The 72089-nt window shown below is 46.2% G+C and overlaps 1 protein-coding gene across 1 annotated transcript; it reads right to left on the bottom strand.

Annotated features, from left to right (window-relative positions):
* Window positions 1-17398: 17398 nt before the first annotated feature.
* LOC144807875 (sterol carrier protein 2-like) lies at window positions 17399-54942 on the bottom strand. The gene is made up of 4 exons (XM_078673491.1): window positions 54836-54942; window positions 53123-53222; window positions 32038-32151; window positions 17399-17425 (listed from the first exon to the last, which is right to left on the bottom strand). Exons 1-4 carry the CDS (start codon window positions 54940-54942, stop codon window positions 17399-17401), a joined length of 348 nt encoding a protein of 115 aa, XP_078529617.1.
* Between the last annotated feature and the right edge of the window lie 17147 nt (window positions 54943-72089).

A 72089-nucleotide genomic window follows, 5' to 3' on the forward strand; every position in this document is an offset into this window, starting at 1 on the left:
GAAGTTGAACCCAGGAAATGAAAAGCCTGGGGAATCTCATACGCTGCAACACAGCAAAGAGGTAACTCCATTCAACCGAATCAAACGCCTTGGAGGCGTCTAAAAAATCGCCGCTACTGGAAAGTCAGGGGATACTGTTCGGATCATGGAGAATAAAGTCCGCAAGTTATGGGTGGTGGACCGCCTCGGGACAAACCCAGATTGATCTGGCAATATGATTTGGGTCATCAATAGGGACAGGGGATTGGCAAGGACCTTGGCTAGGATCTTCACATCACAGTTTATAAGGGAGAGCGGGTGGTAAGAGTCGCACGAGTCGGCACTTTTGCCGGGTTTCAAGAGGGAAGTGATCATAACTTCCCGCATCGAGCGTGGCAGGATTCCCCCTCCAGGGCTTCCTCGAATACGTCACGAAGAACAGGGGCCATGATGTCAATATATGCCTTTTAAAACTCAGCTGGGAGCCCATCCAGCCCTGGGACCTTTCCATTCTTCTGGAACATTATAGCCTCTCTGATTTCGTCCAATTCAAACGGTGCACTCAGAAAGGACCTATGGACGTCGCTGAGCCAACATAGGGCTATATCACCAAAGAAACCGTCATATTGTGCATCCCCTGTGTTGTCAGAGATATATAGCGCAGTATAGTGCGAGTGAAAAATGTGTAGTATATCCTCGGTGTCCCTAATCACCTGCCCATTCGGGGTACGGATTTCTAAAACAGTGCTGGTAAAGTGCGGATTGCGAGTCAGGACGGCTAGTGCTCGCTCTGGCCTATCACCCTCACAGTATTTCCTTGCCGACCAATGTCTGCCCCTGAACTTTGCCTCTCTCGCAGCCTCCTCCTCATATAGCATAAGTTTAGTCCGGAAATCAGCATTTGCCTGCCTCATTTCCCCCCCCACCATTTGATTCTCCAAGTCCTTCATCTCGCGTTCAAGGATACGTATCGTGCGCTGTATATCCCGCGGAACTCCAAAACTTTTTGATATACAATACCCACAGATTGTCACCTTGAAGGCCTCCCAAATGACCTCAACTTTGTCGACCGAGCCCTTATTGCGAGGGAAGAAGTCAGCAATTTCCTCCCCAAACTCCTTATGGAATACAAGGCCGTGGGTTGCAATCTCCAATGTGGTCTGGGGCTATCCCATCCCGGCTGTTGCAAATTAATCAAGACCGGGCAATGGTCCGAATAAGTTTTAGGCAAGTGAGCTGCCCGTTCCAAGCCCGCCAGGAGCCCTCTGGACAATAAAAAATAATCTAGACGTGCCCATGTGCCTGTAGCCGAAGTAAAGTGAGTACCTTCCTGCCGGTGGGGATTTAGGTAGCGCCACCCATCAGACAAGCCTCCTTCCTCCATTAGACCCTGCAAGGCTTCCCTGGTCTTAGTCTTATAAAAGGCAACCCCATCCGCCCTATCTTGTGTGGGTACCAGTGCAACATTGAAATCTCCCCCCATATGATATGTAGGGAGCCTATATCTATGATCCTACCCCACAACATCGTGAAAAATGACGGAGTGTCTACGTTGGGGGCATAGGCGTTTACCAAGGTGATCGTGTCCTTCCCCAGACGTCCCCAGATGATCACATAACGGCCAGCTGGATCAAGGATTTCTCCCAGTATCACAAACGGCACTGAACGTTTAATCAGGATTGCAGTACCCCTGGCATAAGTGGAATAGGATGAGAAAGACCGAGTAGCTGCCCACCCGCTGGCAAACTGTGTGTGTGAATGTGGGGCTAGATGCATCTCCTGTGGCATGGCAATATGAACCTGATGACGTTCCAGATATGCAATAACATTACGCCCCTTACGGGCATCATTAAGGCCCCTAATATTCCAAGACATAAATCTCAGTTGGTTGTCTTTACTCTGTTCTGCCATTCCGCTAGGCCTAGTATACTTCTGTGGTGTGCTGTATAAACATTGCCATGTTCACTTTTCCAACAAGGAGTCTGACCCATACATGGAACACACCTTTCCCCCGCCCCATCTGTAAAAAAGGAACAAACATCGCAAGTACTCCTCCCCCCCACTGCTGCATCCCAATCATGCCAGCAACAAGCCCTCCCCCTCCTCCCCCCCAGAACCCCAAAACCCTGTCAGACAGTCCCTCCACATCTTACCCAACCCCGTCCCAGCATATCGTAATCATCTGTGTAACTGCAAGCTTGTACAAACTTTCCCCCTTCATTCCCACCCCCACCCACTGAAGCAACCCCAACATGCCAGAAGAAGCCCCCCCACCCTCCTGCCCTCCCTTAAGGTCAAGCAATCCACGAAAAACAAGCTCCATAATGGGGGTACACCCGTATGGGGAACCGCATAAAGAAAGCACAGCCACTTCTCCCCCCCTAGCCTTGATTCCTGTACCACCCTCGGGTTCGGCTGAGGAGGGATAGTGGTCCCTGGAATACTTTACCACTAAAATGGGCTTACGAGTCCCATCTCTTGAAATGCATCATGTCTTCAGATCTCAGTCCCCCTCAGAATCCGTGAGCACATTATTTCATCAGTGTGCTAACAGTGCAGCCACATATCAGCTCAAGAGTCTTCATCGGCGTCCGACGGATCATCTCTGTGCACACCATCTCGGCCATGTCCTCCCCTCTGCGCCTTCCTGCCAGATTTTAGATAGTCCTCCACTTTTTGCGGATTTGTAAAGAAGCATTGCTTCCCTTGGTGTGTTACTCGGAGCTTCGCTGGGTCTGCATAGTCTATTTGTGCAGCACGTAATTTCTTTTTAACTTCGAGGAACTTGCGTTGTTCCTTCTGCACAAGCGGGGTGAAATCTGGATAGATTGAAAAGGCCACGCCATTGTATGTCAAATTCTGTTTGGTGCGGACTGCCCTCAGGGCTATATCCCGATCACGATAGTTCAACAAGCGTGCTATAATGGGCCGCGGCGGAGCACCAGGCCTGGGTACGGGACCCAGAGATCTGTGGGCCCGTTCCACAATGAACTGCGCTGAGAAGGCGTCCTCCCCAATGGATGTCTGGAGTAGTTTTTCCACATAGAGTTCCATCCTGCCCGTGTCTGTGGATTCTGGAATCCCCGTGACGCGAATGTTATTGCGTCTGCTGCGGGCCTCCAAATCATCATTCTTCGCCGCTATAACCCGCAGCAGACTGTCCATCCGGGCTAGTTGGGTCGTGTGGGAGGCAGTAGTGTCATCATTGTCCGATATGCGTTGTTCGGTCGCTTTAATTCGCTCCTCATGTTGGTCCACCTTGTGTACCAGGGCATCCATCCTTGAGGACATTCTGTCAACTTTGTCCATCACAGTGGCAAACCCCTGACGCATCTCCTGCAAGATCTGTTGCATGTCTGATCCCGCAGGGGGGGAATCACTACTCGCTGCGCTTGCTCCGGCCATATTCTGATCCACCGCCAATTTCTTCAGCCCCTTTTTGGCAGCATCAAATGTGAGTTTAGGTTGGCGACTATTTTGTCTCACCATCGTGACTCTATCCAGCTAGTACTGCAATGCCCTCTGAAATGATGCATTACTCTCACACCAGTGAGTGCCTACAGTGTGGCCAATGACCGTGACGCAGATTAGACGCCCTGCAAACAGATCATCAGGGCTGCGATGACCACTGTCACTTAATCCCAGTCCAGGTCGCTAGTGCAGGTAGACCATCACATAGGTCAGACGCAAGTTAGAAGTGGGGGGGGTCGTGCAGTATCTTCCCCGACCAGGCCGCCTCCAACCGCTATTTCACCCCGGCCGCAGCAGCCGACCGTACCAGGCTAGCACACCCCGGTATCAGGGTCAACGTAGCAGGTCATCACTCAAGAGCAACATGTTCCACTCCCATTGTGCAACATGAAAACACGCACCTGTGCCTCATATCGCAGCTTCCTCCCCCGTCCGCACACAACGCGCCGCCGTCCCGCAGCCCCAGGTAGGGAAGGGGGAGCACTCCGCTCCCAGATAATCTGTTGTGCCGCGTCCTCTGGCCCAGCACGCGGCGGCTTAACCTCTTCCACCCCTCCGTGCAGTCCAATGCTCAGTGCCTAGGGAGAGGCACCATACAATTTACAGTCCAGCCAAGGGCCTCTGCAATGCGCCTAAGATGAGAACGCAGGTCAGCGCATATGTAGGTCTAGTGCACAGGCCGTTCCTTAATATTGCCACCACGGTCAATTAATAAATGCCGTTATTCCCAATGTCGCCTTGAGTTGCCGCAGGAAGTATTTAATGGTGCCCTCAGTCTACTGCAGAATCCTTACAGGCCCAGCCTCGCCTACAGCTCCGTCCCAGAGCGCCGCAGTCCGCCAGGCCTTACCCCTCGCAGTGCTGTCCGGGATGAGCGTCGGCTCCACAACGGTGCCCCCAGTAGCTCCGGCGTCCCTCCGGCAGTGCGATCTAGCACCCACCTTACCGCCAGGCCTGCCAGCCCCTTCTGGGCCTCCGCAGCCGCCGGCAAGGGAAGCGAAGAGGGGGGGCTCCCGTCGCCGCCGATAGCTATCCCAGCGTCGATAGCCGCACTTCTGCACCACGGCAGCTCCAGCACCAGCCCCGGGGAGAACTATCACAGCCTCCTGCGCAGGCTACGGGGGTGACAGCCTCACCAAAGTGTGACCGAGTCTGAGGGGTCACATGAGCTACATAAAGAGTAGCATTTGGGTCCGATTACCCTCCAGTTAGTAAGGATAATGGCAGGATAACTGCTCCAAGGACAGGAGCCTCACTGTAAGGCGGCCATTTTGTGTGCGCGCCCTCTAGCGCCCCTCCAGGCAACAGTACTTGATACATGCATGCAGAGGTGCCCACTTCACAGCGACATATGTCCAGGACAGGGACTCTGCGAGCCAACAAAGTGGACACAGTCTTGGCTCGGGAGAAATGAGCCCGCAAGCCTTGCAGGCTTTAGGAGGCAAATTATATGCAGAGTACAATCCATCTGGAGTTTTCCCTTTCTTTGCTCCGGAGAACCCAATGAAGAGTTGATTGTCCACCCAGGGCTCTTTGGTATTATCCATGTACAACTATAACACTCTTCATGGAATCAGGCAATGAAGTCTCTCTTCTTCTTTGGAAGGTTGAGATGGAGCAAATAAGGTTGGTAGTATGATGGTGTAGCTGATGTAGAAGAATGTCACCACTTTTGGCAGGAACAAGGCATGTGTTCTCAGAACCAGTTTGTCTAGAAAAAGGCTGGTGTATGGAGGGTTCACACAGATTGCCTGCAGCCCGCTAACCTTCTGGCGGATATAATGGCCACTAGAAAGACTGTTCTGATGGCCAAGAGACGCAGAGGGCAGCTATGAATAGGTTTGAAGGGTGAGCACAGCAAAAATGCAAAAACTAAGTTCAGGTCTCATTGAGGTATAATGGGAGGGTTGTGGTGGAAACATGTGTTGGAGACCTTTTATGAAATGAGTCACAACAGGTGACTTGAACATGGAGGGCTGATCTGGGAACCACAAGAAAGCAGGTCAGGTCGAAAGATAACCTTTAACTGTGCCCAAGGCAAAGCCTTGTTGAGCTAACAATAGAACAAATATCACATCGGACAAAAGTGCAGAGAAGGGATCATATTTTTGGACGTACACCATGCCACAAACTTATCCCAATGGCAGGAGTATACTGTCTTGGCTGAGGTTCTCCAGGCTGCCAAAATGACATTGCGGACTTCTGAAGGGAGGTCAAAAACTGTCGGTTGCTGCCACTCAATCTCTATGCATGAAGGCAGAGCATGCACTTGTTCGGGTGCAGGAACCAGCCCTGTTGCTGTGACAGGAGATAGTCCCGAAATGGTAGCCTGATTGGAGGACTGATGCTCATGCTTAGGAGTTCGGGATACCATACCTTCCGAGCGCAACCCAGGGCCACAAGAATAATTTGGGCTTGGTCGTTCCTGATCTTCTTGAAAATTGTGGGCAGGAGTGGTATCGGCGGGAAGGCGTTCTATAGGCTTGAAGTACACTTGAGAAGAAAATACGTCTCAGAACAGAAAGCCGCCTTGGAATTTCCTGTTCTCGAACTTGCTTATATTGAAAATTCTCAGCTATGGTGAACAGATCTAGCCAAGGTTCTCTGCAGACGCGGAAGAGACCCTGCATTACCTCCAGGTGTAGACCCTATTCGTGATTCACCGGGTATCGAGAGCTCATTCATTTTCCCTGACATTCAGAGATCCCTCCCGGTGTTGTAGGACCAAGAACATTTCTCTCTTGACACAGAATGAACCCTACCAGCCTTGCTTGTTGCAATTCCATATGCCGGTGGTATTCTTGAACACCTTAACTAAACTTCCCTCAATGGAAGTAAGAAAGGTTTTCAGTGCCAGGCGAACCGCTCTCAACTCCAATAGGTTGATATTGAGCTGAGACTCTGCCGGAAACCAGAGTCCTCTGACTCCCAGCTTTCTCAGATGGCCGAAACAACACAGGAGTGAAGCATTTGTCACCACAGTCATCTCTGGGCGAGTAAGGGAGAGGCATCTGCCGCTGACCCAATCACGGTTCATCAGGCAACACTGCAGATATTTTGCAGCCCCCCCTAAAAATAATTTGGATCAGGTCAGAAAGATTCCCCATATTTTCCACCAACTAGGACTTCAGGTCCGACTGTAGAGCCCACATATGCCAACGGGCAACTCTTACCAGCAGGATGCAGGAGGCCATGAGGTCCAGCAGCCTCAGAGTCAGTCTCACCGAAATCCAGGATAGAGGTTGAAATATCGGAAACACTGCCCAAATATCCTGGACTCGCAGCTCCGGATGATAACCTCGAAACTGCACTGTGTCCAGAAAAGCTCAGATGAAAAGTTAGGTCTGATAGGAAGCCAGGTGTGACTTTTGCATGCAAACAGTGAACCCTAGCGAATGCAGGAGGTCTGCCGTAGTCTAGAGGTGGGAGATGACTGCCTGGGGCTAGCACAAACTTCTACAGCCAGTCGGCAAGGTAGGGGAAGACTGAAAACCCTGACCTCTGCAGATGGGCTACAACCCCAGCCATCACCTTTGTGAACACTCGAGGGGCGCTGTTAAAGCTGAAAAGGACCACAGAGAACTGTAAGTGCTTGTGGCCTACTGTGAATCTTAGGTAACGCCAGTGGGCAGGCAATACGGGTATGTGAAAATAGGCGTTCTCCAAGTTCAAAGCTACCACCTAATCTCCAGGGTCCTTAGCTACTGTGAGCATTCTGGAATTTTTCCTTTTTCAGAAAGAAGTTGAGACGGTGCAGAACGTAGTGGCAATAACAGTCACAACCTTTTCTGATGCAAGCACTCCCTCGATGGCTTCTTTGGCCAAAAGAGCCTGCACTTCCTGTCAGAGCAAGAAGAGGTGGTTCTACTTCAGCCAATCTGAGGATGTGACATGGGTGGGAGGGTTTTGGTAAATGGTAAGGTGTAACCCTGCTGAAGAATTTGGAGCTCCCATTTATCGGATATTATAGACTGCCAGCGGGACAGGTGACGCTTGATCCTGACACAGACTGGTTGCCTGTGACAGTGAAAGGACAAACTAAAGGGGTTTGGAGGCTGTGACTTCTGGGAGGAGGGGGCATGAGGGTGGCAGAATGGGCAGAACTCTGGTTTTGGGTACCACAAGGCTTGAGGGAGATACGTCTGCAGCTACAAATGTACTGGGAAGTCTGTTGGCCTTGGCGGCTGTGTGGTTGGAAGCTCCTACCGTAGCCACAGAAGGGGCTGAAGGCAGAACAGAGCTGGTGTGGTGCCATGGAGAGTCCCAAAGGCTGGGTAATGGCCCTGCTGTCATTAAAGCATGGAGTCCCAGACCTGCCTTGTAGTCAAAGAGGCATTTGCCATCGAAGGACATGCCCAAAAAAGCCAGTAGATCTCACCCAGGCGTGGTGTCAGCGGGCCACTGATGATGCAATCGCTCTTCCTATCTAGTTGGTCATATCCTGCCTGCAAGGTATGGTTAAAATAACCTGCGTCTATGCATCGGTAATAGCTTGGGTCAGGATGGCTCAGGCCTCTTCCGAGGCCACAGGCAGTACTTGTGCAACCAAATCTCAAACTGTGTGAGACTATCGGTCCAAGAGGCCTGTGGTTTTCACAGACTGCAGTGCAAGGCTGGCATATGAGAAAATCCTCTTGCCAAAGGTATCCAGCCTCTTGGAGTCCAGAGGCATGGAAGGGTACACGCCACAGTTGACTTTGGATGTGAAGTCCTGGACAACCAGGCTCTCCATGGTGTGTTGCTGGGTGAACAAAACTGGATCCATGAGGGCTTTGTTAAATGGGAGGAGAGATCTGTGGGGGCAACTACCGGCTGAAGCACATCTGTCAAGACATTTGTCTTGACTGCCACTGAAGGCAGCGTAAGGTCCTGGGCTTCAGCCGCCTTCCTCACCACCATGGCAAATGAAGCCCCTTTCTCCTTAGCCACACCAGGAGAAACTAAGCCAGCCTCTGGAGTAGTGACCAAACCACTGGCATCCACCAGTTCCTCATACCAGTTATTTCTCCTTCCATCGAGTTGGGGTAGCCATAAGGAGCCTCAGATACCTAGCTACCATACTCCCTTCAGGGCCTATTGAAAAAAGTAGTACTCAGAAGGTCAAGTTCCAACCGGCACTGGAGTTGATGTCATGCAACCCCGGTTCAGTTTTGGATCAGAGTTGGGTACAACCGGAGCAACGTCACTGGCACGGGCTCCAGGGAAGATTGCAGTCTCATGAGTGGAGCCAATACGTATCCAGGAACAGGTCCAAGGGGCTCGTCTGCCCCCAAAGGCAGATCCACCAGTGGGAATCTAGTGGGCCCACCTGCCAAAACTTTGGAGCCAAAAGGCGATGCAAGGGAGTCAGCCCACCCAAATGAGCTGCATGGCCTCATAAAACTCTTAATTGAGTGTGGGAGGCACGGAGAAGACCTAGACTCAGACTCTACGGCTCATGTGTGGGAGCAGGGTCTGGATCGATGGCATCATTCATGAGCCTCATCTGAAAACTTGAGCAGGCGTGGTGAAGTCGAAGAGTGCTAAGACTTGTTACATTTTTTAGATTTCTTGTGCAATTTACCAGACAACACCTTTGAGCGCAATGACAAGTGCCAGGAATGGCTCAGCGAACAGGACTGGGACCTTCCTTGTGACAAGGCCTGGAGCATCATGTAGTCGACAGGTGTCTACTGTAGAAGCTTCAGGGAACACTCCCAAATGGACTTTGGATTCATGGTTCGGCAGTCGGGGAAGGTCTGGGAGTCGGGGCCTCGCATAAGACAAACAAAAAGTAGGGGTCTGCCACAGGAACCACGGGATTTGAAGCCCACAGGTCTATTGGGGACATCCCTATGCACTCTGGAAGCAAAAGCCTCAGAACGGGTTGACAAATCATCATAAAAATAGTCCCCCAAAAAACAGACGGAGGTAGCACTTTCTGGGTCTGCGCTGATGGCATGAATAGAAGAAAACAAGTTACTTACCTGTAACTTTGGTTCCCCAGTATTGGTAACTTTCATAGATTCCCATGCTTTGTATCATTCCCCGTCGTCGGAATGGGCGCTCGGTAGTATAAAAACCATAGAAACAAAAGAGAAACCTAGGCCTAGGCCTCATCTCCTTTTGTATCCTATCACCCTCTTTTTGTAAAAAGAGACCAAACTTTTGCCAGGACCAATCAGAGCAGCCTCACCCTCTAGAACCTTCCTGAGAGAGCTCAGAGCCTCAGATTTTCATAGCCGTTGTGCAAACCGCTACTAACTCTGTAAAAAGACCGAGCTTTCCCAGGGGAGGCGGGCGGGCGCATGGGAATCTATGAAAGTTACCAATACTGGGGAACCAAAGTTACAGGTAAGTAACTTGTTTTCTTGCCCCAGTATTGGAACTTTCATAGATTCCCATGCTTTGTATCAGAATAGCTAGCAGTAAAGTACCAAGAACACATTTTGTAAATACATGGCATCACATAACCATATAAGCAATACATATAGCATAGCAAAACAAACAAAATGTGCTCACCCGGATGGAGGGATCGTAGGGAAAGCTCACCTCTCAATGAAAAAGATTCCGCAGGACTGCTTGACCAACAGCCACGTCGTCTCGACCTGCAGACTCCAGGCAGTAGTGTTTCGTGAAGGTATGAGTACTGCTCCACGTTGCTGCCCTGCATATGTCCTTAATGGCAACTCCCGAAAAGAGAGCCACAGATGATGCCACCGACCTTGTGGAATGTGCACGGACTCTTCCGTCCAGCGGCTTGCCTGCTTCCTGATGACAGAATTGAATCGCACTGGAGATCCAGCGGGAAATGTCACTCTTTGTCAAAGGCAATCCCTTTCGTGGTGCGCTGTAGGACACAAACAACTGAGTTGACTTCCGAAAGGGACGTGTGCGCTCCAAGTAAAACTTTAAGCATCGCTCAACGTCCAAAGAATGTAGTGTGCGTTCCGCAGGTGTAGAAGGGTGCGGAAAGAAAGATTTCAGAATCAAGGGTTCATTCAAGTGGAACTCAGATGGCACCTTTGGTATGAATTTTGGATTTGTCCGGAGGACAAGACCGTCTCTTTTAAATTGCAGGAATGGATGCACTATGGAGAGTGCTTGAAGCTCACTCACTCGTCTTGCTGACGTTAAAGCCACAAGTAGGGCTAGTTTCCAAGATAGGAACTTTAAGTCCGCTTTGTGCACAGGCTCAAACGGAGCCTTCATGAGTTGTGCCAAGACAAGGTTGAGCTGCCACACTGGTGGAGGAGGACGGACTGGCGGATACATCCGGAATAATCCCTTCAAGAATTGCTTAACAACCCTAGAGGACCATAAGGAAGGACCTGAAGAACTTCGTCGATACCTTGATATGGCCGCCAGATGTACCTTGATCGATGAATGTGCCAAGCCAGACTTGGCCAGAGACAGTAAATATGGCAACAATTGATGAGGTGGGGAAGTGTAAGGATGGAGACCTTCCCGTTGACACCACAAGCAGAACCTCTTCCACTTTGCCTTGTAAGTCTTATTGGTACTTGGTGCTCGGGCTTGAGCCAAGACCTCCCTGCATTCCTGAGAGAGTGTCAGATGACTGAATTCTCTGTGTTCAGGAGCCACGCTGTCAAGTGGAGTGATCTCGGGTCCGGGTGGTAAACCTGCCCCTGACTCCTGGACAAAAGGGACGGAATGGGTTTCAAAAGAATTGGAGGAGCTTGGGAGAGCCTCAGAAGCTCTGTGTACCAGAATTGTCTGGGCCATGCTGGAGCAATTAGAATCATTTTGCAGGGTTCTGCCTTCATTTTCTTGAGAACTCGAGGAATGAGGGGAATTGGAGGAAAAGCGTAAAAGAATGCGCTGTACCAAGCCATCGAAAGAGCGTTCCCCAGGGACCCCTGATGGTGAACTTTGCTTGCGTAGAACCGGCATTTGGCGTTCTCCGGTGAAGCAAAGAGGTCGATGGCTGGCATCCCCCAAACCGAGAACACCTTGTCTAGAATTGATTGATTCAACTCCCACTCGTGAGTCACTTCTGTCTGTCGACTCAAGGCATCCGCCTTGACATTGAGAGTTCCCGCCAGGTGCTCGGCTCTCAGAGTGATGTTGTTTAGAATTGCAAAATCCCAAATCCGTTGAGCTTCTGTGGACAGAGTCTGTGATTTGGTACCCCCTTGTTTGTTGACATAGTGCATGGCCGTCGTATTGTCTGTCCGGACCAGCACTGAATGGTTGTGAACTCTGGGCAGAAAAGCTTGCAAGGCCAACCGAATGGCCGTCAGTTCCAGGAAATTGATATGGCACTGGCGCTGTCCTGGACTCCAGTGGCCACTGACTTGAAGCTCTCGGAGAACTGCACCCCAACCCTCCAGTGAAGCTTCTGTGGTCACTACCATGGGTGAAGGTGAACTCCTGAATGTCAGACCTTGGGCGATATTGCTCTTTAGAAGCCACCATTCGCTCGCCTTTCTCATCGCTGCTGTCACCACCACCTTGTCGTTGAACGACCCCTCTGCCTGGCGCCATTGCTTGTCCAGCTCCTCCTGCAGAGGACGCATTCGCAGCCTGCAATGTGGTACCAATGGTATGCAGGATGACATCGACCCGAGAAGGGATTTGTATTGGCGGACCGATAGGAATCGTTTGCGGCAGAGTAGTCGAGCAGAAACCATCAACTTTTGCTGTCGCTCCTCCGAGGGACGAGCAGTACATTGCGTGGTGTCCAACACGGATCCCAGGAATCTGGCCGTTCTGGAGGGCAGCAGGACTGACTTGCGTTCGTTCAACTGAAGACCCAGGCAACGGAACAAATGGATGCAAGTAGAAACTGCCTGAGAGGTTTCCTGGAAGGATGGCGCCTTGACGAGCCAGTCGTCCAAGTAAGGAAAAACCTCTAGAGAGCGTCGTCGAAGAAAAGCTGCCACCGGTGCCAACACCTTGGTGAACACTCTTGGTGCCGACCGAAGGCCGAACGGAAGCACTTTGAACTGGAAATGGCTCATTCCCACTGTAAAGCGAAGGTATTGTCTGTGAGCTGGGTGTATCGGAATATGGAAATACGCGTCTTCTAAATCCAGCGACGCCAAGTAGTCGCCCGGATTCAAGAGAGGAAGAATTTCCTGGAGAGTGACCATCCTGAACGAGAGCTTTACGAGATAGGTGTTGAGCTCTCGAAGGTCTAGAATGGGACGCCAAGTTTCTGCAGTCTTCCGCACCAGGAAGAATCTCGAATAGAATCCCCGGCCCCTCTGAGAGAGAGGAACCGGTTCTATCGCTCCTTTGAGGAACAATTGATGGGCTTCTAGACGGAGTAATCCTAGATGTCCCGTGCGGCTGGCGTCCGGAGCTCGTGTTGGAGGAAGGTTGTGGAACTCCAACGTATGGCCACTCTCTACGATATTGAGGACCCACTGGTCCGATGTTATTGACTTCCAACTGTCCAGACAAAGGGATATCCTGCCCCCCACCGATGTGATTGGGACGGGAGGAACAGTAGGTAGAGCCGGGAGGCCGCTATTGTCGTTTGGCATTGTCACGGCCTTGTCGAAGTTGACGGCCCCGCGGAGGGTGGCGAGAGAAAGACGCCGATTGCCCCTGTCGCTGATTTGAGTATTGGGGTTTATAGGACTGGGAAGACTGTGAGGAATATCTTTGCTGGTTTCCTCTGTAAGATGCAAATCCTCTACCTCGTGCGCCCCTAAAGGGGACCTTGCGATAGGTGAGTGATCCCAAGGACTTCGCCGTGTCCGTGTCTTTCTTTATATTCTGCAGGGTATCGTCCACATGTTTCCCGAACAGCATCTCCCCATCAAATGGGAGATCTAGGATTCTGTTCTGAACCTCTTGACGAAACCAGGTGGCCTTCAACCAACCCTGGCGCCGTAGCACAGCGGAGCCTGCCAAGGCTCGAAACGCCGTGGAAGCAATGTCCATTGCACAATCAATCACTTCTGCAGAAGACTTCTGCCCTTCTGTAAGCACCTTCTTGGCTTCTTCCCTTGTGGGATCTGGTAATAGCTCCACGAAGGGTTCCATGTCGCACCACATCTGGCGGTCGTAACGGCCTAAGATGGCAAGAGCATTCGCCGCTCTAACTAGCAAGCTGGCCATGGAGGAAACCCGTTTTCCAACGTTATCTAGACGTCTGCCGTCCTTGTCCGGGGGTGTAGTCAACGGTGTGGACGGGTTCTTTGACTTGCTTTGGGCCGCCTGAGAGATGACTGAGTCAGGCTTCGGCTGACCCAGAAGGCAAGCTGGACTGCCATCCGGAGCCCTATATTTCTTTTCCAGCCTGGGGAGCACTGGAATCACCGTGGCTGGACTCTGCATGATCTTCATGCCCTCCTCCCATACATGCTCAATGATGGGAATAGACTTGACAGACCTCCGGTATTGTTCTTTGAAGTCATAAAGGAAACATTCCGATTCCTCTCTTGAAATAGGTAAGCCAAACCTTTTTGCTGCCCGCTCCATGAGATGGTGAAAACCCCCGATATCCACCGGGGGGGAGACGGACGTGTCACGACCCGAGGCGTCCGGATCTTGTGGTCCACTGTCCCCCTGATCCAAGTCTGGGTCCTGTAACGGATCAACTAAAGGATCCACCTGCATCACTTCTTCATCCGAAGAGGTATCTTGATGGACCGACTGAACTGGTAAGGGGTCTGGTGTACGGACCCGCACCAAAGGCGCCACCGGCGGTGGTGAAGAGGACACCACTGGAACAGTAATAGTCGGCTGCACTTGTGGCTGGATTTGGGGTGGAGGAAATGCAGACTGTCCAGGCATTTCCGACGGAAACCGTTGACGATAATCCTGAAGCATCATTTGCAAGTCCGAAATAAGCGAAGAGGGCATGGCCACCATGCCCTGTCCCAAGACCGGTGTGCGTCGCTCATCCTGGACATATGGATGTGACTGCTGGCCACCTGCCTGCTCACAATACTCTTCCGTGTCCGTCTCCTGCATCTTGACATGCAATTCCGAAGGACTATAGGCAGGATCATAATTATCATACTCATCATCCCCCGCGTCCTCCTCGTCCGATTCATCATCCAGCAGCATATTCGGTGGATGGGAAGAAACTCGTCGCGGAGAAGTCATCTCCGGCGTAATCTTCATCTTCTGAATTGGAAAAACTAACTTTTGACCCGTCGACGGTCTCGTCGACGGTGTCGTCGTCGCCAGAGCAGCCGTCGTCGACTGAGCCGTCAGCGGAATCGTCGATGGTACCATCGCCTTCGTTGACCCAATCTTCGTCGTCGACCCCATCGTCGACGGTCTCGTAGACGAACTCGTCGTCATTATCATCATCGTCGACGTTGAAGTAGTGGTCGTCGTCGACGTAGTCCTCGTCGTCGACGCGGCCGTCGACAGTAGTGTGCTCGTCGTCGTCGTCGACGTGGAAGACGTCAGCGTCGACGAACTCGGGACCTTGAACGTCGACGAAGTCGTCGTCGAAAAAGCTGCCGCAGACGATCCCGTCGACGGCGGAACAGAAACAGCGGGAACTTTGACAGAAGTAACCGTCGTCGACGTACCTGGTGTTTTCGTCGTCGACGGACGCTGTTTTCTGTCCTGTCCAGATCCTGAAGTGACAGCAGAGTGTTTGTCACTGGATTTACTCTTTTTGAACGGAGGAGAAGGGAGAACACCCTCCTTTTTGTCCTTTAAGGCTGTAACACCTCCAGCAGCCTGTCCCTGCCTCTCCTTTTCACTTTCGTGAGGAGATTGAAGGGGACCAGCCTTCTCAGACCTATCAGAGATCTTGTGAGAGGCTTGAAGTGGGGGCTCAGATGTAGAAGCAGCAGGGGGAGACCTACCCCTCTTCCTTGATCTGTGAGAAGAAGCAAAAGATGTGGAATCCTCCTCATCCGAAGAGATCACCTCCTTGCGAGTCTTCATTTTCTGTAGCCAGGTTAACAGGCGACCTTCCCTGTCACGAAGGGTCTTGTTCGAGAAGGTCCTGCAGATCTTGCACTCTGTGGCCTTGTGGTCTGGATATAAGCAATAAATACAATTCTCATGCTTATCTTCCACAAACAGGCGTTTTTTCCCACAAGAGGCACAGGGCCTGAACAAGGCCTTCTTCTCCTTATCAGACATCTCGATGTTGTGAAGAAAAATTGAAGAAATAACCAGAAAGTAGTTGAAAACTGAGCAGAGCTCAGTGGAGACTCCCTAGCACAACGTGCGGTAGAAAAATCTAAGGCTCTGAGCTCTCTCAGGAAGGTTCTAGAGGGTGAGGCTGCTCTGATTGGTCCTGGCAAAAGTTTGGTCTCTTTTTACAAAAAGAGGGTGATAGGATACAAAAGGAGATGAGGCCTAGGCCTAGGTTTCTCTTTTGTTTCTATGGTTTTTATACTACCAAGGCTCCCATTCCGACGACGGGGAATGATACAAAGCATGGGAATCTATGAAAGTTCCAATACTGGGGCAACTACCGTTAGCGAGCTTGGGTAGCGCATTTATAGGCATCACGCAGATCACATCTGGCACTGACAGCGTGCAGACAATGGGCGCCACGGAGCAGGGCGCAGAAGTACTGCTTAAGATTATCTGTATCCAGTTTTATGCCTGGGTGAATATTCTAAGGTAGGAACTCAGCAGCTAGACATCGTCACCAGATAATATCCTATCAAGGGAAGGAGTTCATATTAAAGTGACTATTGAGGTTGCTACACCATACTGATTTTTTTTAACTGATTATTATGACTCCTTAGTTGCTCCCATTTAAATTTGTGAGTCTTTGACTTCCATTTTCATCTAGAAAATTATTAAATATATCTGGATTTACCTTCACTGTTACTATCCCTGAAATACTTACTGGTAACTTCAAATTAGATTATCCGGTCTTAGCAGAATTCAAATAGTTAAATACTAGTGATACCAAGGCAGCCTTCTAACATGCAGTCCTGATCTCCCCTATACCCTTGCCAGGCTCATATATTTCACCTTTTAAAAATTATGTTCCAGTTTGTTTTAGTAATATGTAATCTTCATTAGATATCTATATTCACCAATGAGAGTCACCCACAATAAAGAAGTTGCTCTGATGTCATCATGAACCAGTAGCAACTTCCTTAGCACAAGGTTAGTTCTGCTGCCCTTATCCAATTGGATAATATTGTGGTCTTTGATTTCGAGTCTTAATTTCTAGTCTGCTAGGTTGCTTTCCAGAATAAAAGCCATTGTTTGGCTCTCTTCATTTGTGGAGGGTCAGGTTGTCATGTCTCCCTTCCTTTTTATCCATCTTCAAGCTATCAGACGATGGAGTCCCCTAGGCTCATTTCACAGCCCTACTCTCTTCAATCTCTACATCACATGTTAGGACGTAGTTCAGACAACTATGATTTCAGGTAATACTCAAAATATCTTGGGAATAGAAGTCAAGTCTCCCTCAACTCAGGTCAACTTTTGTGCCTGCCTTTGAGAAGTGGCCATCAGAATGAATAAAATAACTTCATGCTCAACTCCGATAAGACTGAGATTAGTATACCTGGAGGCCCTTTCTATGTGAACCACGAGCAGGTGGGTCCCAGGTTTGGGTACCTATCTAACCCCTTTACCCTAGCTTCATACTAAGGGATTCTTCTTCAATCAACATATCGACGGTTCAGTTCAAATAACTGATAGTTGAGATAAGCTGGTCAACACGTTTTGTTTGTCTGAGCGTTCGTAAGAAGATTCTCCTTCCCTTCCAATGAATGTTGCTTCACAGTAATTGTCGGCTCTCACCCAGAAAACTGTAACACTTTTTTGGTCCACCTCAATCTCAATTTAGCAGCTTGACCTAGATTGGAACACAGAAGTGCAATTTTTCCCTGGTCTTCCTCGCCACCCCCTTTTATCCCACCATCTCAGATGTCTGCACTGGCACTGGCTTCCTATTACAAAGTGTACTATCTTCAAAAGGTTTTGCAACTGGCCAGAGTTAATTAAAAACACTGCATTCCACAAAGGCTCTTTGCTCAACAACTTCCCATCTTTATGAAGTTATGAAGTTCTGCTGGCTCTACAAGGGAGAACAATATAAAAAGAACAATTGATGGGCGGAATGCTATACAATGTAAAACATTCCCCCCCAGTACAGAGATCTGGGCCTAAATCCATCGTTTTTCTGCACACCATGTCTTTCACTTTTAGACCAACCCGTATGCCAATCAGTCTTGACCCAGCTCCCCATGTGAACTGACAAACCGTAACTGCCAGGCCAGGTCCTCCCTGGACCGGAAACAAGCATTCAGGACCAATTTCGGGGATATCACCCCTCATTAGCCAGGCTAGCTTGACTCTAGCGGCATGATGAGCACGAGACCCATGTCTGGGCATACCCTTCCCACCTGGGATGACAAATGCAAAAATAAAAATTGATGGACAGAAAGCTGAATAATGTCCGACATGCACCCCCAGTACAGAGATTTGGGCCTAAAGTGTTGCTGGTCTCTCATCTTTCTCGCTGCAAAGATGTTAACTGCCTTGCATTATCACATCCGGTGACAGCCGACAATCTTGCTTTCAGAAAACTTCTCAAAACCTGGTTATTTACTCATGAACAGTTTCTGCCCTATCAGATTTATCATATCCTAATGTTCTAGCCTTGCCACTACTTGTTTTGTTTTTTCTAAACTTTATTGTTGGGGAAGCTGCTGTGAGAGTGTATATATTTTCAAAATGCAAACATTTCCATGGTAGTCCCTGGAAATTAAGGAACTACCATGTGTGGATGTTCTCCTTGAAAAAGAGCAGATTGTCGTCACTCAGAGTGAACTTAGCCAATGGCCTGGCCCACTGCCCCATGCTGTAGTTGACAGAAGAAAAAATGCATATTGTATTGTAACTGTATTGTAATTGCATTTATATCACGCTTACTATCCCTGACAAGGAGTTGAAGCACATTCTCAGCGAGTAGCACGCTACTTCAGAACCCTCAAACAATTAGTGGTGAATTAGTATAGTGAAATATGGGATACATTTGAGCGGTGGATATGTTACTCTCTTATTTGGATAGAAAAGGATAGTGGGGGGATAAAAGAGGAAAAGGTTTGCATTTATATAGAGCTTTCTACAGCTGATGAGGTGTTGAAGCGTTTTTCGACGAGTAGCATGCTAGTCCGGAACCAGAAAAGGATTAGTGGTGAATGAGTTAGGAAAATATAAAATTAATGTGAGCGGTGGATATGTTACTCTGTTATTTGGATAGAGAAGGATAGTGGAGGGATGGAGGAGGGAAGGGTTTGCATTTATATTGCATTTGCTCCCCTGATGAGGTGTTGTAGAACTTTTCAGCAAGTAACAGGCTACTCTGGAACCCAAAAAGGATTAGTGTCGAATTTGTGTAGGGAAATATGAAATTAATTTGAGCAGTGTGCATGTTGGTCTGTTATTCGGATCATAAAAGAAATAGTGGATGGATAGAAGAAGGAAAGTCCTAGAAAATTAATTTTTTTACAATAACAGACCAATGAGTGTAAGAGGGCTGGAGGACAGCCCTTATAAGAAAGCGCATTACAAACCACAGCTTAAGTAAAAGCAAAAGGTCTTGGCTAAAGCCTGACATAAAAATAAAAACAAGAATATTGGGAAACTACCACATTGTCTACTCCCTGCAGAAAATCCTAATATGCTCTTTTAAAAAAATATAATATTACCTACATACTTAAGACTTTTTTAAAGGATGAGCTAGTGCTGGCAAGTATGAGCGTACAATATTTTTGCTTTTTACTACTGCGTTTTTTGACGGGATAATAAACATGGATATATATTTATACACTAACATAGCACAATTATCAAAATTCGACATTTGAGGTGTTGAGCACCTAGGTAAGAAGGTAAGCGGCAATACACTATTGAGCTGGGTGATGCAGGGCTGATTGTAAAGATGGACACAAAATAAACCAAAACTAATCCCACTTATTCCAGATCTTAAATGTGGGTGTGACTCAAATAAAAAGAGGTGTATTTCAAGCAAACAATAACACTGTAAACAATAGCCTAGGAATAAATATGCAGGGCCATTGACCACTCCCCAGTGTTGATGGTGATAGACACACCAGAGAAGAGAATACCCCCCTTCACCTGGCGGTTCCCTCCTTACTCACTGCTCGATGAGACTTTCCGAGCAGAGCTGGCCGAAGAGATAGACTCATTCTTTGACACTAATATTGGGTCGGTAGACACTTTTTCCACGGTCTGGGAGACTTTCAAGGTGGTCATAAGAGGTCAGGTGATGGCGAAACATTCTAGTGTACTTAAGGCTATAAGACAGAGACTGACCCACTTAGAGTGGAGCATAGCGGAGTTGGAGCGGGAACACCAAGCGAACGATGCCGGGGCTGATGTGACTCGAATGCAGGAACTACTCTGGGAATTTAGTGAGGAAGCAGACAGGGAGGTGCGCCACCTGGGTAAATACGCCTCAGAGCGCATCTATGGCGAGGGGGAGCGTCCGAGCTCTCTACTGGCTAAAATCATTAAGGGCACCAGACGTGTCGCCCCACTCAAGGAACTTCACACAGAGGAGGGCCTAATTTTGCGAGACGAGGGCGCAATGCTCAAGGAATTCACAGACTTTTATTCGCGCCTTTATTCTGCTAGATTAACCAATGTAGAGAACGACATCGACGACTATCTGAGCTATATCAAGATGCCTTTCCTGGAAAATTGGCAAAGGGAATTCCTTATGGCCCCGGTACAAAAGGATGATATTGCTGATGCGCTAGAGGGTATGAAATCGGGAAGTGCCCCTGGGGCGGATGGACTGACGGTGGGCTTCTATAAAGCCTTCAAAGACCTGCTGATCCCGCATCTCTCCACTCTCTTTGACGAAATATGTGAGACGGGGATGATGCCCCCATCCATGCGAGAGGCTCTCATAGTTACGATTCTGAAACCAGGGAAGCCCCCTGAACATTGCGGGTCGTATAGGCCATTATCGATGATCAACGTCGACGCTAAGATCTTCGCGAAAGTGTTAGCGACACGCCTGGCGTTGGTGGCTCCCGGATTGGTGGCGCCGGAGCAGGCGGGTTTTATCCCCGAACGCAACCTGAACTATAACATTCGCACGGCACTGGGCGCGATTCAACACACCCGCCAAGACACGCAAGCTGTGGCGGTCTTCTTGGACATGGAGAAGGCCTTTGACTCTGTGGAGTGGCCCTTTCTGTTTAGAGTGTTGAGGAAGCTGGGGTTGGGCGAACCCTTTGTCCAAATGCTAGGAGCACTCTATCATAATCCCACTGCCAGGGTACGGATAGGAGACGCAGTTTCGGATCCTTTCCCGATTAGTAGAGGCACCAGACAGGGCTGCCCCCTTTCTCCGCTACTGTATGCGCTGGTTGCGGAACCTTTGGCGTGTGCACTTAGAGAATACCACAGACATAGAGCTATCAGCTTTCCGACATATAACATAGGGATATCCACGTATGCTGATGACACACTGCTATATATCAGGGACCCTGTCAGCAACTTGTCGGCGGTCCTGCGGGAGGTGGTGCGATTTGGGGCACTTTCCGGACTTCGCGTGAATTGGACGAAGTCGGTGGCGTTCCCGTTAACGAGCGTTACAGACTGTTTTGACATGGAGTACCCACTAATGTGGTCTACGGACCCAGTCAGATACCTTGGCATTCAGATACACACTGACCCGGACGTCTTAGCCCGCGAAAACTATGGCGTGGCCTGTGGTAAGCTGGCTACCGATGTGGACAGGTGGTGTAAACTTCCGCTTTCCCTCATGGGTAGGATAGCTATCATTAAAATGGTGATACTCCCCCGTTTCCTCTTTTTATTCTTTAACCTCCCCATAGTAATGCCGAAATCATTCTTTCGTACTCTCACGCAACTCCTTAATCGATTGGCATGGGGAGGTGGACAGCCTAGGGTGAAATGGGAGGTCCTGATGCTCCCTTATGAGCAGGGTGGATTGGGAGTGCCCAATTTTGAAAGATACTACCACGTTGCGCAAGCTACGCACTTACATACCTGGATTCATGGACGTCGAGACATCCCACACGTGATAATGGAGCGGCTCTTTGCAGCCCCTGTCCCGTTACCGGCTACGGTATGTGACCCAATGGACCGCAGAGTGGGAACACTCGACTCTGTTAGGGCCACTAATCACGCTTGGCACTCGATACTGCGATCGCAGGCCTGCGAGCTGCTATATTCCCCGTTGATGCTGATTGAATGGGCAAGATGGCTCCCCACGATTGTGGAAACTGGGGTAGTCAGGGCTTTGCAAACTCTTGTTATTAAAACTATGGGAGATTTATTCGAGGCCGGGATAGTCAAGACCTGGGAGCAAGTCTCACAGGGCGGAGAGCACCATATGGTCCTAGTAAATATTCAATATCATAGAGTACGTGGGGCTTTTCTGGAACTGCTAGGCCCGGACCTCGCGGAGCCCCCTGATATACCGGAGTTCACATACGTGATAAAAACATCATCCCAGCATAAACTGATTACCAATTTGTACAAAATCGGACACCAACACTCCCAAGTAACCTACAGCAGGGCGCGATTGGCATGGCAGACGGATCTTGGCGTACAGATAGACGACGCTATGTGGACATACTGCTGTACGAGTACTAGGAGGGTATCCCTGAATGCCAGGCATCGGCTGATACATTTTAAATATTTGCAGCGCGTATACTACACCCCGGAAAGACTTCACAAATATGGTCTTAGGCAATCAGCGGAATGTGAGAGGTGTCACGCGCCGATAGCCGGTTTTATGCATATGGCATGGGAGTGTCCGGGGGTACATAAGTTCTGGAAGGCGGTTTTTGGCGAAATGAGCAATATGACTGAGGTAGAGCTACCGCCAGATCCGGCTTTGGCATTACTGGGCTACTCCAAGCCGGTTCCTGCTCCACTGCGCAGGCTTGTTGACATGGGCCTCTTGGTGGCGCGTAAAGTTGTAGCGACCTGCTGGATGCGAGGGCCTCTGCCAGTCCTGAAAAGATGGTCCCATGAGATGCTATATTGTAATACGCAATCTGAGGCCTTTTGGAGCTGCTCCCCCCTAGGAGCCGCCCTAAGAACTTCTGGGGATTGTACCAGGCTTACCTGACAGCTAAGGATGCGGAGAGTGACACACTGACACCTTCACAGGAGGGACGAGAGGCGCTGAGGGCTGACACACGACATTAGATGATGGCGACGGGGGAGAGACCTCACACCACCCCCCCTCTACCCCGGTATTGGTGGGACACGGGCGGGAGACACGTTACTAGGCACGAATAGCAGCACACACTCTGTAGAGAATGGGAGCATGGTAAGGCGAATATGCACACACGTTACTACAGGTCAACTAGCACATACACAGAGTTCAGGGCGCACAACACAGTAGGACTTGGCATCTGATGAGCGCATCTAGTTTGGGTCAGTTGGGGGGGGGGAAGTGTGGTAGGGGAGGGAAGTACAGTCTAACGGGAGGGGAACATAAAGATGGGCGCATTTCTCTTTGTCTTGTTTGTAAGAAATATGCTATGTAGTACAGGCATGCATTGGTACAGCTAATGATCCTTTACCTTACTTTGAATGGAAGTTACTATTTTGACACTGTTACCAATGGACATGATTTTTGATTTGACGATGACAGATGATGTGGCCGGCCCGAGAAGGGATGTAGGCGAGAGACTCTGTACTACTCCCTGTTTTCACTGGTTTAAATAAAATATAAATAAATAAAAATAAAAAAAAAATATGCAGGGCCATATTATCAAGAACAGGAGATAAAATTATCACCCCTTTATCGGCAGGAAACTGCCACTTAAACGGCGATAATGGGCTTGATAATATGTCCTTGTGAATTCCCATAGCAGCCCAGGTTCTGCTTAGAAAAAGGTTTCCAAAAGCTATGTACTAAAGTATTTCTTTCCACATATTACAGAAAGGAGCTGCTCAATGGAGCATGGAAACTTCTCTTTTCACGTTAGAAGAGTGAAGAGTTATGAGCTTCAATCTCATCCCTTAAAGAATATCTCTTCAAATTTGGTGCTTTTTCAACCGATTTTGAGAGCTATATTTGGAGGCTTGGACACTGTCACTGTTTTTGGATACGTTCCACAGAAAAATGTTCCCTGGTTGAAAGAAAAAACCTGAATACTTTAATGGTAGCAACTACTCCTAACTTCATTTCCTGGTACCATGAAGTAGCTTGTGGTCGTTTCCAGACTCTACCTGACATGCCACTGTACAGTTTAGAAAACACACCATATGACTGAATGGAAAAACACAAATATTAAATACCTATTTCTGAGACTTTCTGCAGGGTCACCCCCAAACTTATTGCTGTACTCCTCCCTTTTGTCTGTCCTCGGTTTTTGATTGCTTTAGGACTCTGGACACTTTACCACTGCTATATGTAAAAAGCAAGGACACCCTGAACAAAGATAAAAATTCCTAGGACAGGGAAATAATGTATATGTAGCAATTCCTAGGCAATTAGGATAAAAACAAGGGAACTAGTGTATGTGGAGGGAAGGACATTCAATACAAAAATTATTAAAATCATATAATTTTTAATAAGCAACATCAAATTATACACTCAAAATAACATACATTACAATATAAAATATACATAAATGTTGACACTAAAGCTAAACAAAAAAAGGAGCAATAACCAATAAAACATAAAAAGGGTGGCAAAGAGAATGTTTCTCGACGCGCGTTTCGGCGTACAACGACGCCTTCTTCAGGAGCCACACAAAATTTTAAGAAAAAGTGTAGACATACACCTGTCTCTTACTGAATATTTAAAAGAACCTCTGTGTTGTGCAGCAAGGTTTTCAGTAAAGTAAAAACTATCCTTTTAGTCTCTGAAACGGAGTCACCTTCATAAAAGCAATTATGTTGTTTATAATTGGGGAATAGTTAGAACACGTGATTGTGGTGAAGCAGCCCAAATCAGGGAAAAGGGTTCCACAAGCGAGATATGCCGAAGAAACACAGCACTTCTCCCGATGATTTTAGAGAAAGCAAAACTCCCTTAGGTGAGTTCGATAGCAGTCTCGTAAAATAGGTTGCCCAATACGATGCAGGCGGGGATACTTCTAGCCGCGTATAATCAGATGCGGGCGGCAAGACTTCCTGTCATGTATAGGCTATACGGACACCGAGAAGGATAACTCGGATCGCAATAAAGGTTCGGCACGATAGAATTGGCTGTCGGCGTCTGACGTCCGTTGTAATGATCCCTTGTTTTTATCCTAATTGCCTAGGAATTGCTACATATACACTTTACCACTGCTAGCCAGTGCTAGACTGCATATGCTCTGTACTCAAAACAGAACACAAAAATCCACAGACTGACCCACGAAGGGCCCCTTAGTAGGACATGCATATACGAGAATTCCTACATGAAGATACCTTATTTCAGATCAGAAAAATAAGCGCAGTCTTGAATATCATCAGTGACTAAATATTGCAATTGACCAAACGCAGAAGGTTCAGCGTTGAGCACACACCACTCACCCCGAGTGGGGGTGCAGTAAAATGATTGAACTTTCCACCTCCTTAAACGTGTCCTACACAAATATTCCACCAGCCCTGAAGAAGACCTTCAGAAATTACTCAGGCCTAATAAGAAGGTCGCAACGCATCGGCGTATAAACTCAAGTGGCCAGGAGTCGTTTCAACTACCAAGAAAGAAAGAATTAATTCATAAAACAGGCAAGGATAATGTTGATACCTCCATGACCACATAAAGGATCCCAAACCTCACAAGGGCCCTGTAGTACCATATTTACTGAATCAGTGAGGGGCAAAATATGTCCCCAAATATGAATGAAATGAATGAATGAAATAAACATTTATAGAGCGCATAGCTAACCAGAGGCATCCCAGCACTGTTTGCGGATGCGGACTGAACGGTTTGGAAAAGCCAGGTTTTTAGTAGTTTCCTAAAGGAAATGTGGTTGGTTTCTTGCCGTATATGGGGTGGAAGAGCATTCCATAGTCTAGCTGCATTATAAGAGAAGGAGCGTCCGCCACTTTTTGCTCTCTTTATTTTTGGCACTGTTACGAGAAGCATGTTTGCTGAGCAGAGGCTTCTGTTTGGGTAGTAGAGGGGTGATCATTGATTGATTTATCACTAGTCCCTTCCCCCAGAAAGACTTACGGGTGATACACAGTGCTTTGAATTTAATTCTTTCAGATATTGGTAGCCAGTGTAGTTTTCAGAGCAGGTTTGGCTGATTGTTGATGCGGAAGGCCTAGGAGCAAACAAGCTGCACTGTTCTGAATAATCTGCAGTCTGGTTGTTGTGGCCTTAGGGTTTCCAAGAATAAGTGCATTTCCGTAATCCATTCGCGAGAGGATGAGAGCCTGGACCATTATTCTCCTTGCCAGGAGCGGAAGGAGGGGCAGTACTTTCCGTAGCATCCTTATGATGCCATAACAAGTGGCTGACAGTTTAGTTGTTTGGTATCCGAAGGTCAAGGAGTGGTCCATCCACATCCCCAGACTTTTGATCTGTTTTTTTTGCGGTGGTGCAGGGCCAAAACAGTTTGGCTATAGTGACCCTATGTTGGAGGTAGCGGAGTTGCCAAGGAGCATTTGCTCCATCTTATCTCCGTTCAATTTTAGACATGAGAGTTCCATCCATTTTGTGACTTCCTATAAGCACAGTTCTAGGATTTCAGGTGTGTTTTCTGGGTGGTTTAAAGTAATTATGGGCCAAAAATCCGTTCCGCTCGTGAAATTTGCGGATTTTCTGCAATTTTGCAATCCGCGAATCTTGCGAAATTGCTGAAAAATTCGCAAATTCACTTGCGGGCAGATTTTTTAATTTTTTTTATGGCCAGCTCACTCAAGGGACCAAAGTTACAGGCACACACGGTCACTGGAGGCAAATCTTCGGGCCCTTTACGCAGTTGCAGTGTAGGAAAAGCACTATACATTTACCCAACGAGGTAGCACTTACTGATTAGCCAGTAGAAAGTACTCCAGTTGAGTAGAGGTATTGCACAAAATGGTGGCATCTTCATGGATAAAATATGCAGGGCAGGGTTCATTCTGGCACGAGGCTCCTATCACAACAATTAAACCTCAACAGGAAGCACATACAGATTATCAGGTGCCCGAGTTGAAGCGCAAATTCTGTAACGTTTTAATCAGCCCAAAACATTAGTGAGCACAGTCGAGGCTGGGCAAGTGTGCTTTATCCCCGTCTCTGCCGTCGAAAATTAGCTGTAATATTTCGGGGAGGTCTTTGCCTCCATGAGTTTCTCGAGCATGATCCCCGTGTAATTCGTGTCACCAGGAGGCAGCTTTCTCCTCATATGATGCCCTGCTCGCTCTCTGACCCACACAAGAGGCATGTTGACATGCATCGAAGTCCCATCCGTTTGGCCCCGCACACCACACACTAGCAGTAGGGAACTTCTTCCCGCCCTTTCCCAACTATGATGGACAGCTCACTCAAGGGACCTCGACGCCTTTTGGCACGGTGGCAAAGTTACAGGCACACATGGTCACTGGAGACAAATCTTCTGGCCCTTTACGCAGCTGCAGTGTAGGAAAAGCACTATACATTTACCCAACGAGGTAGCACTTACTGATTAGCCAGTAGAAATACTCCAGTTGAGTAGAGGTATTGCACAAAACGGTGGTATCTTCGTGGATAAAATATGCAGGGCAGGATCCTTTCTGGCACGAGGCTCCTGTCACAACAATTAAACCTCAACAGGAAGCACTATCAGATTATCAGGTGCCCGAGTTGAAGCGCAAATTCTGTAACGCTTTAATCAGCCCAAAACATTAGTGAGCACGGTCGAGGCTGGGCAAGTGTGCTTTATCCCCGTCTCTGCCGTCGAAAATAGCTGTAATACTTCGGGGAGGTCTTTACATCCATAAGTTTCTCGAGCATGATCCCCATGTAATTCCTGTCACCAGGAGGCTGCTTTCTCCTCATATGATGCCCTGCTCGCTCTCTGACCCTTTATACATAAGAGGCATGTGAACACGCATAGAAGCCCCGCCCGTTTGGCCCCGCACACCAGTAAACAGTCTTTTTTGGGCCAATCCGCTAATTTGTTTGCGAACTCGTGGATTTTTTTGCCGATTTCGCGCAAATTTGCGGATCGCAGATGCAGAAAGATTTCCTGCGGTGCGTTAGCGGCAAGGGTGTTTTTTCCCTATAGTATGAGGCTTGTGTCTTTTTAATTGCTCTTTGGTAGATTTTTATACTCTCCCTGTACTTTTGCTCTGTAAGTGGTGCATAATCGCTTCTCCATTCCCTTTCCAATTCTTCTCATGCTTGTTTAATGTTTGCGTAGGTTTGGCGTATACCATGGCGAGGTCTTGAATCTGTTTATTTTAGGAATGATTGTTTAGGGAGAGCCTGGTCTAGCAAGAGCTCAGTCCATTTGTTAAACCTATTATTGGCTGCAGTACGGTTTGCATTCTTGGCGGGTATGGTGGTCTCGAGGGTTGAGATCCACTGTTCGAAGGGAAATGTGGACCATGGACGTTCCTTCGTGGTGATCTTATTAAATAAGGTTTTGGCCCCATAGTGTCCCATGAGCGGGGTATCAGAAAATTATCGGACCGTGGTAGTTGTGTTGGGGCTCCTACTGAGAGATCCTCTATGTTAGAGAAAATCGGTTCCAGGAGATGGCCTTTAATGTGGGTGCTTCTGGACACTTTTTGATTAAGCTGGAGAGCTGAGAGGTTTTCGACTAGTCCTGAGATGGCAGGGTTTTTGGAATTGTCTAAGTGCAGATTAAGACCACCCAGGACTGTGAAATATCCAATCACAACGTTTTATAGAGCTACATTGTAGGACACCCCTTTTACAATATGCACTAGTTGTGACCTGAGATGGCACACAAGGATAAATGTAATGTGTCAATGTAATATTTTGACATTTTATATGTATTTGTTTTTATGGCGTTCTACATTGAAGGATCTATATGAATTGTATATAAGTTGTTTTGTGGCACGCCATTGAATGTATTAGGTGGTATTTGAAAGATAATAATGACATCAAGTGATAAATATATTTTATAACCAGACATGCCTTTTCTCTGTGGATGCATAACTTTATACTATTAACAGATATGTGATAGCTGAGTGATCAGAAAACGAAAGTCAAATAATGTACAATAGTCATAAAATTACAATCCAAGATACAAACAAGGGACATATCTAATTAAAAAAAAACTCTAGGATCAATGACATGGGGTACTCTCAAACTGTTAAACAGTTAATTGATCCCAGCCACCTAGGCCCAGAACAGGATCACTCCTCACCGTGATGGATACTAGTGGGCTTGCAGCACGGATTGTGCCACCCACTTCAGTAGCATTTTAACATGGCTCAGGCCTGCCACTGCAGAGCCTATGTTCAGTATAAACTGCCATTTTGACCTGCCAAGTTAACCTACTTAACAGTCCCAAACCTTCCTTTTTTATTACAAATACCCCTAAGGTAGGTCCTAGGCAGCCCGATGTGCAGTGTACAGTTCATTTAAAAGGTAGGACATGTACTTCTGAGTCTTACATGTCCTGGTCATAGCTGCCAATGTTTCAGATTGCCTATATGTGACATTTTCATGATTTCAGTGTAATAATGAGTGACATTGAACAACTATGAGAGAAACTGTAGGATCTTGAAATGGCTGCAAAGCAACTGAAATGGAAGGGCACTAACCTAGTGTTCTTGTAAGATGACGGTACAGCAAAAAAAGTGTGTGACTGTGCAGTATATTTTAAGTGTTTGATCTGGAGGAGCACGCAATGAGGATTCAAAACGTACCACAGTAGTTGGGGTTGGTTTTGCTAATAAGGATACATATCTACCCTAACTAATCCCTTTTAGCAGTGTTAGTTTCTGTGATATGCATGGTGTATGTTCTTTGCTGCAGGCACATTAACCCTCTGTGCTACTGGAAAATCAACTTGCACTGGACACATCTCTGATCTCTCCTCAGAGGAACATTAAACCCCACGTTCTCCTTCACTTAACAATTGAGTCAGTGCTGAGAAGGATTATGTTACTTACCCAGTAAGCATCTGCTTTTGGCATGTAGAGCTGTAGATTCACATGTTTTGCATTGTCCCGCCATCTAGTGTTGGGTCCGAATGTTTGCAAGTTATTTTTCTTCGAAGTCTTTACAGTCCCGAGGTAAGGGGACTCCTCCTTTCGGTGACAGTACGCATGGGTATCAACTCCATTGTTAGATTATTGTCCCGCAAGAGGGTGAGAATGGAGTAAGTGAATGTAGTGAAGAGATGTCCATGTGTATGTAATGTAAATAAAGAGAACTGCAACAAATACAGGTGTCTGGGAAGGGCACATGTGAATCTACAGCTCTACATGCCAAGGAAAGATGCTTACTGGGTAAGTAACAGTACTTTTGAGGCATGTGTGCTGCAGATACACATGCTTTACATAGACTATATAGAAGTGTTCTCCCAAAGTAGTGGCTAACCCGTAGATGTTGCAGTTGTCTAAAAGTGTCTTTAGCACTGCTTGTCCTACATAACCTTGTTGGCATGCTAACACATCCACATAATAGTGTTTACTAAATGTGTGTGGTGTGGACCATGTTGCTGCTTTACAGATATCAGCAATTGGAATGCTACCTAAAAAGGCCATGGATGCCCCTATTTTGCGAATGGAATGCACTCTTGAAGGTATAGAAAAAGTTCTTTTAGCTTTAGCATAGCAAGTTTGACTGCATTTAACAACCCATCTCAAAATACCTGAATTACAAATATGATTGCATTTGTGAGATGGAGCAAATGCACCAAAAAGTTGCTTTGTTATACGAAAATGTTTTGTCCTTTCAATATAATAAAATAACGCTCTTTTGACATCAAGTGTGTGAAGAGCTCTTCCTGCTACAGAATCTGATGGGAGGAAGAATACAGGTAACTCAACTGATTGGTTAATGTGAAAAGGAGAAACGACTTTAGGGAGAAATTTAGGATTGGTGCAAAGAACTACCCTATCTTTATAAAGCTGAAAAAAGGGTTCTTCTAAAGTTAATGCCTGTAGCTCACCAACTCTCCGTAATGAAGTTATTGCAATGAGGAAGATAACCTTCCATGAAAGGAACTGCAAAGGACGGATGTATGATGATACATCGAAGGCCATTTCAACGCGGTCTGTTAGATCACGGTTTTCACAAGCAAGTCGTTACATCAACTTGCGCTGGAGGGGCACTGGATTTAGGAATAGTGTGATTACTATTCCAACTCCTCCAATCTACATACAGTAGGGAAGGTGTTGAAAACAGTAATTCACACTATTCCTTAGTCAACAGCACCCTCCAGTGCAAGTCGGTGTAACGACTTGCGTAGTGAAAACCACGATGTAATAGTACCACATTGAAATGGAATGCGTGGTGAACGATGTCTCCAGCAAAGGACACTTCTGTAAAAGCTCAAAGGGTGGACCCATGAGTCTTGTAAGTAGAATGTTAAGATTCCACAATGGTGCTGGATGTATTTTGGGTGGAATTACTCTTTTTTAAGCCTTCCTTCCATAAAGGCTTTAATCACAGGAACTTTAAACAATAACAATTGTTGTCTTTTTTGCAAATATGCAGTGTCTGCTGCAAGATGCAACCTAACAGATGTATAAGCTAGGCCAGTTTGCTGTAGATGCAAAAGGTAACAAGTAATGGTTGTAATGGTTTGAATGGAAGCATCTGAAGGATTCATTTTATTGTTATTACAATAGAGAACACATATTTTCCTTTTTGCTGCATAAGAAGCTCTAGTGGTAGGCTTTAATGCTTCTTTCAAGATATGCATACAGTCTGGTGGCAGATTCAAATAGCCAAACTCTGACTTCAGGAGCCAAATTGTTAAATTGAGTTCCTTTGGGTTTGGTGTTGAGGAAGCTGCTACTCAAGTAGAATGTCTACTCGAGCAGCAGAAAGCAGCAGCGCCCACTGCGCGATGCTTAGTGCCATTCGTGCTGATTTTATAGTGCAGGACAAAAACCCGGCACTAAAAATCAGTGGGAGCACCACAACTTCACGGACTCCGCCCCTGGTGGAACTCTGCGGGTCGCAGCAGAGTTTTTCTGGCACTTAGCGGAGTAAAACTCCATCCAGGCCAAGTTTTAAGGCTTGTTTGCCATCTACGAGGGTGCTTAGGAGACTTCTTTAGAGAGAGAAGTCCTTTAAGAATGCAGTGACCAATGGTAGTGTCAACTAACTCGCTGTCTCATTAACATACCTCAGCTTTGGATGAACCATCTGTACAGGGAGGGAATGGAGTTCAACACTCATGTCCATTCAGTCCCTTTAATGAAGGAGATAAGAGTGGTCATGACTGAACTGGGACACATGCTTCAGAGTTGTAGTAGGTGTTCTACCTAAAGTTAACCACCAACCTGTAGCACATAGTCCACCAATTCCTTTCACAGCTTACCTGAGTTGAACATGAAGAATTAAGCATCACTAATGCCAAACCAAACAGCTCATCCATCCCTTTTCTTTTTACACACTCTTTCCCTCTGACAAAAACAATGACCGACATGAAATAGTATACCACTTTATATACAAACACAAAGCACTGACGAACATTTAAAGGGACAGAGCGATAGCCCATGGCATGACCCCTCTGCAAAGAAACAAGCACACTCACCTGAATTGACACTCACCGAACCCTTGCCATTTTTCAGATCCACAACCCAGAGTGCCTCTTTCCCGCCAGGGCCATCTTTTATTTTGAAGGCGAAGATACCACCAATCTTCTTAACATACTGCTCTCCTACCTGAAACAGAAATAATTACCCAGTGGTTAGATCTGATGATGGCTCTACGGATAATCTGAGTAACTACTGTTCCCCATTGATCGGGGTGAGCATGGCACATCTGGAAGGCTGCCCCTTTATGAAGCGCTTGGTGAAACCTGGGTAATCCTAACACCCAGCATGATCCCAGCTCTGGCTCTGGTCATTAAGCAGATATGTATTTAATTATCAGCCCCAAAACCATAAAGTCCCTGGCCACTGTATTGTAGAGCTTGGACACAACTCTAGACGCTTAGCACAATACGTTGCAAACGCCGGGGCACAGAGGGGAGTAACTCACCTGCAGACCAGACACTCGCCTGCTAGCTCCTGGGGCCCAAACGCTGTGAGTCTCGCCGCCACCGCATTCCATCCCGCGGCTAGAGACTACAGCTCCCAGGGAGCATAGCGGCCACTTCCGGCATCCGGCCAGAGCGCGCTAGGAGGCGCTACATCAAGGGACGCTCCCTTCGCGTCGCGGGACGCGCGCGGGCGCACGCCGGGCCAAGCCCTCAGTGGCCGGAAGAGGACGGGACGGGCCACGGACCCTGGCTCCAACGTAAGGACTCTGTACATTTAAGTGAGACATTGGACTGTTTATATTTTATTTTTAATCTTGTTCTAGTACTGTATCGTGGACAATTGTTACATTAGACTGAGGTAGAACAGGTCTCCAATCGCCTACTGGGGGCTCAGGGACATATTGTAACAGCTATAATGCCCAAATTAATTTCGGATCCACTAGTAGCTGGCATGCTCACCATGGATAATTTCCTGGTCAAAAAAGTCACTCAAATAAACAACGATCGTAGGGCCTCACTAGGCAGTAAAAGTCTTCCCCCCCTCATGGATAATGTGCCCACTGAAACAACAGAAGGCTCAGAAGGCATTATAGAAGATGCCCCACATAGCACAGGGGGACCCAGCCTAGTGGTACAGGCACAGGTACATTCTGAGAACCCTGTGGACCTGCACAACACATCGGAGGAAGACTCAGTTGTGGAAGAGTCAGTAGAGGCCCCTTCTGCCCTAAGACCAGTGAGGAAGTGTAGAAAGACTCAAGGGAGGCGCGGGGGGAAACCTTTAAAAACTAAATCCCATATCAATCCACCCAATAATTGCAAAGCCACTATCGCTAATAGCGCAAGCAATCCTGTCATAGAAGAAACCAACAAAGAGGGCACTAACGAGGGAAGCCTAATCCTATCTGCCTCCAATCTAGATACACTGATAAACACAATAGTAGGAAAGTTGGAGGCCAAATTTATTGATTTAATTAGCCCAATAATGTCCAGATTGGATGTAGTAGCCGCTGAGGTAGAAAGGCTGGGCAGTTTGGTGACGGCACACCTGACCCCAGCCCCAGCCCCAGCAGCTACAGCCCCGAAAATTACTTCTGTTAGGGGCGGGAAGGAGAATGCAGCCAGGGGGCAGAGCGGGCAGCAGCCGAATCCTCAAGGTTTGGCTGGTGTTGGGGCTGTGACACCTACAGCACCAGTAATCCAGCCAATTCAGCAGGTTCGTGCATCCTTGGGTACTCATGCAGCTGCTCCGCAGAGAGCTAATCTTAGGAATGTAAATCTCCCTCCTGATTGTGTGCCATATGTGGTGGTGTTAACCAATGTTCCACGCTACGAAGAAGTATCAACCCAACCACATGGAGAACCTTATGATTCTCTAAAAAACAAAACAGTGGCGTGGTTAAACAAAAATTGGGGTTACCCAACCCATTATTATGACCAAATTATTTCCACTGAAAGGGTCAATTGGGTTGGCCCTTCGAGGAAGGCAACCACGGGGGATTGTGTGGTTGTTAATTTCCAGCATGTCGCGACAGTCTTGCTGCGTGCATCCTCACTGGTATACAATGCAAACAGTGTTTGTGTGCGCCCTCTGGGCTACTTTTATGCCCCTGATCAGAATTCTCCTAAAGATCCTCGTAGGTATAGGCCCACATCTCATGCTCAGACCCCAATTTCGGCAGTACCACATATGTATAACAATAATACTAATGGGCAGAATGGTTGGCAAACTTTGGCAGCAAACACCAAAGCTATTAATCAGAGTATGAGAGGGTACAATGTTCCCACTCATAACCGATTTGAAATGTTTTTGGGGCTGGACGCCTGTGATTGACTGAGGGCCCCGGATGGTCAGAGTACTGTACAGTCTCCTGTAGGACATCCGACAGAGGTGAACCCACCTACAACACTTAAAAACAATGTTATATGCTGGAATGTGGCGGGCCTAGAAAACAAAATGAAAGATGAAAGCTGGTTATCATATATTAGGGGTTTTCAGATTATCTGCCTTCAAGAGACGTGGTCAGTTAAATGTGTAATGTATATTGAAGGTTACAAGGCATATTTTGTACCTGCGACACCAGTAAACCGGGGAAGGCCAAAGGGTGGTATGGTAATGTTTATCTCAGTAGCACTGACATGTACAATTGACAGCAGGGTATCAAGCAACCCAGGTATACAAGGTCTAGTTTTATCTGCTGGCAATTGTAAAGCTGGCCTGATCAATTTTTATAATTCTATTAACAATGGTACAGCTCATGGCAACTTAGAAATCTTAAATGATTACATAGGCACTTCAATGAGGGATTGTTCACATCATTTGTTGATCATGGGCGATTTTAATATTCACCCCTGTGGTGACCCCCTAGGGAAAAACCTTCACGAATTACACTGTCCCAGAATAAATGGTTTACATCTGGAACATTCCATGGAGGGGGCACGTTTTAATAATTTTCTTAATGACCATGGTCTTACTCTAGCAATGGCACTATGTGACCCCTCAAAGCGCATTGTCACCCCAACTTTTAAAGGGCATGGAAAGGGGACTATTATCGACTATATGTTGTTAACCTTGCCCATGCAGGTCTTTGTGCGTTCATTTTCTATAGTTAATAACGCACTCAGTGACCACAACCCACTCACTATTCATCTAAGGGGGCCCTGGGTGGCTAGCGTAAGTCGCAACCTGGCCAAGGGTAGGGTAACAGCAATGGATGGCAGCCGCCGCCTAAAATGGTCTATGTGCACCCCGGACCTCATATATCAGAATATCCAAAATAACTGTAGTGACATAATCACTTGCACCCAGGATGATTCTGATCCAACTCAGGTCCTGTCTGATTTTCAGAGACTAACAGATAAAATAGCTATCTTAATGACAGAACCTTTAAAGAGTAGAGGGAGGGATGGCTCGAGGTGGTTCGACAAGGAATGCTCTAAAGCAGCTCGTGACCTCAGAGCTGCCTTGTTAGTAAAACCAAGAAACAAGGAATTAGTGCAGAGAACACGTAAAGAGTATAAATCAGTCATTGCCTCACGGAAGGAGGTACTGAAGAATGAGGCCTGGGCTGAGATCCTGGAACCACAAACACTGAAAAACAGTGCTAGATTTTGGGCGGCGCTTAAGAAACCCTTCCTGGTGCAAGACTCTGGTGAGGGGTTAGAATGTGTTATAACAAAAGATGAATGGGTTGCACATTTTAAACAACTGTACGGGGGTAGTGAGGTTAACGCTGTATTTTCTGAATGCACCAATGGGGGCCCATGCCTTAATGTCAGTATAGGAGAGGTTTTAGTGGGAATAGAGGGGCTCACATCGGGCAAATCACCAGGCCCTGATGGGATACCCCCGGATCTCTTCAAATCTGATCCTAATTTTTGGGCCCCGATTATTGTGGCGGTTATCAATGCAGCCGCGAGAGTCAGATGCCCGCTATCCTGGGGGCTCTCCACTATTGCGCCTATATTTAAAAAGGGGGACAGGGATAGCCCTCTCTGTTACAGGCCTATCTCCCTTATTAACTCTATGGCGAAACTAGTGGGGAGAATTGTACTGCGGCGTCTCTCTGAGTGGTCACGGGACAATAACATCATGTCTATTACTCAATATGGTTTTTGTAATGGCCGCTCGACCACAACACAATGTTTAAATCTCTTCTTAATACTTAGTAAATATACTATTGCTCAAAAGGGTACAGTCCATCTGGCCTTCATGGACCTATCCTCAGCTTTCGACTGTGTGAACAGGGGGATGCTGTGGGGGTCCATGAGGGATAAGGGAGTGGACAGCGGTATTATAAATTTTCTGGTTGACCTTCACAGTAATACAAGTGCAAATATAAGGTATTGTCAAGACCTGTCAGTAACTGATGATTTTAGAACAGGGAAGGGGGTGCGGCAAGGCTGCATATTAGCTCCTTTCCTTTTTAACTTTTATATAAATGAGCTGGATGGCGTTTTACAGGAGGTGAAAGCAGACAGCCCAAGAGTGGGGAATAGAAGTATCCCTGTCCTGTTATACGCAGATGATGCGGTGTTGTTGGCAAGAACTGAAAAAGGCCTACAATTACTGCTGAACGCATTCAAAAAGTTCATGGAAGACAGAGATCTGCTAGTGAATAATTCTAAATCTTACATTATGCAAGTGGGGAAACAGCGAAAGAGACAATATACTTTTAAACTAGATAAGGCAGCAATACCGTTCTCTAACACATTTTCCTATCTAGGAGTTCTCTTTGATTCTAAATTATCCTGGGGCCCACAACTTGCGAAGAAAAGATGTGACGTTTCTAGGGTTATTGCCTCCATTTTCAATTTTGCTTCAAAACTCGGTAAAAAGCCGACGGCTGCTATGATAAAATTATATGGCGCAAAATCTGTAGCAACCGCAGCCTACGGGAGTGAGCTTTGGGGTTACATGGCTGGGGATCAACTTCAGATCACAGAAAATTCTTTTTACAAACGGCTTCTGTGTGTCCCGGCCTCTACCTCCAATTTTGCAGTTCATGAGGAATTAGGAGTGGGGTATTTGAGCGATATCCTGCCCCTACGACCTCTGATATGCTGGTTGAAAATGTGGTTATGCGAAGACATTCCACTAACACATTTAATTGTTAATGATTTTATGGCTCATGATAATGCGTTGGGCACCCCCTGGTTGAAGTACTTAAAAACTTGTTTCTCTGAGATGGGTTGTCCTGATCTGCTTGAACACCCGTCAGGGATTGGAAAGGTGGACATTGATCTAGTCAAGCAGGCCTTTCTTCTGCGTAAGAAGGCTGTGAGGGAGGGTGTTGAGTTACAAAAAGTAAGTGTAAGGAAATGTATTATGATTAAAACCTGTCTGACAACAGAGCCTTACCTACTCGGTACTCTTAGCACTCACGACAAGTTCTTATTAACAAGATTTAGATTTAACCTGTTTCAACATCTGCTTATCAGGCCTAAAAAGGAGAGTTTCTGTAAAAATCCAATATCCTGTGGCTGCGACGGAAAGTCTCCACAGGATATGTTGCATTTTATGTTTTTATGCAGATTTTATGAATTCCCACGTAAACGCTTTTTAATTGCTCTTTTAAAAAAAATGAATTTTAATCAGATACGACCAGCCTTTTTATATTTGCAATTGCTGCATAGTGATAGTGTCCTTCAAGTTCTTGAATTTTTAAAACTGTCTCTTAAACTGCGAATTTGTTTGGACCAATGAATGAATTGACGAATCTAATGTACTCAGTCCTTTTATTACTTGTAATCAGATTTTACCTAATGTCATTGTATGTATGTACTGTATGTTTTATGCACTTTTATGGTTGAAATATACCGAATAAAGTCTCTTTTGATTTGATGATTTACGTTGCATCAACAGACTCCATCTGGCCTTGTGCCCTATAACCCAAACTCTGGCCCACTCAAGACTTTAATGCAAAGACTTCGTAGAGCTATCTAGGAAGGCTGAGGCAGCTCCATAAAGGATAAGATATTGGCAATCATATACAACTATAATGGCAACAGTTGTAGGAAACAATTGCTAAATAATTTCATTCCTTGAGAATACATCTTTTAGGGTATTCTTATTTGTACGGTGATTTGAGATGTAGGCAAGTCTCGCGCACCAAAATGGTTTCCCAAACTCCCATACAACCATTCACTGTCGGCTCAAAAGGAATCTATAAGAAACAAACTACTGTAGTAAACAGTAGTGAAGAATAAAATAAGTGACCATGATCAGGGTACAAGAGAACAGTGTCCTATTGTAATCAGTGCATAATTGATTACAAAATAATATTAACAGCTTTCTTGACATGGCTTTTGGAAAATAAATGGGAGAGGCTGCTAGCAATGGTAGAGATTATGTTTCCTGCAGGAAGCATTTCAATTTTGCAAGAACCAGGACATCAGTTCTAATGTAAAGTAACACTTCACCATGGCATCGAGCGGCACCTCCTGTCTCCTTCCCATCTGTAAGGGAAGCCAGGCCCAGCACGACCAAGGGGGGCCTAGCACAACTATAACTCATTTGTAAGCAGGTGTTTCACAACTGACCCGGAATCAACTTGTTTTCACATAAACTGTGAAAAGTTTAAACTTAGCGGGCAGAACAGATGGGAGTTTCATTCATGCCTGCAGTCACTCCCCTTAGAATTACTCAACAAGATAAACCTGTCCTTCCGCTCACACCACATAATTGACCTCCTGTTTCTCCACTGTTTGTGACTTTCATGTCGAAAGTTCGTTTTTTAGGTCTCCTGGCGTTTAACAGCGCGTCAGCGCTGTGTCCGCCAGGAGATCTTTTGTCGCTGACTCTGCTTCCCAGGAGACAGCACCTGGCGCGCGCATTTTCTCTCCGAGGAGGCGATTAGAGCTGGCCACGCGCACGCGAACGAGCGCTGTGGCCAGCTGCTGTCTCCTGGGAAGCTCCTACACGCATGCGCATTCACACAGACACAGACACACACACGAGCACCCATGCACGCACGCACGCACATACATACATACATACAGAGACACACACTCTCCCATGCATACACACACACACGAGTGCGCCGAGGCCCCCCCGCCGTCGCACACATACATACACACACGAGCATACACACACACACACACGTGCACCGATACCCCCTCCTACCTCCTACAACTAAGTTGTCCGGTCCTGTTCTCTTCCGTGCAGTCCTTGGATTCCGCCGGTTTCTCCTCTCGTTGCCCGCTGCCCGTCTCTGCCGGTCTGTGATCCCACTTCTGGCCGTTTAGCGCGCATGCGTGTGATTGCACGCATGCGCTTTCCAGATCCAGCGGCGAACACTACTCCTGCTTGAGCAGCGTTAACCCCATCGCTGCCAGCCAAGGCTGAAAACAGAGCAGAAGCAGCCAGGCAGCGGCTGCACAGCTCACTAAAGGCAGAGGGCACAGGCAGCTCAGAACGATGAAGCATCAATTGTATTTATTAATAGCAGCCACAGCAGGTCAGCTGCACTCCTATATACCGGCGCGCGCCGCGGGTTCAGGGAGGTACACTGGCAGGGAGAGCTATATCAATATAATACTATACTGCTGACTTTCAAAGGGGCTGCTTCCATTAGGACCGGAGTATCACGGGGTCAACTGGTGGCAATGGAATATTTATATACCTTATATAGCTGCCACCGAGCACTCAGGATGGTTTGCAGTGACTGCTAGGAGTCAGTGAGCTTACAGAGAGCCCCCTTTTCGGTCACAGGCTGCTCTGAAGACAGGCAGTAGCAGTAAAACACACTACTGTGTGTGTCACTACACTGTCCGAACACCGTTATCTTACTGGGACATGTGGTATGGTAACAGTTATGTATTACACTGGTGGCCAAAGGAGCTAATGTGCCTACTCCAAGGATCTGTGTTTGCTCTCCTATACTCACATGTTCACTTGTTTGATTTCACATGAGTTTACATGGCTTTTCATCCTTCTAAGGTCGATAAAATGAGTACCATTGAACAAAGGATCTTTGACCATTCAATAGCACAACTAAACTTTTCAGTGAGCTTACAGAGAGCCCCCTTTTCAGTCACAGGCTGCTCTGAAGACAGGAAGTAGCAGTAAAACACACCACTGTGTGTGTCACTACACTGTTTGAACACCGTTATCTTACTGGGACATGTGGTATGGTAACAGTTCTGTATTACACTGGTGGCCAAAGGAGCTAATGTGCCTACTCCAAGGATCTGTGTTTGCTCTCCTATACTCACATGTTCACTTGTTTGATTCCACATGAGTTTACATGGCTTTTCATCCTTCTAAGGTCGATAAAATGAGTACCATTGAACAGAGGATCTTTGACCATTCAATAGCACAACTAAACTTTCAGTGAGCTTACAGAGAGCCCCCTTTTCGGTCACAGGCTGCTCTGAAGACAGGCAGTAGCAGTAAAACACACTACTGTGTGTGTCAGTACACTGTCCGAACACCGTTATCTTACTGGGTCATGTGGTATGGTAACAGTTATGTATTACACTGGTGGCCAAAGGAGCTAATGTGCCTACTCCAAGGATCTGTGTTTGCTCTCCTATACTCACATGTTCACTTGTTTGATTCCACATGAGTTTACATGGCTTTTCATCCTTCTAAGGTCGATAAAATGAGTACCATTGAACAGAGGATCTTTGACCATTCAATAGCGCAACTAAACTTTCAGTGAGCTTACAGAGAGCCCCCTTTTCGGTCACAGGCTGCTCTGAAGACAGGCAGTAGCAGTAAAACACACTACTGTGTGTGTCACTACACTGTCCGAACACCGTTATCTTACTGGGACATGTGGTATGGTAACAGTTATGTATTACACTGGTGGCCAAAGGAGCTAATGTGCCTACTCCAAGGATCTGTGTTTGCTCTCCTATACTCACATGTTCACTTGTTTGATTTCACATGAGTTTACATGGCTTTTCATCCTTCTAAGGTCGATAAAATGAGTACCATTGAACAAAGGATCTTTGACCATTCAATAGCACAACTAAACTTTTCAGTGAGCTTACAGAGAGCCCCCTTTTCAGTCACAGGCTGCTCTGAAGACAGGCAGTAGCAGTAAAACACACCACTGTGTGTGTCACTACACTGTCCGAACACCGTTATCTTACTGGGACATGTGGTATGGTAACAGTTATGTATTACACTGGTGGCCAAAGGAGCTAATGTGCCTACTCCAAGGATCTGTGTTTGCTCTCCTATACTCACATGTTCACTTGTTTGATTCCACATGAGTTTACATGGCTTTTCATCCTTCTAAGGTCGATAAAATGAGTACCATTGAACAGAGGATCTTTGACCATTCAATAGCACAACTAAACTTTCAGTGAGCTTACAGAGAGCCCCCTTTTCGGTCACAGGCTGCTCTGAAGACAGGCAGTAGCAGTAAAACACACTACTGTGTGTGTCAGTACACTGTCCGAACACCGTTATCTTACTGGGTCATGTGGTATGGTAACAGTTATGTATTACACTGGTGGCCAAAGGAGCTAATGTGCCTACTCCAAGGATCTGTGTTTGCTCTCCTATACTCACATGTTCACTTGTTTGATTCCACATGAGTTTACATGGCTTTTCATCCTTCTAAGGTCGATAAAATGTTTACCATTGAACAGAGGATCTTTGACCATTCAATAGCACAACTAAACTTTTCAGTGAGCTTACAGAGAGCCCCCTTTTCGGTCACAGGCTGCTCTGAAGACAGGCAGTAGCAGTAAAACACACTACTGTGTGTGTCACTACACTGTCCGAACACCGTTATCTTACTGGGTCATGTGGTATAGTAACAGTTATGTATTACACTGGTGGCCAAAGGAGCTAATGTGCCTACTCCAAGGATCTGTGTTTGCTCTCCTATACTCACATGTTCACTTGTTTGATTCCACATGAGTTTACATGGCTTTTCACCCTTCTAAGGTCGATAAAATGAGTACCATTGAACAGAGGATCTTTGACCATTCAATAGCACAACTAAACTTTTCAGTGAGCTTACAGAGAGCGCAGAGTAGTGAATGCAGAGTAGTGAATGGAGAGTAGTGAGTAGTGAGTGCCGAGTAGTGAGTGCAGAGTAGTGAGTAGTGAGTGCAGAGTAGTGAGTAGTGAGTGCAGAGTAGTGAGTAGTGAGTGCAAAGTAGTGAGTGCAGAGTAGTGAGTAGTGAGTGCAGAGTAGTGAGCAGTGAGTGCAGAGTAGTGAGTAGTGAGTGCAGAGTAGTGAGTGCAGAGTAGTGAGTGCAGAGTAGTGAGTAGTGAGTGCAGAGTAGTGAGCAGTGAGTGCAGAGTAGTGAGTGCAGAGTAGTGAGTAGTGAGTGCAGAGTAGTGAGTAGTGAGTGCAGAGTAGTGAGTGCAGAGTAGTGAGCAGTAAGTGCAGAGTAGTGAGTAGTGAGTGCAGAGTAGTGAGTAGTGAGTGCAGAGTAGTGAGTAGTGAGTGCAGAGTAGTGAGTGCAGAGTAGTGAGTGCAGAGTAGTGAGTAGTGAGTGCAGAGTAGTGAGCAGTGAGTGCAGAGTAGTGAGTGCAGAGTAGTGAGTAGTGAGTGCAGAGTAGTGAGTAGTGAGTGCAGAGTAGTGAGCAGTGAGTGCAGAGTAGTGAGTGCAGAGTAGTGAGTGCAGAGTAGTGAGTGCAGAGTAGTGAGCTGCCTCAAGTGAAGTACTCTGGTACCCAAGGATGACTAGCAAACAATATTATTCACAACGTTGCTTACTATTCAGCAACATTTGACAGTTTGCAAATCATCTTTATACAACAATTCAGAGTTTGATAACAAGTTAATGTAACACATTGTAATATACAATGCCAATAGCTCAAACTTTAACGCTGGGAGACCTATTGCATTGTAAATGCTTGTTCAACTATGGCCCAGATAAAGTTAACATGTGACAATGTGAAGAGAACACAGTTCAGACAGTCACCAGGCAACTTCTGAAACTAACTAGAAAATACGGTAGTTGTGTGCACAGGCTGACTCCGGAGATCTACACACAGATCTTCCTTTTTGCTTCACCACCATGATTTTATTATAAAATTTTAAGATACAATATTGCCTTTCTCAAATCAATCACTGGAAAAATATGATGAAATCGAAAACCGCATAAAGCACCACATTTTCAAATAAAAGAAACAATTATGGCACGGGCTTGGGGTATGGGCAGACTTATGCAGATGTAGTAAAATAGTGTACATTAGGTCGCCATGTAAGAAAGGACTGTCAGCAAAGAGTTTAATCATGCACCTTAGGTGTGTTAGTGCAGAACACCGCAAGGTACAAACGCCTGAACTATAAGCAGCCTCCTACAATCAGTGGTGCTCCTTGAACAGTGCTACAACAGCTTCTTGCTATAGCGCTTGGGTTGTAGACCATCCGATAAACTCTGCAAGACAAATCTGACAGCATCAAAGAACAGAGGAAGGGCGATGGTGCTTCTCGCAATGCACAAGGTGCAGCGGTAAGATGCTCTAACATAACGTGTATTTGTAAAGAGAACGTTCACCCAGAGGTCTCTTGGCGCTGAATAACAGATGTTCATTGTTACCCAACTCAATGGTAATAATTTTATCGACCTCAGATGGATGAAAGGCTGAGTAGACCCGCCAGGATTTGAACCTGTGACCATGAGGTCGAACACAGGCACCTGCAATGGACGCATTAGTCCACTGAGCCACCAGACCCGGCTCTGACCCAGGTATAGAATATATAACGATATCCCGCAGACAAACAGCCCGCATACCATCAGTCCGCAAAAAAAATCCCGCATGTACTATTAGCCCTCAAATTAAAAGAACGAAAACTTTTAGAACGAATATGCCTTTAGCACGCATGCCTTTACAACGTAAAGGCATGCATGTTAAAGTAATACTCGTTGTAAAAGTTGTAAAGGTAAGTAAAAGTACACTACCCTACCCTACACTCTAATGTAGTACCCCTGCACCACCCACCCTTGACACACAGTCCTTTTTCTACATTTACTCAACCCAGCACGACCCCCCAACACTAGGGGGGACCCTACACTACACAAACACTACAACACTACCCTAAACCACTACACCCCAACAAGACCCTACACTACGCAAACACTAAAACACTCCCCTAAACCCTAAAACACTACCCCCAGCATGACCCTACACTACGCAAACACTACAACACTACCCTAAACCCTAAAACACTACCCCCAGCATGACCCTACACTACGCAAACACTACAACACTACCCTAAACCCTAAACCACTACACCCCAGCATGGCCCTACACTACACAAACACTACAACACTACCCTAAACCCTAAAACACTACCCCCAGCATGACCCTACACTACAACACTACCCAAACCCTAAACCACTACACCCCAGCAAGACCCTACACTACACAAACACTACAACACTACCCTAAACCCTAAACCACTACACCCCAACAAGACCCTACACTACACAAACACTACAACACTACCCTAAACGCTAAAATACTACCCCCAGCATGACCCTACACTACGCAAACACTACAACACTCCCCTAAACCCTAAAACACTACCCCCAGCATGACCCTACACTACGCAAACACTACAACACTCCCCTAAACCCTAAAACACTACCCCCAGCATGACCCTACACTACGCAAACACTACAACACTACCCTAAACCCTAAAACACTACCCCCAGCATGACCCTACACTACGCAAACACTACAACACTACCCTAAACCCTAAACCACTACACCCCAGCATGGCCCTACACTACACAAACACTACAACACTACCCTAAACCCTAAAACACTACCCCCAGCATGACCCTACACTACAACACTACCCAAACCCTAAACCACTACACCCCAGCAAGACCCTACACTACACAAACACTACAACACTACCCTAAACCCTAAACCACTACACCCCAACAAGACCCTACACTACACAAACACTACAACACTACCCTAAACGCTAAAATACTACCCCCAGCATGACCCTACACTACGCAAACACTACAACACTACCCTAAACCACTACCCCCAGCATGACCCTACACTACACAAACACTACCCTAACCCCTATTACACTTCCCCCAGCACGACCCTACACTAAACAACCACCACAACTCAACACTACACTAACACAACACTACACTACACAATCACTACCCCAGCACGACCCCACCCTTAAAAATTAACCCAAACCCCCTTACCTCTCTCGACATCGTCATCGTTTACAACGCAAATGCATTTACCATACATGCCTTTACAACGTATTTCGTTGTAAAGGCATGTGTGATAAAAGCACATGCGTTGTAAAAAAATGCGGGATGATGGTATGCGGGATGAATGACATTGCGGATTAATAGTATGCGGCCTTAAAGTATGCAGGGAAAAAAATGCGGGATAAAGGTTGATTACCCCAGGTAAGACGTTTGCTCCCTAAATCCTGGAGTCCTACTCCTTGGTCATCTAGCCGAAAAAACTGTTCACCATTTTGGGGTAAAGCACTCACTTTCGTGTTGCCTCTAGACAGACGTCCATACATGTATTAACATGAAGTTGTACTTTAGGATTCAGAACTTTCCAAGTATGTACCTCAACTTGGCTAAATATTACAACTTAGAATAAGCATTTAACAAATACAAATAAGCTGATAACAGTGGAGAGTAGGCATGTATCGTGATGATATAGTGCCTGCAAGTTTGTGTGTCACTAACAGAAGGAAACAGGCAGGTAGGTTGGCCAACTGGACATTGTTTTATAAGTACTTCTAAAGAAGTGGAGCCCCATGCAATACTTCCCATAAGTACTCATCAGAAAGCCCTGATGCAGTATCTACATGCTGCATATCTTCCAATACATTCAGTTATTCCATCGATCAGATACATAAATTGTCAAAATATCCAAAGATCATCGCACTTTATGCCGACGATCTCCTCTTTTTCATTACTGACCTACAGCGTTCGGGTCCCCGGGTACTGGAGGTCATGCGCATCTTTGGTGAGATCTCCGGCCTTCGGCTCAACCTACGCAAGTCCACTCTATGGGTGCTAGGTGGCGGGGTCGTGACGGACCCCTGGGCCGCGGGACTGCGTGTTGCGACGGATGGGCTGAAATACCTTGGCGTCTATCTCTCGGGATCGCGCACCATATCGTGGGATCGAGGCGTTTTGCCGGTCTGGGAACGGGTCCAGGCCGATGTCAAGACTTGGTCCAGAATGCCCCTTACTATTTTTGGGAGGTCGGCCATCTTTAAAATGGTGGCACTTCCTCGACTGCTATATCATCTGCAAAACTTCCCGCACCCTATCGGGCTGCACTGGTTTCGCCAAGTCAATTCGACGTTGGGTCGCTTCTTGTGGGCCGGTGGGGCGGCCAGGGTGGCGTTGAAAACGTGCTTCCTATCCACTTATTGCGGGGGCCTGGCCACCTCTGACCTCCTCTCGTACTACCAGGCTTCCCATCTACTTGTTCTCAACGAGTGGTGGTATGGTGACAGGGGGGACCCGGCGTATGCATTGGAGCGGTCGCTCATGGGCGACCACACGCTGCACACCCTTTTATACTCGGCTCGTTTGCGTCGTGCGCTGCCGTCGGTTACCAGAGTGGTCTTTGCGGTGTGGAGGCAGACCCTCCGTCGCATGGGCTGGTGGGGCAGGCTGACGGCTGAGACGCCTCTCTGGCATAACGGCCGGCTCCCGGAGCTCGCGGCCCTGGCAGGCTTTGAGGGCTGGGAGGCGATAGGTATCTCGCTACTGGGCCAGGTCATGTCCGGCACTACCCTCAAGTCCTTCGAGGAACTGCGTACGGAGTTCCACATGCCTCAGTCTCAGTTTTTCCGTTATTTGCAACTGCGCCATGCCCTCACCCCGAGTATTGCTAGCCTGGACTCCTTGCCTGAATTCAGTCCAGTCGAGGCGAAGGTCTTCATGGGCGACCTGGGAGATAAGAAGGTATCCCGGATATACCAGACACTAGTTGTTCATTGCTCCTCTACCCTACTTTCTCTTCGGGCTGCTTGGGAGGTGGACGTGGGGCCCCTGGATGATGATGACTGGAGAGAAGCTTTAGAATCCCCTCGTGGGGCCGCCATTGCTATACGGCTCCGGCTCATCCAATTTAAGTACTTGCACCGGGCCTACTACACCCGCGAACGACTGTGGAAAGCTGGGCTGATTGCGTCCCCGGAATGTCTGCGTTGCGGGATGGTGCCTGGATCCCTGTTGCATACTGTGTGGTTGTGTGGTAGACTGTCTGGCTTTTGGAGAGGTGTGTGGGGCTGTCTCTCTGAAGTCCTCGGCTGGGACCTCGCTCGCACCCATCGGTTGGGGTTACTGCATATTATGGAGGGAGTTGGTGGGAACGTCTATAAGCGGCATTTGTTGTTTCTGGGGCTTGTTGTGGCCAAGCGAGACCTGGCGCAGGCGTGGAAGAGTGTGAGGGCCCCCCCCCTGTCGGCATGGAAGGCGGGCCTGGACTATTTCATGGGCCTTGAGAGGCCGATCTTTGAGGCGCGGGGCTGCCCTCGCAAACACTACAAAATTTGGAAGCGATGGGCCGAATACCGGGGCCTGTCTCTGGATCCCCCCGTGGAACGGGAGGAGGATGTCTGATTGAATGGATGTAATAGGCCTGACTCTGTGACACTCTTGTAGCACTACACCTATGTCCTTAATCCGCTGCTGTATGTACACGTGCTTGGGGGGGTGGGGTGGGGGGGTTGCGAGGAGTTGGGGAGGGCCGGGGGTTGTGGGATTGGGTGGGCTTGGGAGTTTATTAATGTCGAGCTTACTTTCAATGCATATTTGGATACCTGCTTCTTATCTGGTATCTTGTGCCTGTGATGTTGGTGGTGACCTCCGATTGGTGGGGTGCCACCCCCTTCTTGCCTGCTTGCTCAATAAAATTGGTTTTGAAAAAAAAATATCCAAAGATCTTGAGGGCATTACAAATGGTAAACTACAGTGATCTCAGACGTTTGTCCCCAATATTACAGTCTTCAAGTTATGATGATGCCTTTCATTTCTCTATTGCAAATGTGATGGTTGCTCTTTTCTGCATTGAATCTCTTTCTTTCTCCCCCGTGTGAACTCATCGATCAGAAGCATTTGCCTCAAGATACTGGAAAAGCGATTTAGTGCTGGCTAAGAATAGAAAACTGAGAAGTTCTGAAGGAAGTGCTATCTTCGGAGGAGAATCCATTGGTGGAGAGTACAGTGGAAGGAAATTTCACCAGTGACGTTTCCTCCAAATTTAGCGCTTCCTACAGAATCAAAGGCTTTTTCGTTATCACCCAAGTCTAAATTAGGCTCTCTGGGGCGTATCTATTTTTATTTTATTTTATTTAATGCGATTTTATATAGCGCGAACTTTACCCGAAGGTGTCAGAGCGCTTTACATAAGAGCCAGTTGCAGAACATAAGGACTAAGGATTACATGCGTTACGTATAAGATACAAACAGAACAAATTGCGAATGTACAAGACGTAAAGTCACACAAGGAAGAGATACAAACAGAAAAAAAAATTGCAAATGTACAAATAGTAAAGTCACTCAAGGAAGAGATACGAATGGATATACTCAAGAGTCACATAGGAATGGTAGTGAGTACAAAGGTCTACTGCATACAATAGTGATTAGAGTTATCTCTATATACATAGGGAAGGGATACGAATGGATATACTCTAAGAGTCACATAGGAATGGTAGAGAGTACAAAGGTCTACTGCATATACTAGTGATTAGAGTTATCTCTATATACATAGGGAAGGGATACGAATGGATATACTCTAAGATTCACATAGGAATGGTAGAGTACAAAGGTCTACTGCATATACTAGTGATTAGAGTTATCTCTATGTACATAGGGAAGGGATACGAATGGATATACTCTAAGAGTCACATAGGAATGGTAGAGAGTACAAAGGTCTACTGCATATACTAGTGATTATAGTTATCTCTATATACATAGGGAAGGGATACGAATGGATATACTCTAAGATTCACATAGGAATGGTAGAGTACAAAGGTCTACTGCATATACTAGTGATTAGAGTTATCTCTATGTACATAGGGAAGGGATACGAATGGATATACTCTAAGAGTCACATAGGAATGGTAGAGAATACAAAGGTCTACTGCATATACTAGTGATTAGAGCTATCTCTATATACATAGGGAAGGGATACGAATGGATATACTCTAAGAGTCACATAGGAATGGTTGAGGGTACAAAGGTCTACTGCATATACTAGTGATTAGAGTTATCTCTATATACATAGGGAAGGGATACAAATGGATATACTCTAAGAGACACATAGGAATGGTAGAGAGTACAAAGGAGTTCCATTAAGTGGGGTCGGAGGGGGGATGCAGTCACAGCACCAAGGGAGGGTGGGGGGATGCACGGGTATGGAGAAAAGGCAAATCAGAAAAAACAGTTGAGGATCGTCATAGTAGATTCAGCAACCAGTTGCTTGCAATGTCACAAGTTGTAATTTAGGGTAATCCGCAACCAGTCAGTTCGGGGCAGTCGCCATCTTGCTCACCGGTGTTTGCAACCGAAAACTCTAATTTCGGGGCCAGCTACACAAGTTAGGGCAGTGATATTATGCCCAAGCACCTCCAACCAAATTCCGGCGCTCGAACCCGCTCTCTATTCCGGAGTGTAGTGCTGCAAAGATCACTTCTGTAGCCTGGAGAGCAGGGTCGACACGGAGCTTCAGCTCCAGGCACATTTGAGGGCAATTTCGGCCGCCATGTTAAAGTCAGGCATTAAGGATGTAAGGCGCCGCAGACTCCACTGCCTCCAGAAACCCCGAGCACCCTTCGCGGGGCTCACCGCTGCGATCCTCAAGGTGCTGATGTTGTGTCCGTAGTCTGTAGCCGTGACGTTTCTCAGAGGGGTCGGGCCATCTCTCATCACGGGAGGGCTCCGGCCGCCATCTTGTCCCTCGCTGGATTGTTGAAATCAGGCATTAAGGATGTAAAGGGCCGCAGACTCCACTGCCTCCAGAAACCCCGAGCACGCTTTGCAGGGCTCACCGCTGCATTCCTCAAGGTGCCGGTGTGTCCGTAGCGTCTGTAGACGTGACGTTGTTCAGAGGGGTCAAGCCGTCTCTCATCGAAGGTGGACTCCGGCCGCGATCTTAGCCCTCGCTGGATTCCCTTCCCAGAGAAGTCGCAACAGAGTAAAGCCTGTGCAGACGCTCCCGAGAGAGCAAAATACATACCACCGGTGCCTCACATCATCTGACGCTGGTAGGTTCTTTTACCGACGATTCAGCCTGGGGGGAAACGCCGAAAATTGCCCAGAGAAAGTGCGTGGAGCGCGAGCCGAGACGACTCCCGACTCCCGGCCCGAGAACTAGAACTTTGGCTGCATATTACCACGGAGGCGATATGAAATTATCGCCGCTTTGGCGGCCGTTATTGGCTTAAAAGCGGTGATAATTTCATCGCCTTATCAGCAAAGACACACTATCACGTGTTTTGCTCATTTAGCGAGCCTTTCAACAACGCCCAGCTTTGCATCTCTAATGAGATGCAAATTGGGCATTCCAGAGCAAAATAATAGGAGAACTGTCGCTAAGCGACATTTCTCCTATTATGAAGCTGCACGCTAACAAGCAGAGTGTTAAGAAAAGTAGCGCTAACCACAGTTAACACTACTTTCCTAACGCCTGCTTGTGACCTGATTTAGCCATGTAATCCAATGGCTGGTAGATTACATGGCTAAAATTACCCTGCCCTATCAACAAGGTTATCGCCATTTTCAATGGAATATCGCTGGAAAACCAGTGATATTCCATTGAAAACGGCGATAATCCCTGCTACGCTGGGATTTTTATCTCCATGGCGTTAAGCATTGTTAATACAACGCTAACATGGAGATTATCGCCAGCGATAACCGACAATAGATTTTCTCACGCTAACAGCGGTCAGCGATAATTATCGCTGCCACTTGTTAATATGCCCCTGTTCCTAACTAAGTGGCCCACTGGATTCGAGCACAAATGCTAATTAATGTATGACAGTTTTTTTTAATGAGAGATAGTGCAGCTGAGCTCAGGACAGAGGACACACTTTGGAAATGTACAGTGGCATTCTCCAAATAGAAGGAAAGTCGCACATTTCAATAAAAAGAGCTCACAAAAGGTGTTTAAAGTCACGCATTTGTGACCTGCTGTCAGCCACTAAAAAGTATTGGAAAATACACACATTCTTACAGTGAAGCAAGGACCGGGTCAATACATCACCGTTACAGCTGTATTTCTGCCCTGCACATACCTGTCTTGATAGCCCAAAGTGATGTAACGTATTGGACAGTTTCACGTAAGGCTTTGTATGTGTTCTTGCATGTGTTTTTGTCTTGAATGTAGTATGATCTACTAATAATGTCATTTTATTTCCAAATCTGACAGATCTCTGTGGATACCACCCATTATACCAGGTAATTACGGGCCATATTATCAAGGAAGCTGCGGTAGTTTATCGCCGCTTTACCGGCAGGAAACTGCCGATAGAGCGACGATAATGGCCTTGATAATATGCGATTCGAATTTCAATCGATGCCCAGGTTAGAACATCTAACCTGGGCATCGATTGAAATTCGAACCGCATATTATCAAGGCCATTATCGCCGCTTTATCGGCAGTTTCCTGCCGGTAAAGCGGCGATAAACTACCGCAGCTTCCTTGATAATATGGCCCTACGTTTTTTCTCTAACAAGAATGGAAGGCTTGGTTGACGTGTAAAAGATATGACCTGGCATCCCTTTATAATACAAATCTATAAATCCTCTCTCTGGCATATTAACAATAGGACGTTTCTTTCTCTGCCGAACTATTTATCACTAGCGCTATGAAGCAAAACTACGAAATGTGCGTATTTTCTCCGCAAAACGCCAATTTCATATTTGTTTTTTAAGCACAGAGAAATGGTTTTATGGTCATCATAATAATTAAAATTATTTTTACCAATAAAATGATTTTTACAATTAACATGATGACTATTAACAAGACTAAAGATATAACTTTGTAGCACTTTGTATGGAACAGTATCACCAGTTAATACAGCTCTTAGAAAAGGAAAGTATTCTTTTGGAATTGGTTCATAAAATTGATACTATCTATGTTGTTCACATTAAAAAGTATTACTTATTTGAATCAGCACCACAGAGACAATGCAGCATGCCTTTAAGACCTGTAATGATTAGACAACTAAACAGTACAGGTCATTGCTCGCAGAGCGAAGAAGTACCTGCCAGCACTATGGAGATCTGAAGCAGCAACTGCAGAGTGCACACAGATGTGCAAAGTGAAAACCAGAAAGCATTGGCAAAGCCAACAGGTGTGATTCCACAAACCAATGTGTGCAAGCTCAGACATGCACAAATGCTGCCTCAGTTCTTTGCTTTGCAATGTTCGCTTTTATTTTGGGAATTCCTAAAGCTAGGGCGCTGCAGATCCACAAATGTAATTTTGATGCACATTAGTTAGAAGATGGTAAAGGCATCGATGTGTAAAAGATGGTTAGTCATCAACAGCGGACGTGCTTGCCTGGCTAACAAGTGAAGTGCTCTTCAGCTCTCTCGCATGTCTCATGCACTCATGCAACCACCCTTCTGATACCACTCACTGTTCCTGAATTTATTGAAGACTGAGCTTATCATGGGCTTGACATGCAAAGAGCCTGGTTAGGAGTTCATGTGTTATTTATCGCCCCTGAAAAAGAACTATACCAATGTGCAGATTTTGGTGTTAACACACACAAAAATACGTACCATATAGTAAATACTGTATGTTTTCTCCTGTTAAAAGTGTGGCAGGTTCGAACTGCCAAAATGTAATGAAAGTGGAGCTATTTAATGCATCCGATAAATAATGGATGCTTTAAAAATACCTTCAAAGTCGTAATTCCAAGTCATGAGTAAACAGGGGTTAAAACTTGGGTCGGAATACTACAAGCAACTTAATCAAGGCCAGAGACTCCACCATCTCTGGGTGGCTGAAGGAGGAGTGCTCGAGTGACCCAGACAATATTTCACACTGAAACATAACTGAAGCCGGTCAATATTTCATTAACTAGAGTGCACGGTTTATAGGGTACTATTTATTTGTGTTTCAAATAATTGTCAATACTCAATGTCCATAATTAGCGTGAAGATAATCGGAGGTTAGGTGTGTTGAAAATAAAATCCATAGGTACCTTTTGCAGCTTCTTTTCTAATTCCTCAAAGAAGATGTTCGCTTTGAAATCCTTGACTTCAACAGCGGCACTGACGGGAACAGCTTGGATGTGCCTGGATCTGAAGGGAAAGAAGAAGATTTGAACAATCAGTCCCTTAACAAAATGAGCAAGTACATGCTTTAGTAATGTAGAACTGGAGAAGAGGGCGCGCTCCAAGTGCATGCGCTGTTAGTTGTATTTTTAGGTCTGTCGGTAGCCAAGACCTTCTGATTTTATTTAAATCATTTAAGGATACCTTCTACTAGGGCCTTCAATCAGCCCTTTTCAGACACAGGTCTGTTGAGTGATTCGCATTTCCCTTCCACCTACTACAGCATACAGGATGGGGCAGAGGGTCAGCCCACTTCAACCATTGATTAAAATCACTGTGAGTGAAGACATTCTGCTCTTTCACAAGGAGTACATACACAGAAAAACAAGGTAGCTTCAGTTCCTGGTGCTACTATAGCAGGGTGTGCTTTTGACAACAACATTTTTTTTGCTTTTAGTGAAATGTTTTTTTGTATTGCCAAAGGCCTACCAGTTCCCTCACAAAGTTTTACAGAAACCAAGACATAATGAAATAAGCACCGACAAAAAACAAAAACGTAAGTAGCCAACACCAGACTTATTGCCATAGCAAATGCTTCTTTAAAACTCAAGATGCCATTCTCTGCTGTGCAACTACGAGTAGCAAAGAATCTTTTACATGTGGAAGACAAAAGAACATCTACAATGACTCCTTCTGGCATATGGGTCGCCACAAGTCAGTGTTCGCCTTTTCTGTCAGCAGTACTTGGCATTCTGGGGCTTTTAGTTTTACTTCCCGCATTACAAGGTGGGTGTTAAAAGTCTCGGCATGCTAAATCCAGATGGCCAAAAAGTCACCAGGTCTGGGAAAGCGGCATGTTCATGGCATAGGATCATTTGGTAGTAAAAAACAAAAAATTGTAAGAAAAGCAGAATTTAATCATCTGAGCTCTTTACAAAGCAGGCAACGTTCACTAACGGGTCCCTGTCACTTTTTTTCTAATTTTTTCTAAGAGAACATTTTTATAACCCGCAAAGTTGATTATAAAAGAACCCTTAAAGATTATCATAAACTGTGTAAAATGGCCAAAGCCACTTACTTTGCTGACACTGTCACGCAGGCCCAAAATTGCCCATGCACCCTTTTCTCAGTGGTAAAGAAGTTGACAGGCTGTGACACTACTCCGCCTCCCCCGATCCTCGATGAGGTTCAATGTGATAAAATTGCCGACTTCTTCATCGAGAAGGTTGAACTTATTTATGGTACTTTGGGTTCTTCTTCCCTCCCCGTCAGATCCATGCTGACTCTTGACCCTACTCCCGAAAGTGAGCTTGATTCCATAGCCAAATTATGTACCTGGCTACCATTTGATGAAAAGTCTTTTTATGACTGTCTGTTAAGCATTAAATCGGGCTCTCCACGTGACCCTTTGCCAACTAAAAGATTGCGTCAACTCCTTCCTGACTCTCTTAACGTCCTAAAAGAGCTTCTTAATTCCTCACTGAGAGATGCCTTTGTCCCGCTTGAGTAGAAACACGCAATGGTTATTCCACTCTTAAAAAAGGTTGGAGCTGACCCCTTGATACTGTCAAATTTTAGGCCAATCTCTTTACTTACCGTGCTCTCTAAGATCCTGGAAAGACATGTCAACAATCAATTACCTCACCATGTGGAGAGATTTGGTTTCCTGCATCCGTCCCAATTGGGCTTTAGGTCTAACCACTCCACAGAAATGACTCTTCTTGGAGTCACTGAGAGATTGCGTCATTGCATGGACCGTGGAGAGACAACAGCACTCATATTACTTGAATTGAGTGCCACATTCGATACTGTGTCACATTCCATTCTTCTTGCCTCTCTCTGGTCCTTGGGAGTGGAAAGTCCCGCCTTGGCATGGCTTGCCTCCTTCCTTAGTAGCTGCACCTTTCAGGTCTTTTCCTCTAAAGCCGCTTCTAAAATCTGTTCTTCAGCGTACGGAGTGCCCCAGGGGTCTATTTTGAGTCCCTTACTCTTTAATATCTATATTAGACCCCTGCCCACCATCGTGGAGGATGCTGGTCTTTCTCTATTTTCACTCTGACGACACACAAATCATCTTTTCTCTTTCCGCCACCGAAGATGATAACATCTCAGCCCTCAAACAGGGATTGTATAAAGTCTCAGAATGGATGCGTAACAACTTTTTGAATCTGAACGGAGACAAGACAGAGGTTGTCATCCTGGGCAAACACAAGGACCTATGGGGCCCCAACACTGGCCCCAAGAAATGGGTCCTCCCCACAAACGTGCTCTTTACCTCAAGAGGAAAGAGTCTCAGCATTCCTTACGGGCCGCAGTTTCCAGGTCGCACAAGGACAGTTCAGGTCCAATGAAATAAAACTCAAGCAGGGAGTCCCAAAAGGCTCCAGTCTCAGCCCCACCTTATTTAATCTGTATGTGGCCCCTGTTGGAGCAATCACAGACAAATTTGTGGTTGAGACAGTGTCGTATGCAGACGACACGCAATTGATTGTGACGCTTACGCAACCAGAAGATCAATGTGCGGCTAATTTTAAGAGCTGCATGCAGGAACTGGCCAAGTGGATGGCGGACAACTGCCTCCGTCTTAACGGAAATAAGACAGAGGTACTGATCGTAGGCAAATCTCCATCAGTGTGGACCTCAGCGTGGTGGCCGGACGAGCTGGGTGAACTGCCCACACCCAGCAATCTAGTGGAAAACCTAGGAGTTTGGCTGGATAAAAATTTATCCTTTGACCACCAGACCAAACAAGTGGCAGGCACTTGTTTTGGTACACTACGGGTCCTTAGGAAAACACTGGACCTTATGCCTACGCCGGTGCGCCAGACCCTAGTCCATGCACTGATAATATCCAGGCTGGACTACGGAAACGTACTATATCTAGGAGCCAGCGGAAAATGCGTCACTAGACTGCAACGTATACAAAATGCGGCGGCCCGCCTGATCCTTCAACTACCCAGAATGGCATCATCACAAAAAGCTCTGAGAACGCTTCACTGGCTCCCTATTAGGGAACGGGTGACGTTTAAGGCACTCTGTATAGGACATCGGATCCTTCATGGGAGAGGCCCTAGGTACCTGCAGAACTATCTTAAGCGGTATGAGCCAACATGCCAATTAAGATCATGTGGCACGGGGCTGGTGCAGGTCCCGAAGGTAAAAAGAGCAAGAATGGGTGGAAAATCCTTTAGAGCTTCGACTGCTAGGCTGGGGAACAAGCTGCCAGAAAAGCTGCGCTTGGAAAATTCGGAGGTTATATTCCGTAAAGAACTTAAAACAATCCTGTTCCCCAAACCTCAATGTTCCAAATAGGCTCCTCTCTCCACATTTAGAATAACACGCTAAAAGGAAACAACATCAGGAAATAGCGCGGGGACACACCTGCTGGTGTAACCAAGCGCTTTATAAAATATAAAATAACCCGTTGCCCAGGTCCGCAACCTTGGCTTTCTCATTGATGAAAACCTTTCTATGCAGCAGCAGGTGGTGAGGGTGGCTGCTACATGCTTCACCATTTTGAGATGGTTTCATAAAATCCTCTGGAAGCTTCCTGACTCCACCAAAAGGACAGTTGTCCAGGCCCTGGTCACCTCTCGCCTGGATTATGGCAACGTTCTTTATTTGGGGGGGTGTCATGGAACTCTTAGAAAGCTTTAGGTGGTGCAGAATGTGGCTGCCGGCCTCCTATGCCACGTCCCGCGCAGAGTATCCATATCCCAGTCCCTCCTGAACCTTCATTGGCTCAGGATTGAAAGTAGAGTTAAGTTTAAGGCTCTTTGCTATATTTTTAAGATCAAACAGGGTGTTGCTCCCCTATATTTACAGGAGCTCATTCATGCCTATTTCCCTACACGTTCTCTCCGGTCTTCCTCCAAGGGTGACTTAATGATTCCCAGATTTAAGTTGGTGAGAATGGGCGGCCGCTCGTTCTCCCACTTAGGCCCTAAGATTTGAAATTCCTTGCCTACTTCATTGAAAACTGAAACCATCTATTTCAACTTTCGAAAGGGCCTCAAGACATGGATTTTTCTGTAATAAGCTGAATTTTTTTCTCTTTTCACCCTTTTAGACTATCCCTTGGCGCCGGGAAACCCTGTATGGGTAGCTGTGCGCCTTAAAAGTTAAATAAATAATAATAAAAGAGCATTAAGTAGCATTAAGCTGAAGTAGTGTGGCTCACTGGTTAGAGGCGGCAGACCCGAGAGCAGAGGACGGCCCGGGACCAGGGTTCGATTCCCGGCGCGGCAGGTTTCTGGACCAGGGTCAGCGGACTCGATAATTCTCTCGCCTCGGTGCCCACTCTGATCAGCGTTCACACTCGGCAACTCTGGGCATTAGCTTGCCTCATCTTCACTAACGGCCCCACCAGACCGCCGGGGATGCCTGGTCTCACCCTGGAGATACCCATTAAGGGACCATCTCTCAGGGAAGCCAGGAAGGGTTTCGCAGTGGTCGAAGCGCCTTGGGACCCTACGGGTAAGTAGTGCGCTATATAAAATGCCTATACATACATTAACCCATTATTCTAAAACGACGTGCTTAATCAAGGGAGAACACTGTAAATTATATTTTTTCCAAGCAGCTGTTAACACATGCTCTTCGATTGCAGCTATCCTTTTGTGTATTGTGAGGACTTTGAAAGTTTCTGTGTGAGCTCTGTCCTTCCCTTCTGAGTCCCTCCACAATTCTACACAACTCAAATGACCTTGAAAGAAGATTGACGCGGTCCAAATTAGAGCAAATTAGGGCAAAAAAATAAATAGGGAGTCTGGTCTTCTCTTTCTTATTGTGGGTCTTTTGAGAGGCATGAAATGTCTCCTCCCTGAGAGCAACGCAGGAGCACACACTGTGAAAGAGAGATGGCAAGGGACTGGAAATTGGCATTTGCGGGAAAGTGATAATTCTTGATTTTCTCCTGTACCATTTTACCATTCCTTCTATTGATCTGTGATTTCCTATAGCGCTACTTTAGCTTAAGAGTAATAAATATGCTTTACAAACATCCAGTGAACTACAACGAAAGGAGATATTTCTTGATACGGGCGAAAGCAGCACAGAGGGCTCAACAGGAAGAGTGGGGGATTGCCTGGAGAGGTTTCCTTCTGTAGCTTCTTGAAGGCGAGCAGATATGGGTGGGTTCTGAGTGACATGGAAGGGAGTTCCAGATACTAGTTGTGGTAAACTAGTGTACCACTTGTGTGCAATCCTTGTGGGTCAGTGTCGGTACATTGGAAAGTTCATCCCAGAGGACATGTTCGGGTGGCACAGGATGGCACATACTGCCTGAGGGCAGCGGCATCTAGAGAAGTCTGAACCCTGGATCCCCATATTGTTGCTCGATGGTAAGTAAGAGTGTGAAGATGAAGGGGTCCTCTGGATGCCCACAGAACTGTACACTGGATACATTAGTCCACGGAAATATCGGACCGGTGATACATTACCTTGAATGCAGGCTTTTAGAAACCATTCACTGTCATTTTCTTAAAGTATTGTGATTCTACAGTATTACGAGTTTACTTCATTTACTACAAATACGTGGTAGAGGGCAAGTGCACGACCACACGATTTGCGTTGGCTCACAGCTGGGCATCAAAAACTTGATTCACAATTTTTCCTTTCTGGTTTGTGACCCTGTCTTTCTCCCAAGATAGTGGCAGGGATACACACTTTATCCCTAGGGCTTCCGCCTTCACTGTGATCCTAGTTGCCAGCAATGCCTGTGCTGGTTACCTTCACCTTGGCTTCAAACTGGACTGGTGCTGATTCCCCAAGCTGAATCTGATGTCCGGGCTCCTCTGGCAATGGTTGTAAGGCAGCAAATAGCTATTGGTGGACAGAACAAAAGGTCTTTAGACAAGGCATAAAAACAGTCTATCAACAGAGAGGATAGTCTCAGAATACTTCCTAGCCTTGGGACGCCTCATATATTAGCAAAGCATCCAAGAACCACTTCCATCTATCTATGTAAGAGTAAAAAAAAACAGCCTGGACCTATTGGCAAGTATAAAAGGAACTCTTTGGTGAACTGACAAGAGTAATATATCACCCAATCCCAAGCAGCCAAGGAAGTCTGTATTAATTTATTAAACTGTGAGGCAAAGAGAAAGACAACACAGACATATCCTAAATCCTTACATTGGTGTATTCCTGTGTACTAATCTGAAAACACTCAAGAAGAAAGGAAATGTTCTACACTTTTACTTATAGATTTCAAACTACTTGTACAGGACTGCAGTGACTTCTAAAATGATTCTTTTTAATAAAAGCACCTACATTGTATGCTTAGGACCATGCTCTCATTTTATAGGAGCAACAGGAAAATCCAAAACTGCTAATTCAACAGGGTTTCTTATCTATAAAACATTTCCTTCAAAACATTTTTTTGCTAAGGAACACATGGGCATCTTCCCTGCGTTCTACTTTTCATGATCCAAACTATGCAGCATTAGCTCTAATAAGGACTGTCAGTTTATTTACACAGACTAGCTAACAAAAAACTACCAATGCCCTTGCAAAACTATGTAGCATGAGAATAACATACAATAATGGTGTTATCACCTAAGACTTTTAGAACAAAAACTACCCACATCTAGTTCCCCTTAAAGATCAAAATAAGGGAAAAACAATCTAGACTACTGATCCTGTCATAATTTCATCAAACAGGATGGGCAGTAAAATAACATATATTTTTATTTATTTTATTAATGCTTACAATGTTTAAAACAGTATTACTGAATAGTCAATTACATGTCTCATTGCTATTTCACAGACAGCTTAGACAGGCAAAAAAAAAAGTTGAGACAAAGAGACAGCAACATACATTTTACCTAGCCTTAATTTGTATAGGAGCTCGCCTCCTTCCCCCATTTTGACAGTAGGAAACCTGAAACAGGTTTCACTTCTGTCAACACTATCAACCCAATACTTGTAGCAACTGGGCATAAACAAAGTTATAGGAGGTACATAGCACTTTTGAGAGGGCTAAGAAAAACATGAATACCCAAACCCCTATCCTTTTAGCAAATGCACAAGTGAAACATGAGGGCACATGAAGTCAAACTAAATTTCATTGCCTCAGTTTTAAAGCTATCTGTTAATCAAAGTTCACATATACCATTATAACGTTTTCTATCATATGAGTACATAAAGTGCTTGCTTTTGCAAAAAAAAAGAGTAAAACTTCTCCTTCTCTCCCCTGTCGTCTTTCAAAAAGTTTCAGAGTTCAAGATGGCAAAGCAAATTTTGCTCTGGGAGCCATGCTAGGCTTCTAAATATAGAACTGACATTTAACCCTTCCCAGCTGTCCTATTCAGTATGCAAGGGTTCCCATGCGTCTTTCCCAATTCAAAGACACCCTAAAGACAGAAAGCTGGAATGCAGACCCATTCCCCTGTTTGTCAGTTTAGAGTTAAGAGAATAACCTCTGCTGGTTTTATACATATTTTCAATTATAAGCAATGTGCAGTATACTTTTCTAACAATATAGATGTCAGCTGTTTGTATTACCTACTGGCGGTCGCCAGTAGGTAGTTATAGTTAGGATCGTTTTCCATAGGAAATCCGCAACATTCTATTGGGAATAACTTTGGCGCCGAATGAGGGATCTGCCTGTAATTTTCCTTAACTTTGCCTCGCTCCTTCCCTGAAAGTTTCGGGGGGATCCGTCAAGCGGGGGCCGCGATAAAAGGGGGGTCCCAAAACGTGTTTTCCCCATGTTAATTTCCATAGGGCGGTTGGAACCACTTTTAGCCCGAACGGCTGAATGGATTTCCACCAAACTTGGCAAAATTGTAGGGAATGGTACCCCAATGCGCCTTTGCTATGTCTCAAGATATATGCTCCAGTGGTTTTTACGAAAATTAACTTTGAAAAAATATATATTGGGCTACATTGGGCTATATATATGTTAGAGCCCAAATGTAGCCCAATGTAGCCCAATGTAGCCCAATGTAGCCCAAAGATGGCCACCAGAGACAAAAGAAAACAAATGTAGCCCAAATATCAGCCAGATGTAGCTCAACTAAAGCCCAATGACAGAATGTCCCAGAGTGTTCTAAAGAACAACTAGAGCGCTAACAGTCTTACTTATGACAAAAGTATGGCACACCTGAAGTCATCTTGATTGGAATAAAGTGTTAACACTTAAAACATTTAATTTGCAAAGGAACAAAATGAGGGGGTTCATTTTGCCATAGAAATTATGATTAGTGCTGAAGAAAGAAAAAATAGGGCACATCTTGAGTGACTTCTCAAATCCTCTTATATTTCATTAAAAAAATTCTGATATGCAGTCTCCCAAGATGGCCACCAGAGACAAAAGAGCCCAAATGTAGCCCAAATATCAGCCAGATGTAGCCCAACTATAGCCCAATGACAGAATGTCCCAGAGTGTTCTAAAGAACAACTAGAACGCTAACAGTCTTACTTATGACAAAAGTATGGCACACCTGAAGTCATCTTGATTGGAATAAAGTGGTAACACTTAATACATTTAATTTGAAAAGGAACAAAATGAGGGGTTTCATTTTGCCATAGAAATTTTATATATATATATATATATATATATATTACCTACTGGCGGTCCCAAACCACTCCCCGCTGTGGCCCTTGCTTCTTTGCTAGTTGGAGAAGATTGTTTGGATATTTTGCGCGGTCTCCAGAAACGCGCTACAGGGGCCCCGTTCTGTCAAGTGGCCCGGGCTCTTCTGGTTCCTGCTCCGGCAGTTTCTTTGGCCACCAAGGTATTGGTACGGCCCGAGGCCCGCCACTCCACACAGAGGAAATCCGAGGCGGCTGCACTGCAGTCCGTGACTGCACAGAGGACTTGATAGCATTGTCGTCTTGTTCCCTGCCAGGCTGACGTATGTGAGGAGCGGCTGGAACGTTTGGGGACTGGAGGGAGCATCATATGCGAGTACAGAGACTGGGTATTGATTTTAACTTCACTTCATTCACCCTGCACATCGTATATTCCACTGTGGACACTCCCTGGGCAGCACTCACCTGATTGATGTATTGTGGGACTTGCAGTTCCTACGAACGGCAAGTAGTGAGCCGAGACTACAGGAGAGGGAGTGACGATTTGCAGCCAATGAAACTGTGGCAGGTGTTATTTTGATGAGGGAAGCAATCACCAGTAACATTTATGGCGTCTGAGGAAGGCAGTGGTCTGCCGAAATGCATTATGCCAGCAAAATTGATTAAAATGCTCCCAAACCACTCCCCGCTGTGGCCCTTGCTTCTTTGCTAGTTGGAGAAGATTGTTTGGATATTTTGCGCGGTCTCCAGAAACGCGCTACAGGGGCCCCGTTCTGTCAAGTGGCCCGGGCTCTTCTGGTTCCTGCTCCGGCAGTTTCTTTGGCCACCAAGGTATTGGTACGGCCCGAGGCCCGCCACTCCACACAGAGGAAATCCGAGGCGGCTGCACTGCAGTCCGTGACTGCACGGAGGACTTGATAGCATTGTCGTCTTGTTCCCTGCCAGGCTGACGTATGTGAGGAGCGGCTGGAACGTTTGGGGACTGGAGGGAGCATCATATGCGAGTACAGAGACTGGGTATTGATTTTAACTTCACTTCATTCACCCTGCACATCGTATATTCCACTGTGGACACTCCCTGGGCAGCACTCACCTGATTGATGTATTGTGGGACTTGCAGTTCCTACGAACGGCAAGTAGTGAGCCGAGACTACAGGAGAGGGAGTGACGATTTGCAGCCAATGAAACTGTGGCAGGTGTTATTTTGATGAGGGAAGCAATCACCAGTAACATTTATGGCGTCTGAGGAAGGCAGTGGTCTGCCGAAATGCATTATGCCAGCAAAATTGATTAAAATGCTCCCAAACCACTCCCCGCTGTGGCCCTTGCTTCTTTGCTAGTTGGAGAAGATTGTTTGGATATTTTGCGCGGTCTCCAGAAACGCGCTACAGGGGCCCCGTTCTGTCAAGTGGCCCGGGCTCTTCTGGTTCCTGCTCCGGCAGTTTCTTTGGCCACCAAGGTATTGGTACGGCCCGAGGCCCGCCACTCCACACAGAGGAAATCCGAGGCGGCTGCACTGCAGTCCGTGACTGCACGGAGGACTTGATAGCATTGTCGTCTTGTTCCCTGCCAGGCTGACGTATGTGAGGAGCGGCTGGAACGTTTGGGGACTGGAGGGAGCATCATATGCGAGTACAGAGACTGGGTATTGATTTTAACTTCACTTCATTCACCCTGCACATCGTATATTCCACTGTGGACACTCCCTGGGCAGCACTCACCTGATTGATGTATTGTGGGACTTGCAGTTCCTACGAACGGCAAGTAGTGAGCCGAGACTACAGGAGAGGGAGTGACGATTTGCAGCCAATGAAACTGTGGCAGGTGTTATTTTGATGAGGGAAGCAATCACCAGTAACATTTATGGCGTCTGAGGAAGGCAGTGGTCTGCCGAAATGCATTATGCCAGCAAAATTGATTAAAATGCTCCCAAACCACTCCCCGCTGTGGCCCTTGCTTCTTTGCTAGTTGGAGAAGATTGTTTGGATATATATATATATATATTACCTACTGGCGGTCGCCAGTAGGTATATATAAATAGGATTGTTTTCCATAGGGAAATCGCAACATTCTATTGGGAATAACTTTGGCGCCGGTTGAGGAATCTTCCTGAATTTTTCCTTAACTTTGCCTTGCGACGCTCCGGTCCTTCCCTAAAAGTTTGGGGGGGATTCGTCAAGCAGGGGCCGAGATAAAAGCGGGGTCCCAAAACGTGTTTTCCCCATGTTAATTTCCTGATTGGCTGCCAATGTCTGTCAACACTCCAAAACAGAAACTGTTGGCAGCCATCTTTTGCCTCGGTAGACTGAGGTACAGGAAAGCAGAAAAACAAACGTGTAGAACTCAAAAAGGGGGCAGGGTAGAAGCATCCTGACCCCCAAGGCCCAAAAAAAAAACAATTCAGAAAATCGCGGGGTACGCTTACGGTACGCGTACCGGTACGCGCACGGTGCACGTACCTCATTTTTTTACAAGAAAAACAAAAAGATTTGGGGGCCTTGTAGAAACACTCTGACCCCCCAAGGGCTGTTCAGGTGGTCCCATACGGATATTAACATATATAAATGTTATCCGCTAATAGAATTAGCATTTAAAAAACCTTGCGAGTTCACTGGGAAAAAAAAAGGTTTCAGGCCTTATATAGTTAGGAATTAGCATTTAAAAAACCTTTGAAATTCACTGAAAAAACCATAGGTTTCACACCAGTTATAGTTAGGAATTAGCATTGAAAAAACCTATTAAATTCACTGAGAAAACCATAGGTTTGACACCAGTTATAGTTAGCTGAACATTTTACTCATACACACACACCCCCCACACACATACCCCCACATACACACACCCCACACCCACCCCTCCCACATACACCCCCCACACATACCTCACACACCCACACCTCCACTCACACCCAAACACCCCACACACCCACACACACCTTACACACCCACACCCCCACCTACACCCACACACCCCACACACCCCTACCCACACACACCTCACTCCCCCCCACACACACACACACCTCACAGACACACCCCACACATCCCCCACACACACCTCACCCCTCCCCCACACACACATACCTCTGACACACACCTCACACACACACACACACCACACACACCTCACACCCACACACACCCACACCCACACACACACTCCTCTCACACACACACCCACACCCCCCCACACACACACCCACACACACACCCACACACACACCCACACATCCTACACACACACACCCACACATCCTACACACACACACCCCCACCCCCCCACACACACACCACACACACACACTCATTCTTTTTTTTCTTTTTTTGAGGGGGTTCCCCACACACATACCCCCACACACACACACACCCCACACCCACCCCCCCCCCACACACAGCCCACCATACCTCATACACCCACACCCCCACCTACACCCACACACCCCACACTGTCATTTGAGATGTCATCAGTGATGTCATGAGTGATGTCACTGACCATGTCATGAGTGATGTAATATGTGACGTCATCAGCAGTGCATTGCACGCACAAGTTATAGTGAGTCCAACTAACTATAACGTGGGAATTTCAATGGTTTTATGCGAGTAAAATTTCCACCTAACTATAACTGGTGTGAAACCTATGGTTTTTTCAGTGAATTATACCTAAATGTATGCATTTACTGAAGCCTAAGGCAGTTTAAAAGCTGCTCTGAATGGCAGAATTGCTTTTTAAATTAGTGAATTTTACCCAATTTCGACTTTGATATTTGGGGCACTTAAAAATGAATATCCTATAATCTTTTTGCATAATAGTCATCCTCAGAATGTTCTCTACAAATTCCAGAGATGGGCATCAGAAATGTATCAAAAATGAGTTTTTTACACCTGCGCAGAGTGAAATTTCACATGCAAGTTTCCTCATTATGCGATACAATACAACTTAAATTACATTTGTATGCTAGGATGTCACAGTATGAGTATTAAGCTTTAAAAATATTTTAAAAACAAATTTAAAAGCACTTATTATTTTAATAATAATTTTTCCATAATTATATATATATATATATATATATATATATATATATCCAAAACTTCAAAACACCAGCCGGTTGCACTCGTGGGCGGGTGCACGCCAAACGGGGGTGTGCCCGTTACACAATATCAGCTTCACACATCCAAGGATCATAAATCCAAAAAGGAAAGCAGCACTGCTGCTTTCCTTTTTGGATTTATGATCCTTGGATGTGTGAAGCTGATATATATTATATATATGTATATATATATATATTCACTGAAAAAACCATAGGTTATAGACCATATATAGTTAGGAATTAGCATTTAAAAAACCTTATTTTACTCACACAAAACCATTGAAATTCCATATATAGTTAGTTGCACTAACTATATATCGCGCACCCGCAATCCACTGCTGATCATGTCACATATTACATCATTCATGACATGGTCAGTGACATCACTGATGACATCACTGATGACATCTCAAATGACATCACTGATGACATCACTGATGACAACATCCAGTGACTGTATGTTTCTGTAAAGTTAAAATATGTCTTACATATTGAAGAATGAATGGATGTATAAGTGTCTGGATGAAGGATTTAGTAGGTGCGTGACTGACTGTATGAGTGAGTGATTAAATGTGTCTCACTGAATGCATGGGTTAGTGACTAAACTGTCTTAATTTGTGCATCATTATGTCTGTTGTTCTGTAAACTGCTGCATGTGTTGATCATTAGCTATACGAGAGGCTATATGTGTTATTAATTGGTTGCCCAAGTATTTCTATGGGAGATTGAGTTTGTGTGGGGGTGGCTGGAAGGTGTGTGACTCTATGCATAGATGTGTGAGCAGTTTATTCACTAGGTGTATGAGTTCAAGAGTGCATGTGGAAACAGCTACATGGGCAGTTGACTGTGTGCATGAGTGTATTGATGAGTGAATGGATATCTCAATGCTACATGTCATAGTAAGTACATATGTAAAACACAGTACATGTGAGAGTTGGCATATATAAATAACTGTGCATGAGAGCCACTGAATGAGTGAGTGGTTGTATCGATCATTGTGAACTTGTATCAGGGATTGTATAAGAGAGTAAATATGTGTTAGTATATGTTTCAATAAGTAAGGTGTGTTTAACTGTATAGTTGAAGAAATGGAGGTGAGATTGTTTCTTTGCATGACTGACTGGGTGTGTGAGTAACTACATGGATGAGTGGCAGTGTGTGAGTGTCTGTATACACTGAGTGTATCTAAGGTTATATTAGAGTCTGAAGAGGTTTATCGTATTAGCACAAGAATGATGTCAAATGAGATGTCATCAGTGATGTCATCAGTGATGTCATTTGAGATGTCATCAGTGATGTCATCAGTGATGTCACTGACCATGTCATGAATGATGTAATATGTGACATGATCAGCAGTGGATTGCGGGTGCGCGATATATAGTTAGTGCAACTAACTATATATGGAATTTCAATGGTTTTGTGTGAGTAAAATAAGGTTTTTTAAATGCTAATTCCTAACTATATATGGTCTATAACCTATGGTTTTTTCAGTGAATTTTCAAGGTTTTGTAAATGCTAATTCCTAACTATATATGGTCTATAACCTATGGTTTTTTCAGTGAATTTCAATGGTTTTTTAATAGCAAATATCATAAGCTGTCGAATGTCAAGTACGTGGTAAGTGAAAACATTTTCGTGTTTATGCACACTGATCTGCTTTGAATGGTGCCCCCCCCCCCCTCATTTCTATTAGGAGTACTCTCTCTTTGCAGATAGTGAAAGGTAGTTAACGCAGGCCTTTGCCCCCGTTGTAATCCGTCGTGCCTGCTTCTCTCTCCATTTGATTGATTGTTATCCAAGTATTTACTGTTTTAGAATTAGTTCTCTTTGGTTCATTCTCTATTTACAAAGAAACACAGAGTCGCAATACTCTGTTTAGTCTTTGCAGATAACGAAAAATCGTGTAAAAAAAAAGAAAAGGAATCGAGCAAAATCAGTAGGCCACTAATGGGATCTCTTTTTGACCTCGCTAAAATAGAAACATTAGGAACAACCCCTCATGACAAATACAAAACTAGTGAGATGAACTGAACTCCACACAATGATGGCTGCAAAACAGCTCGGCTCCGCCACCCACCCCGCCCGAAATAACGATAAAGAACGGCTGCCATGATTGGTTGCGGAATGACCACGACGGAGCTACGAAATGGTGCTGCTCTCATGCTAACCCCAGCTTCAGTCTGAAACATCCAGAAACACTGTAGACTACCAATTCGATCAGTTCCGGTAGCGCCCCAATGTAACCCGGTAGAGAAGAACTAGCCCTCCCCTCTTTGACTGATGGTTCTTGTTGCCTGTCCCTTCTGTTGTCATTTAACAGAACTATTTAGCCTGCTGAAAGGGGTTGTGTTCCGACCGCTGGTTGGTGGAGACATTTTGACTATATTCTGTACCTGCGTTGTCGCGTAATGCGTCATATGACGCGCCGCGTTAGCGCATCCGGAAGTCATCCGGGGCGCGCAGCGCGTAACGTAAGCATAACAAGTCATGTGACTTGTTAATAAAACTTTTCATTGGTTCATTTTACTTTTCTTATTGTAATGATGAAAGGCTTGGTCATATGACCTAAAAATTACGCTTTTCATTACTTCCGAACATTATTTTTTCTTAAATATATGTTATAATGTTCCAGGCTAATGTACTTTCCCGGAAATTTTACAACTGTCCTGCAAGTAAAATATATTCTTTTTTCGAGAAAAAGAGCGTTTCTTCGTCCCATGACGGAGCCGTTGAGCAAAAGAGGGTCGACCTGCTGTCTTAGTCGCCGATACGCCTGAATATGAGATTCTTATCGATCACTTTATGTTGCAGGAATAGAAAACACAACAGCCCTTGACCATTTATCTTTACTGCGTTCCTTCGTATTATACCTTTTACCCTTCATGTAATTGGTCTGCTTTATTTCACTTGCCTTTTAATGATTCTAAAACAGTCACTATTATTAAAAACTTTACCAATGTATATACTACTACCATGTTTTCTTTTAAAAACCTTTATTGTGAAAATTTCATTATACAAATACGAGCCTATAACCACGTGGGCCTGCCACAGAGCAAACTGTAATCGTATATGATGAATAGACATTTACACTGTAGAGGAACGTAACGGGCGGGCCATTAGGTTGCAAGAACTAAGGTGTCTAACAGTTACGGAATCGGTGGACGTACATTTTATAATTAAAATACGACAGGGCCAGTTACAATAAAATTATCTAGATATACATTTGCGGGCAAGTACCATGGGTGACGTTAATTCGAACTTTCAACAGTACAGTAAACAATAACACATCAGAACTTAATATCAATAGGGATGTCGAAATAGTCAATCAATTCTCGTCCCCGCCCGCCATGTGCTTCAAAACGGCATACGTATCTCGTGATTTCAAGGTTCTGCAACCAGTACACAACAAGGAGTTACGAGTCCCATTTATTCCGGCGCCATTTTGGGCGAGGACGGGCAGGTCCAGGATATAGTCAAAATGTCTCTACCAACCATCGACTATGATGATGTTCATATGCTGTATTTATTAGAGTAACACTCATCTGTCCACATGAAATTAATTTGCCACAATCTAAACATGTCATTTTAATCTTTCCAAAGTTCTTCTAAATATTTGGGACCGTTTCCCTTGCCTCTGAAGCTCTCAGTGCCACTTCTTTGATGAATGTACTAGCAGGTCAGGGGTTCTCCTCCAAATCTCTCTTTTATGCAGCACTATAATTAATTGGTGCCACCTCTCCATATGACGATGCATGGTATAGTTACCACAACTATATTTTTTTTCGGTTCCTCTGGAGAGTTCATCGTGGCAGATGAAGCGTGTAACGTACCGGGCATTTACCTTTTTTTGCATGTACAGGAAAGGAAAAAAAAATCGAGCGTCCGAGTTCTAAGGTGTCCCAGGGCCATTTTAGTGGACCAGGCCCAAATCCAAAGAACAGGCCGCCATTTTGAGAGTCCTCTTGCAGCCGCCTGTCGCTGTAGCATCAAGAGCAGCCGAAACTCAGCTGAATGGCAACTGAAACGGTAAAGGGGCGCCCCACTACAGCAGACGAGCCTCCACCTAGGAAGGCCCATTCACGCCGGCTCCCCCCCCCTTCGGGCACCCCACGCCGTTATTCGGAGCAGTATTGTAGGATGGCCACACCAGTGCGGCAACTTGCTAGACATCACCTCGGTGGTAACCGAATCTCAACGCCTTGTGGTGTCTTCTATTCAAAAAACATTGTTATGCTGCCTTCGACCTATTCGCCGCAAGTGCGCACACAACTCAACTGCATAGCTTGCTAGACACCACCTCGGTGCCATCCGGATCTTGGAATGTCAGCACCTTTTGGTGTCTTCTCTTCAGAAAATATTGTTGCGCTGCCTTTGGCCCCATTCGCACATCAGTCCGCTACTGACGCCATCTCACAGGCTAATGGGGCGCCCCACGCCGACTTTCAGCATTGTAGAATGACCACACCAGTACAGCAACTTGCTAGACATCACCTCGGTGCCATCCGGATCTCGGCGCCCCATTGCAGATGAAGTGCCTCTCAACTATGAAACCACCACGGTGACATCCGGATCTTGGCGCGTTGTGCTGCCTTCGGCCTATTCGCACATCGGTCCGCTACTGACGCCATCTCACAGGCTAATGGGGCGACCCACGCCGAGTTTCAGCATTGTAGGATGACCACAACAGTACAGCAACTTGCTAGACATCACCTCGGTGCCATCCGAATCTTGGCATCTCAACGCCTAGTGGTATCTTCCATACAAAAAATATTGTTACGCTGCCTTTGGCCCCATTCGCACATCAGTCCGCAACTTAGACATCACCTCGGTGCCATCCGGATCTTGGCATCTCAGCGCCTTGTGGTGTCAGTCAGAAAATATTGTTGCGCTGCCTTTGGCCCCATTCGCACATCGGTCCGCTACTGACGCCATCTCACAGGCCAACGGGGCGCCCCACGCCGACTTTCAACATTGTAGGATGGCCACAGAAGTGCGACAACTTACTAGACACCACCTCGGTGCCATCCGGATCTTGGCGCGTTGTGCTGCCTTCGGCCTATTCGCACATCGGTCCGCTACTGACGCCATCTCACAGGCCAACGGGGCGCCCCAGGCCGACTTTCAGCATTGTTGGATGGCCACACCAGTGCGGCAACTTACTAGACACCACCTCGGTGCCATCCGGATCTTGGCGCGTTGTGCTGCCTTCGGCCTATTCGCACATCGGTCCGCTACTGACGCAAACTCACAGGCCAACGTATTTTCTCCGCATTTTATACCCTATGCCGCATAACAGGTCATGTGACTTGTTTATAAAACTTTTCATTGGTTCATTTTACTTTTGGTTTCCTAATGATGGAAGGCTTGATCATATGACCTAAAAACAACACTTTTCATTGGATGAAAACTTTTTTTTTTTCCCAAACGATGAAAGCCCCACCTTGTTTCTGGATGTTTCAGACTAAACTGGCGTCAGCATGAGAGCACCACCATCTCGTAGCTCCGTCGTGGTCATTCCGCGAGCAATCATGGCAGCCGCTCCCCACCAGAAGCCTGCAGGAGTCGGGGCCCCCAAAACTTTTGATGAATTCTCAAGGCGGAGGGGACGCTTTCGAGAATGGGGTCCAAGACCTAGCAGACAAGCGTCCGATTTCCAAGGTGTCCCAGGGCCATTTCAGTGGACCAGGCCCAAAAAGGAAAGAGCCTGCCGCCATTTTGAGAGTCCTGTGACAGCCGCCTATCGCTGCACCGCAAGAGTGGGCGCAACTCAGCTGAATTGCGGCTTTTGACACAGTGGACCAAAAACGGACGGAATGGCAACTGAAACGGTAAAGGGGCGCCCCACTACAACAGATGACACTCCACCTGGAGAGGCCCGTTCACGCCGCCTCCCCCGGGGCGCCCCACGCCGTTATTCGGAGCAGCATTGTAGGATACCAAAACCAGTGCGGCAACTTACTGGACATCACCTTGGTGCCATCGTTCTGCTGCCTTGGAACTATTCGCACAACAGTTTGCTACTGATGACCCACCCCCCGCGACGCCCCACGCCGTTATTTGCTGGGTGGCGACTTACTAGACATCACTTTCGTGTCATCTAGATTTCGGCGCGTTCTGCTGCCTTGGAACTATTCGCACAACAGTTTGCTACTGATGACCCACCCCCCGCGACGCCCCACGCCGGAAATCTGGACGTTGTGCTGCGTTGGGACTATTCGCACAGCCGACCGCTACTTCGTTGTTTTTCCCTAAAAATGTTTATATGTTAT

The sequence above is a fragment of the Lissotriton helveticus genome, chromosome 1_2 (genome assembly GCF_964261635.1).
Source record: "Lissotriton helveticus chromosome 1_2, aLisHel1.1, whole genome shotgun sequence".
NCBI classification, from domain to species: Eukaryota; Metazoa; Chordata; class Amphibia; order Caudata; family Salamandridae; genus Lissotriton; species Lissotriton helveticus.

Excerpts from the sequence above, each read along its gene's own strand:
- LOC144807875 (XM_078673491.1), bottom strand. The coding sequence starts at position 54,942 with ATGACGCAATCTCTCAGTGACTCCAAGAAGAGTCATTTCTGTGGAGTG. Across the intron at positions 32,152-53,122 it reads TAGAAAAGAAGCTGCAAAAG|GTAGGAGAGCAGTATGTTAA; the intron begins GTACCTATGGAT and ends TTTCTGTTTCAG. Across the intron at positions 17,426-32,037 it reads TGAAAAATGGCAAGGGTTCG|AGCCAGCAGAACTTCATAAC; the intron begins GTGAGTGTCAAT and ends TCTCCCTTGTAG.